At 40.9% G+C, this 72,089-nt stretch overlaps 1 protein-coding gene across 2 annotated transcripts; it reads left to right on the top strand.

Annotated features, from left to right (window-relative positions):
• The first annotated feature begins 32,245 nt into the window (after nucleotides 1-32,245).
• On the top strand, nucleotides 32,246-69,359 carry CXADR (CXADR Ig-like cell adhesion molecule). Of its 2 annotated transcripts, XM_035115143.2 has the most exons (8): nucleotides 32,246-32,533; nucleotides 46,527-46,687; nucleotides 47,025-47,223; nucleotides 48,783-48,935; nucleotides 51,884-52,006; nucleotides 52,109-52,247; nucleotides 54,448-54,634; nucleotides 65,664-69,359. In XM_035115143.2, the coding sequence occupies exons 1-8, from the start codon at nucleotides 32,479-32,481 to the stop codon at nucleotides 65,703-65,705; spliced, it is 1,059 nt and encodes a 352-aa protein (XP_034971034.2). In that variant the 5' UTR covers nucleotides 32,246-32,478; the 3' UTR covers nucleotides 65,706-69,359. The 2 variants fall into 2 exon arrangements, with proteins under 2 accessions (XP_034971034.2, XP_034971033.2); XM_035115142.2 differs by lacking the exon at nucleotides 65,664-69,359 and having other exon boundaries at nucleotides 54,448-55,508.
• Nucleotides 69,360-72,089: the final 2,730 nt, after the last annotated feature.

Genomic DNA, 72,089 nt, shown 5'->3' with positions numbered 1-72,089 from the left:
TGTGTATTAGTTTCCAAGCAGGCTGGATTACTAGGATAATCCATGCAGGCCGTATGTTCTAAAATTTCAGCAGTTGTGCATTTTAATCCCCTACAAAGATCTAAGAGAAAGATAACGTCTCTCCACTCTCCCTCTTTTATTGCATTGCTTCCTTCAAGCCATGAAAATGAAGGCAAATATTTTCCAGCTGGTCCACATAGAATAATACAGTACAGTACACGTGTGTTATAACTAAGATATTATTGGGTATCAGCAGTGTACCGTGCGTTGTACTAAACATAAAAACATTTTGATTTGTGTCACATTGGATTGTTGGCATCTGTCTGTCTCGAGAGACAATGGAGTGCACCTCCAGGTGTGAAGTCAAACTGCAGCACTGAAGTGACCTCCCTGGGGAGCAAATCTAAGCAATGTGTATGGAGGTCCTGGGCTGCCAGACAAGACCCCCCTCCCCTCGGTCTCACTGATGTGGTTGAAAGGAAAGCAGACCAATACGTTTGGCACCAGATTGACTGCAAGAATTGCTGGCGTACACAAAGCACCATCCATCCGTTTTAGGGACTCCAGTCTGGATTATTGTTGGTTTTACTCCTTAGGCTTTTCTTCCCCCAAAGATGCCCCACAAGGCAGCAGAGGCTTAGGATCAGAGTTTTCCTTCCAGATGGGCTACCTTCCCAGGTTGACAAGCCCCACCTGCCCCTTACCTCCCTCAGTCTACAGCATGTGAAGGAACCACCTTCTTAACTGCCGGATCCACTATTGGTCTTGTAAGCTCAATCTGCCAGAGCCTATCTTCACATGCATGGGAAGTCCCTAAGCCACCGCAGGTTTGAGACCCATGGGCTACCCTCACCTGGTTCAGCTGGCCAGATGAAGCCATTCCCGAGGTGTGGTTCCTGTCACATGCTGATAGCTTCAAGGTGCCACAGATAGAAGCTGAAAGGTGTTGAAAGCCTACATCTCAACAAGAAGTGATCTGACCATAACAAGGGATGGTGTCAATGTCCCCCGCTTCCAGAGCCTCTTCCTGCCCAATCAAGAAAACATGGTCCAGAATGTGGCCTGCCACATATGTTGGACCAATAACATGTTGGGACAGCCGCATGTCATCATGACAGCCATGAAGTCCTGAGTCCACCTCAAAGCCAGTTGTCTCAGCATGGATGTTGAAGTCTCGCAAAACCAGGTGTCTGGGAGTCCTCAACATGGTCTCCAAGACCAGCTCAGGTAGGTAGCAAGGCAAGTGGTGAACCAGCAGAATCCCTGACCCTCCAGTCTGCCCTGATTCTGCACCAAGTACCAGGTGGGCACAGCTAGGTGAGATGAACTCCATCTAGCTCACCCACCCAGGTCTCAGAGATGCAGACCAGAATGGCCTCCTTATACACAATCAGATGAGGAATGTCTTATTCAGCAGCAACACCCACAGACCCGAGGGCTGCCTGATAGGACAACCGCAATTCCCCAGGAGGAGGAGCTGGCACATGGCACAGTCACTAACTGCCTGTGCTGTATGCCTCTTACCTGGCCTGCCCCACCTCTCACACCATACCTCTCCTTACTTTGAACTACTGCAATTGCACCCCCTATTCTCCCCAGCTTCTCTCCTCCCAGACAAATCTCTCCTTCCTCAGTAAAAACAACAACCCACACAAATGAAAAACAGTTAACCCACCAACAATACCTCAACCTAAGATTTTGAAGTTGGGGTCAGTCAGGGCCCCTTCCTCCAGGCCAGATGGAAAAAGGCATGCAAGACAAAGAGGAGTTCCATCAGGACTCGTAGCCAAGATGGTCTCCAGCTTCTTCCCAGAAGGATAGTTAGGGCTTCCATTACAGTATCCTTTTTCAGCTCTCTGCTAGTAAGCTGGTTTCAATATAGATGTCAAAACCACTGCTGTTAACAGTCAGAATCTTGATCTCTTCAACTCAGACCTTTGCACAAACAAGTCCTATTAAATACAGTGGGATTTACTTCCGGACTGCCATATTTCACCAACAGTGCCCATGTAGAAAATGGGTTCATTTATTGCTAAATCAATATGCTTCCTAAGGGAATCTTCCAAATCATTTACAAATAATGGCTGCACCCCTTCAATCAGAGATACTGCACACAAACTGAATTGACATTATTGATTTCAGAAGTCCTCCACCAAATTTACTGAGAGACGGATTTGACCCTATTGCTCAGAAACTGCTTGTGCTGGAGATTAATGCTTAATACCCCTAGATTGGATGTTCCTTTTTTTATATGCTTCAACGATCTGTTCCCTGGTTATATTAGACCATAAAACCCACTGTATCTGAGCATTAAAAAGGAAATACCAAGGCAACTATGGTACATCTGAAAGATTTCATATTAAATAAAACACTGTCTCCAGGTTTTGTTAGTAGAAAACCTTGTTTGTGGTCACCAACCTGATAACCACTAACAGGAAGTACAAAGTAGGTTATTTGATACTGTTTAGAACCACCTTAGCCTAGTGTTAGTAATTGATCCAATAGCAAAAATGATTTTGCTTACGTGTGTCTCCCCTGATTGCACCATATACCTCAAATTTCTGTTCCCATCCATTGCCTTGCTCTTCCATTCCCAAGATACAGCTACATATTTGTCCCATGGCCAGGTATATTCCAATCACTTCTCTTTTTCATTAGATTCTGATGAAAGCATGTAGGTCCAAAGAATGAGTGATAAACTGGATGGGAGCCAACAAACTACAGCTCTGATGTGCAGTAATAATTGTAGAAGGCTTGCCTGTTCTGGGAGGTATCAACAAGAAATTCAGGTATCATCCAGAAATGTACGACATGTAATACCATGTCGTAAGAGCTTGTTCTTGATTCTGCTAATTGTATACATTTGGTCCTGTCACTGAAGTTTCCTTTATATCCAGAAATTCACCACATGCTGTTTTGCACCACTGTGTAAAATCCTGCTCTCGCTAACCATGTAGATCTAAATTTCAACAAATGGAAAATTATACTTCATGTATCTAATGGTGGACTCTAGTCCCAAAGGGGAAGGGCACAATAAATCTGTTAGTCTTCAAGGGAGCCCTTTATAATAACAGTCAACCCTTTGAAAGAATGAAAAACACAAATTGGCTCTCAATGCCCCCCCTCCACCATTATCCAACTGCAAGCAGTGATTTTCCACTGTGGTGCATGATTAAATGTAAATAATCCATTCAAAATACTATACACCATTTCAGTCTCTCCACAGAGAACGGAAAATCCCACCTCATTTGTTGTCTTGATACAGATATGAAATAGTAGGTTGACTGAAACTAATAGAGCTTTGAAGTTACTGAATTCTACACTTATCTGAAACATTCTAGCTTTAATTACTTTGGACCTCATTGAAATTAGTAGAATTTTGCAGGGTGGTGAACTTGCTGCTTGTTTCATCTGTCTCACTGCTAACAGTACACTCGATAAACAGCTTGGTGACCCTTCAGCTCAATGCCCAAGGCTAGCACCCACCTCTGCTACCACTGTTTCCTTCTCTCACTGTTCTGATACAGAAATACCGTATCCTTCCTAACAGTATACTGTAAATAATATGCAATATCAGTATATTTAATTCGCATTTCAGAAAAAAAAACACCAATTGCTTAGTAAGGGTGAACATAGTTGAATATGGCAACTGTCATTTCCTTCGCAGCAGCAATTATTAGACATTAATTAGGCATTTAAACTGCATCACTTTAAATCAAGATGTCTCTTTCTGAGTTTAAGTCCCTATGAAAATTCTGGCATTGGTTTTAAGTAAGCTTTTCTCCCCCTCTTTAAAAACCACTTTATTTTCTTTTTGGATTCAATTGATAGCCATGTGAATGGCTACTAGTGCAATTCAAAGTGCTGGTTATGACCTAAAAATTTTCATTCCATTTTCCATTTCACTTTTAATTTGCATACCGCCTTTCTATATTACTATACACAAGGTGATTTACAAACTGAAGAAACAGCAACATATACAATGAAGATCACACACCTTATAACAACCTGCATTCATTTTGGGTCAGGTCATGCTATCTGAAGGACCGTATCCCCTCATATGAACCTGCTTAGGCTTTGAGATATTTGGGGAAGACCCTTCTCTCAGTCCTGCCAACCTCACTGGCACACTTGGTAGGGACATGGGAGAGGGCCTTCTCAGTCTCTGCTCCCAGACTTTGAATCTCGCTCCCGAGAAGCTAGACTGGGTCCCTCCTTCTTGTCCTTCCATTGGCAGGTGTAAGACCTTCTTATCTGTAAAGTACCTTGAGTCCCAGTCAGAAAAAAGCCAGACAATAAACAAACAAACAAATAAATACATAAAGTGAGTGATGGTAAAGAATGGATCTGTGGCTGACAGAGTTAAGTACACAAGTTTGTGCAACTTGAGACAAATTAATATCAATTCATCATTACAACTCCAACAGCCAGTGATTGCATTCACGTGTAACATTAAGCAATGGTTTGGAAATATAAGGGTGCCATATCCCCTCCTTCCCTCTTCTCCTTTCACACAGCTGGGAGGATTCCTGCTGACTTTAGTTTCACTTTTAATGAATATTGGCTCAGTATTACGTGTGAACCAGGCAACCTGGTTTAGAACAAAGCATTTATTTTTGATTACTAAAGAAACCAACTTCAAACAATAGGTTTTGAAGTCAGCTAGCATAACTATCATTTGTTTTAAAGCATGGTCTATTGTTATGTGGAAACCATGTCAAGAAATGGCACAGGAAGAAGACCTCACTTCACAACAGAAGCAGACAGCATGGTAGGGTGCTGCTTCTCCCCTGACCTCCAGCTGATCGTGTCACTACTGCTTACCGGGAGGTAGAGGGGATAGGTGAAGCAGTGCTGAGACTGGAGCAGTGCAAACAAGTCAATCCAGTCCTTGTGCTACCTCACCCCTTCTTCTTCTTCATCGTCTGGTAAGCAGCAGCAACCTGACGACAGTCAAGTGAGCAGTTCTGCCTCATCACATCAACTGATTTCAAAGGTCTGTCAGAGGAAAATCCTTGTTCCAAGAAAAGTATCTGGCATCATTCCCAGTACATGGATTTAGAAGAAGACAAAACCAACTTTTTCTTTTTTCAGCTCACACAAATTTGGTTTTCTTAGGACATTGAGTTGTTCATAAAAAATATCAGAGTGTTGTTTGCAGTTCATGGGCTATTGACCTCCCTGTTCACAATGTTTTCATTTGTACCCAGACAGATGTGTTTTCAGATATGTGTATCTGCAAACTGAGGCTATCGCCTCATGCATCTTGTCGATGAAAGCTTCTGTCACAATAAAGCTGTTTTTAAAGTTCCACAAGATGACTTCTTTGGAATTGTACAAAGAAAGGTACCTCTTTAGAACTAATCTAACATTATCTCAGATAACTCTCTGCTATTTTCTGCTAGCTTGATTCTTCATGTCATAATTATTATTTTTGAAGAGTTGTGGCTGATTCAAGAATACTTTGCATAATAATTTCTAATCTTATGGTTATGACTCATCATAACCATAACTGAGTACATAAATACTCAGAATAACCCCAGGGCTTTTTTCTCTGCAGTGGGAACAGAAAACAATAATTATTATTTTCAAGAAAAACATGGTATAATTTTAAAGAAACCATCATACTATATTTTTCGCCCTGGTACACTTCTGTCATAGTCAGCACTTCTATGTGATAAGCCATGTGGTTCAATAATGAGCCATTTGACATCTGATCTTGATCCATATGGAGAAAAAGTACTTGTAGCAATAGAATGGGTTTCATGAAAAGCCACAATGACCCTGAACCAAAAACAAAACGTTAATCATCACCCGTTTGTCTGTTCTACAGAACTGGATTAATATATATGATACTCACAAAGAACTTCACATTTTATTAGGCTTATAAAACAAAGACAAATTTGCCAGGGGCAAATTAGAAAGAAAATATAAGCTTCATTAAGGGAGATTAATTCAGAATAGAGAAGCAGCAGTTCTGGAAACCTCTCAAAGTAGAGAATGAATTACTGTGTTGTCAGCAATAAGCCAGCTGTAAGATCTCCATCGTCCAGGTCAGTAAACAAATGAAAACATACATAAGGGCTTTCATCAGCTAGCTGACACTGATGTCTGAGGCTTGTCTTAACACACCTTAAATCCCCAAAGTTAGCATATGCAAATCCACAAAGAGTTGCTTAACATTTGCATTCCTGAGCAAGGATATATTTAAAACCACCGCAAGGGAGGGGTAAAACGCCTTATTACCATGATACACTCATCAGTGCACAGGGTTTATTGCAGAGTAACATAAAGAACATGGAAGCTGATTCGTATAATCAAATTTACAACCTAAGTGGGAGAAATATCAGAGGGAGATACAACGGATATACAGTAAGAGAAATGAATTGCCATGACTAGAATTACACTCCCTTTGGTTTCGAAAGGGTGCCTCATGGGATGAACATGGAACATTTTTCTGGAAGTGAAACATTATTGGCCTCTGGACTGGCCCTGCCCATCCAGGCAGAGCACTGGCTGGCATTCAGTCTTCAAGAGAAGATTGTATGTGTGACAATAACACAGTGAATGAACTTTCTAGAGATGACTGGGTCCTGTTTGTACGTATATTTACACCAGTGGTGCTGCCGGAACCATATGAATTTTATAATTCCCATATGCTCTGAATGTGATGTGCTTTCATATACAAATGATACTGGGAGAAGTTACGGAAAACAGATCTGAAATTTATGGCATGTTGTACACGGAAAGAAAATTACAGTATATGAAAATAATGTGCCGGTGGTATCTGACTCCAGTTCAGTTAGCAAAAATGTACCGAACAAGTTCAAATACCTGCTGGAAATGTAAAGAAAAAGAAGGTACCTTTGATCAAATGTGGTGAATGTGTAAAGTAATAAAAAAATTCTGGGAGATGATATATAATGAATAAGATTTCTGCGTTTTTTCGTCAACCTCGCAGATGCCTCGAACACCTTATTGGCTAAACAAGCCTTTGTATCTTTACAACATAATACAGTACTACGTGGCGTCAAAACCTATTAGATATTCTATCCAGATACAATCTACCCGAGTTTAATACTCTCAAACTGTGGAGCCCTGATAAAGTTCGGGAATGGATCTTTGAAAAAGACACCTTTTTAGACACCACGAAGATAAAAAATTCTGGGTTTTCCTACTGGTTTCCCCGAGTAAAAGCAGTCAAAATCTGTGCCAACTACCTGGTGGATATCACTGATCCCACTCTTCGGAGAGCTTTCACCATGGCCCGGTTTCAAACATTGCCAACTGCATACCTGACTGGTAGATTTACAAAAATCCCAGCAGAACACCGTTTATGCCCTTGCTTCATGAAAATTAAAGAGGATCTTATACATTACCTTCTCTACTGCCCCATTTACTCGGGCTTTAGAGACGCGATGCTGCAAACTATACCCAACTATATCATCAATCCTGAAGATAGAGTAAATTTTTTGTTAGTTGATGCTAACCCACGGATTACCCATGTGGTAGCGGTCTTTGTGATGAAGGCCATGAAAGCCAGGGAAAGATTTATGGATGATAAAGTAAAGAGCCCTTCATCGTCTGTTTAACTCGTTGCTTGTTTTCCTTCTCTTCCTGTTTTGTGGGATGAAGGTTTTGTTGGGATAGTATGCAATGAATTTTAACATTTTTAATTATTGTTGTGTTGATATTTGTGTACAGGCATGGTCCTCACAATAAATGGTTTTTGTTGTTGTTGTTTATATATAATGAACTGGAAAAAAATGTTTAAAGTAACTTTTGTTAAAAAGCCAGAAGCCCTTTTACTAGGAATTACAGAAAAGACTGTTTATGTATGCGACAATGCTATTAGCCCAGATGCTATTAGCCGAGAGATGGAAGGAAGAAACAACCCCGACTAGGGAAGAATGGCAAAACAAGTTGATGGACTATGCCGAAATGGCAAAACTAACTGGGAAGCTCAGAAATCAAGAAGACAAGAACTTTTAAAAAGAATGGGAAAAATTTTATGATTAATTTAAGAGACCATTGTAAGCAGGTTGAAACATTAGCAGGATTTTAACCACACTTGTAAGGTAATGGAAAGTTTGGATAATTTGGAAGGACAAAAATTTGGACAAGTATTGATATGCAGTTGCAAATATTACTATTTGGACCCATGGAAGGGATGGGGGGGAGGGGAGTCAGGGGATTCAGAGTAATCTCGACATTTGGATTTTGAATTGTGTTTTTAATGTATGTTTATATTTTAAAAAAACCAAATTATAAAAAATATATAAAAGAATGTGATGTTCTGTCTCTGTAATTTGTGTATTATAAAATAAATAAATCCGTTTACAAACCTTTTTTTGCACCTGCACAGTCTGCATGGTTGGCATGACTAAGCAGTATCCAATCCTGGGCAGTATCCACTATATTTGTGCATATTCAGAGGTTGCTTACTTTCATCCTTTGGTTATCCCAGGCCCATCTAACCAGTTTGTAAGCAAAACAGATTAAAAATGGTCAGTCAGAGAATGATGCATTATGACAAATGACCCTGTGGGCACATGGGCAGAAAAGGAATGTTACACCAAAAAAATGAAAGTTCCCCAGGTGCACTTCAGAAGCATGTATGTGCTTAAAAAAAATTGCAATGATTTGAAAGCTTGGAATATAGGAGACCTGTTTGGTCCCAGATTTTCATTCATAAATCTCACTCATTTCCAAATTGCAGTGGGGCCAAGTCTCTCATCATTGATTTAAATTCTTCCGAAGATAATTCCCTCACATTAAATTATACTCACTGTAATTGAGCAAAATTGGTAATTGGGAAACATGCTATACTATAATTGTATTGCATCTCCCAAGGTATATTAAAAGTATGCTTTAAGCTCTCACAAACAAGCAACACCTTTTCTTACCTTTCAACCTCTTTAATGTTTACATACCTGCTAGAACTTATGCAAATCTCTGTTTAAAGACACACATCCTGGAAACACTGCCTGAAAGCTGTTATTAGTCTTAATTAACAATTCAGGAAATGACTTGAGACTTATTAATATGCTCAGTATTACACAGACAGTTCATGGCAGCAAAAGGAGTTAAGTTTAGAAATGTAATTTTGGGGAAAGAGATCGAGCTTTCGAGCTTTCACTTGTTTTGATCATATCCATCTCTCTATTTAAGTCACTGTTTTTAGGCTAGCTAATCAAAAGTAGCAAATGTTTGAATGTGAAAACACTGTCAAAAAGACAATAAGTATTGTGGGGTGTAATGAATATCCTCAATTATTAGAGCGTTGACCAAAAAATTAATAATAATAATAATAATAATAATAATAATATCCACATCAACTATTGGCTGTAAACAATAGGTTATCAGTTTTTATGACAATCCTGTTGTCTGCCAAAAAGCTGAATGGTACAAGGACAGAAGTAGTCAGTGGGGGCTTCCTGTAACTACTGTAACTGAATGGATAAGCAGAAATGGGATGCAGTCAGCATTTCCAAGCCATAAAACTTGTGATGTAGCAGGCAATACTATGTAGCTTCTGCAATGTGCTTCTAGAACTACTACTTGCCTGCATTTTGTTTCTTTTAATCATTTAAAAAAAATTTTGTTTTGCAATTTTAGTATTTATAATTTGTTAGATGCCTTGAATACTTTACATGGAAAAGAGTGATGTAGTAGCAAATACCAAAAGCTATCCCAGAAACATTACAACAGGTACAAGAAAACATAGACCCAGGAAACATATCATTTTATTGTATTTTAATCTTTGCTGGAAGCCACCCAGAGTGGCTGGGGAGACCCAGCCGGATGGGCGGGGTACAAATAAGAAATTTATTATTATTATTATTATTTATTACAGTATTATTATTATATTATATCATCTGGCAGAACAGAAATATATTTAATTTACAGAATGTCCAAAAGCCACCAAAGAAAATGTCATTCATATTTTGTAAAGGGGGGGTGTCTAGTAACAAAATCATCCAAAAAACACAAATTATTCACAGGGGGTACTTACAATTTTTTGGGGGGGGGCTGAAGATTGAACTGTTATGGGGCCCCCTTCGCAACCAGCAATGAGTTTTGGGTAACCACTGTTATCTTCTTCAGCACACCTTTACAACATCTGTGCCACTGAGTCTCAAACTATGGTATTGTTAAAATGTATACAACAAAAAATTGATCAATTTCAATCGTGCAACTCAAATTAGGTCCACTAGACCCAATTTTGAAGCTTAAGCTTCATTAGTTTCTTAGTAGATATGCCCCTGGGGGTACTTGACTACCAACAAATTGATAAGAGAGAATAAATGAGATCACATAACTACCTGCAAAAAACACGTTCCGGTTTCCGCCGGCAGGAATGGCGGACCTGTTTTCCATCCCTCTGACCTTCGTAAGGAATTTGGCGGTTGCTAGGGGAGTAAATGGCAACCCCCTACCCTCTCCGGGGGTTACGGAGAGGGGCCGCTGGCCCGCGATGCCCCCAGACCCACTCCGACTGTTTATGGAGTGGGGGGAGCTTGGGCTGAAAAGCACTTACGAGGGCCAGGACTCCCGGACGCTAATCTGCATGGCGGGGATTTCCATGGTTAAAGAAGATAATTAGGCTTAAATCTATGGACATACTTCAGAAGGAGGGGAAGAAGCGCTGTTTACTGCTGAGAAATTTATGCTGCTGAGGGAGAGGAGTCAAAGGCTGTATATCATCTGGAAGAAGGATTGATGGGGACGGAGCGATAAGGGAATTGAGTTTTTTTAAATTTTTCTTCATATGAGTTACTTCGTACTTTCCCAGACGCGATGTCCTGGCTTGTTTGGAGTGAAAGAGAAGCAAAAGACTGTGTGAGTTGAACTTTATAAACTGTTGTTACTGAGCATATTTTTTAAAGATGTGGAGTTGCCGATGAGAAAAGCCCCCCCCCCCAGTCGGACGGAAGGAGTCCTGGACGCGTTCGGAGGATTTATGAGCTGTGACGCACTTTGAATTGGAGCAGCGACCTGAAGCTAAGTTCAGCTATAGGGCAAGGAGATCCATTAATTTACCAAGAGTTTATGGTTTGATGTTTGGGTCTTCTGCCTGGAAAAGCTGTAAATTTTATAAAGATCGTTAATCTTCATGGCTATGAGAGAAAACGAAAGTGATTTGAGCTTTTTAAGATGGCGCTGCTTCGACGCAACAGGGAGCTCCAGACTAAGAAGATTTATGGGGAGGCTGGACTGATTAACCCACACAGGAGAAAGAACATTTGTGAAACCTTGTTTGATATTTATCTCAGCAGCTGGGAAACAATCGGTTGAAAGTGGAAAACATCTATGTGACTGTAAGGGGAAGATCTGGATTATTATGAACTTGGAGGACGATTTGAACTTCAGAAAAAAGACGGCAGTGGACGGTTGCGAGGAATCCCCAATTTCTTGAAGCATGGGAACCCAAATAAAAAATTCTCTAGACGATTTGGCATAACATTCGGTTTGATTGATATATATATGTGTATAATTTGAAATAATGAATGTGATATAATTGGTTTTAATTGGAAAATTAATAAAAATATATTTTTTTTAAAAAAACTACCTGCAAAAAACAAAACAAAAAACACCTTTCTCCCTCTCCCCAGACAACAGCCTCTAATTCTCCAATATACCGTAGGTAAGGAAGGAGAGGAAGGAAGGAAGAAAATCACATTTGGCGTCCCCACTCCAAAAACAGAATCTGTGAACCATATCCAGTATCAGAGACACCAGTGATTCCTTTTTTCAGTACTTTTTTAAAAAAATCCTTTGCCGATTACAGTTGTGTAATTACTCTCTGCAGCTCCCTGTTCCTGCAACTTGTAACAGAGTTCATGGTACAGTTATGTTTCTGAACAGTGTGTGAATTGAGCATGTCAAAGTTCATTTTGATAAGGGTTTATCCTTTAACCGCATACTGCCCGTCAAGCAGCAGTTCCTTGGGCAGTTTCGAGTTTCGGTGTTTTAGTTTCTTGATGGCATGTGAAGTACAGCTACGGAAGCATCCCCCACAAATGTATTTATGTATCCTGTTCATTTGCACTCTTTATGGATTTTTATAATTTTGGAGTCCCTCTAAAGATGTTTCCCTTTTCACATGTTCAAATTAGGGTCAACTGAATGTGCATACACTGGGGTTGGCCTGCTGCTGTGATTCCATTCTTCCCTCACCTGCCTTTCCAAGAGTTCAAAATGGCTTATACTGTATTCATTGGCGGAGGAAGGGGTGTGTGGTAGGCGGCGGGTGCACAACATGTGCACTGCTCTGGGTGCTGGAGCAGCTAGCTCCGCCTCTGCTTACATCACACACACAAAATGTCAAAAGTTAAATTTTTAAAATGAGAAAACCATGGCATTTGTTCTCCTGGTAGCTGAATCCAGTGCATACTCTTTCCACTTGATGTTTATGCTAGGTTGTCTATGGATGTTGCATTAATGCTACTGAACTCCGTTAACTTTTGACTCCTTCCCACTCTATGATTAACTGGGGCTGCATACACATGAGCAACTTAAAATGCAGCTATGTCATTCTTTTTCTCAGTTCAGATCGAACCTGCTTTGGGGCAAAATGCATCAAAATACAGTATTTCATAAAGAACCCCACAGGATAGCTATGGATTGTGCGGCCGATCTTGTGTGTACACTGCTTCCCAAAACAGTGTCCGGAACACTGTGGGTGCAGAGAAAACAGGACTGTGTACACACCCCAGGCAAATGATTATCTCAATTAACCAGGTAAATGATTATGTTAATAGAATTAAGCAATTATAACTAACAATGTTTCCAGAACAGTTTATAGTATAAATCAGAGTGCGTATCAAATCCTATTTTCAGTGTCACTATAAGCACATTATGCAAACAAGTCTGTAGCATTTCAGTATGAGGCAGTAGTTTCACTAGATAGTAGTATTTTGAAAGGCAATGACGTAGGTGTCTGTTCTTTTTTTTTGTTTGATCAGCTTTATCACATGCCATTTATGGAGCTCTCCTGGAATTCTTTTGAAGGTTCTTTCTGAAAGCGTGTGGCAATACTCATCAAAAACAGTTTGGGAAATGACTCAAAAGCAGCACACAACTGATGCCTTGTGTTCTAGCCACAGTGTTGGGACTCTTTTCGGAATCTCTCCAGTATTCTGCCTTGATGACTTGCTTAATTCCAGTTATTTAGTATGTGAGACGTGTATGACAAATATGTCATGGACAAAGTTCATTTTACTAATTGTTTGTCCTTTGACCAAACCACACACACAAGTGAAACTGCAAGTCAGGTTTCTCTTTTATGGTATGTTTTCTTTGGATTTAGGTTTCCTGGTGGAATAAGAAGTAGAGCTACACAGAAGTAATCCTCCACCGTCCTTCTAGAGTCTGTAATAAATCCTTCGTCCCTTTGCTTTCACTCTTCCAGGGTTCTTTTTCAGCTATTGTTTGGCTAGCTAATTGACCAGACTAATTTCAAATTTTTTTGTGGGAAATGGTAGTGGGGATGAGATCCATCAATGCCAATCTTTGAGACGAATGATGTATTTTAAGAACGTATGTTGTGTGCATGATCATAACACTAGATTTCCCTTCCTTTACCTGGCACCATCCAGATGTTTTGGGCTCCCATCAGATGTGTTGGCTGAGTGTGATGGAAGTTGGGAGTCCAAAACATCTATATTGGACTGGGTTGGAGAAGGCTTCTGTAGATAGAAACAAAACAGGGTCAGAGTTCCAGAATACAGTGGTACCTCAGGTTACAAACCCCTCGGGTTACAAACACTTCAGGTTACAGACTCCGCTAACCTGGAAGTAGTACCTTGGGTTAAGAATTTTACCTCAGGATGAGAACAGAAATGGCGTGCTGGTAGCCAGAGGCCCCGTTAGCTAAAGTGGTACCTTAGGATAAGAACGGTTTCAGGTTATGAACGGACCTCCGGAACGAATTAAGTTTGTAACCAGAGGTACCACTGTACCAGGTACTGTTTTTTTTTATTTAAAAAATGTGTGCAAGGGTTCTAAGAAACCTTTGTGCATACTCAAAAATCCAACATTTACTGGTTCGTGGAATGATGGAATGGAAGGGGTGGGACTATAGGCACATAACTTTTCTCAGTCTGAACATTTTATTAAAAAAATTCCTTCCAGTAGCACCTTAGAAACCAACTAAGTTTGTCATTGGTATGAGTTTTCGTGTGCATGCACACTTCTTCAGATAACTGAACACCTTATGTCATTGATGGGGAAAAGCGCAAACACCCTCTAAAAACAGTAAAATGTGACTTGTGTGGATAAAGGGAAAGGGACCCCTGACCATTAGGTCCAGTAGTGACCGACTCTGGGGTTGCGGCGCTCATCTCGCTTTTTTGGCTGAGGGAGCCGGCGTACAGCTTCCAGGTCATGTGGCCAGCATGACAAAGCCGCTTCTGGTGAACCAGAGCAGCACACGGAAATACCATTTACCACTGTAGCGGTACCTATTTATCTACTTGCACTTTGATGTGCTTTCGAACCGCTAGGTTGGCAGGAGCAGGGACCGAGCAAAGGGAGCTCACCCCGTCGCAGGGATTCAAACTGCCAAACTTCTGATCGGCAAGCCCTAGGCTCTGTGGTTTAACCCACAGCGCCACCCGTGTCCCTTGTTATGTGGATAGTCCTCTATAATTTCATCATAGGTTTTCATTTTACAAAAACATCATTAAAAATAGCACCTATAGCACTATAAACAGAAGGGTCCGTGGTGGCAGCACTAGAAGAATAGGGAAGAAAAGAGCAAAGTTGGTTCTGAAGAGGTTTCATGCTGGACTCGACAGGGAACTTATACATACTCTAGTGAGAGACAAAGAGTAAACAATTGCTTGGATCCATTCTGACTTGGATGCTATAATTGCTATGTATGGTGGATGTAACTTTGGCCTCTGCTTGTCCATGTTTAATGGATACTTTTCAATTTGTACAGCCTGAAGATGTGCATAAGATCCTTGATAATGCGAGAGCTACCACATGTGTGCTAGATCCTTGTCCTTCCTGGCTCATCAAAAGGGCCAGTGGAGGTGTGACTCAGTGGGCGAAGGGGGTGGTCAGTGACTCCTTACAACAAGGCAAGGGCTTTGGTGAGCCTAAAGGCGGCAGTTCTGTAATAGGAGCTGGGAACCTTTAACTGGGTGCTCTTAGTACTCTTACCATTCTATATTTCCTAGGACATTTAAGAAGCGCTTGCAGTTAAATGGATAGAGTTCTTTATATTAGACAAATACTCAATGTGGGAACCAGGAAATCTTTGGAAGTAACTGCTAAGGGAAGTACATTCTGTTTCCTCACCTATTCTACTTTGCAGAATGGTCTCTGTTATCTTCCATTTTTCCAAAAGCAAAATGTATTTGTATAAGCCAGGGACTTCCGGTTTGTCGCCCGATCTGGCCGGCGGGGTTTGTCTCGAGTGCCGAGACAGCCCGGCTTTGCTGAGGGGGGGGGGAGGCTGCGAAAGCGCCGCAGCGCCCCAAAAGAGTTCCAGATAGAGAGTTCTGGAAACAAAGCTCCAGCGGCGCCCCATTTTTTAGCGATTCCCCAATCCTCTGGTGAGCTCTAATAAGAGCCCCGGAGAGAAAGGGTTGCAGTCACGGGGGCCATTTTGGAGACCAGCGTTACCTCAGCGAAGTGAAGCTTTGAGCCGGTGGTGGTGAGCGGCAGATTCTTCCAAATTTGCTGATTCGGAAAATTGGAACCCGTGAGTAAAGCTTGAAAATATTACGATATTGGATTACAATTTGGTAAACGGGAGTAAGGGGGGAAAAACGGAAGCCACCTTCTCCCACTGATTGATTTAAGAAGCAGTGTAATAAAAAGGGAGACCAGTGCTGGTGAAAAGCAGTATACCATTTGAACTCCTTCAGAGACTATTTTAAAGAATTACCTCCGGAGGCAGGGTAAAGGGGCGAGATTTATTTTAAGGCTGATATTCCCTGCATTTCAAGAAAGGGAGAGCTTCTCTCTACCCCGAAATCGGCAGCCCGGAGAGGACAGTAAGCTGATTGTGAAGATGGATGTTAACAAGGATTTGATACTTAAAAACTTTGTGATTGACTGTCTGAAATAATTTTAAAGTTGAAGTTACATATTACGGATTATATACAGTTTCCAGTTTCGACTTGTGACAATATATGTCTTTTGTAACCATCTCCTGGTTCTCAAGCCTCGCTCCACCCTCAGCAAGTTGGAAAAATGGCAACAAAAGACCACACATCTGCGTTCAAGGACAAAGTGATAAGACTCTTATGGGAATTCAGAATAGAGACGTATAAGACTCAGCAACAACTGCTGGAAATAAACCAAGACCTACAGGAGCTCAGAGAACGGGACTTGCCAAATGAAAAGGAGCAAGATTTGCAAAAAGAGGACTTGTTTAAAGAAAGAACACAAGAATTACATGAAAAGGTTTTAACCGAAAAAAGGGCACAAGATGAGGAATGGTCGTATGAACTGAGCGATGGGGAAAAGGAAAATCAAAAGAATAAAGATGGATCACAGGAGTCAGCAATGCAAGAGTTACAGGAGAGACAGAACACCCATGAGAAAAATGGACAGCAAAGAAGAAAAGAAGACTGGGGAGGGGGAGACAGAAGGGTTTGGATTTTGAAACAGGTTAGGAAGGGGGTGGGTTGAAGGAAGATTGAATATTTAACTATTTAGGACAGACAAAAAGGACTGATAACTGGACTGACAACTTTGGAACTTACTGGACTGGAAGGGAAAGGCCGTGATCGGGGTGGGGAGGGGAAAATCACGATATTTAAAAATTTGTGAAAGTAAGAATAATAAAGAGGTTCTTTGGAGGATAAAAAATAGGCAGGTCAAAAAAAAGTAATGAGTAGATTTGATTATGAAAAGATTCGGAAATATTAATTTAGTTTGATTAAAGAGGATTTAAAAATTGGGATAGTTTTTATAATATAAGGTCAATTTTTCTTTTTTTGTGGAAATAGAATGGGAATAAGAATAAGAATACTGCCAAATAAGAATTGAAAATGGAAATCAGGGTAGGGGGGAGGTTGGGGAGGTCCACACAATGACAATGATTATAGAAATATAAGTAACAATGATGTTTTTTGTTTTTTTATTTTTTTATCTTTTTCTTTTTAGGGGGGTCTTTTTCTATTTGCTCCCCCTCCTTTTTTCTCTTGGTTTCTTTTTCTTTTGTTTGGATAATTGGTTGGATGGATGCCACCCCCCTTTGTTCCCTCTCTTGGAGCCTCTCGGTGGCAGGGGGGGGGTTCCGGGGAGGGGAGGGAGGGGTGGGGAGAAATTCAACCATAAAATGAAACACTGCCGGCTGCCTACCTTTCGGGGGTCCCTCTGGTGGGAGGAGAGGGCTCTGGGAGGGTGGACGGAAGTCAGTGGAAAATATGTTATGTATTTTTTCTTTTGTATGTTTGTTCTCTTTATAATATAAAATCAATAAAATATAATTTTAAAAAAAGTATTTGTATAAGCCAGTGCTCCCTAATGTTGTGCTCTTGCATACCCTCCAGCATTTCTGCAATGCAAATAGGGACGTCCCATTCCATAATGATAATTTTACTATTTATACCCTGCACATCTTACTGGCTTGCCCCAGCCACTCTTGGCAGCTTCAAACATATATAAAAATATAAGAAAACATTCAACTTAAAAAAAAAAAACTTCCCTATACAGGATTGCCTTCAGATGGCTCAGGGCAGGCATCCCCAAACTTGTCCCTCCAGATGTTTTGGGATTACAATTCCCATCATCCCTGACTACTGGTCCTGTTAGCTAGGGATGATGGGAGTTGTAATCCCAAAACATCTGGAGGGACGAGTTTGGGGGTGCCTGGCACAGGGGGTTGAATAACTCCATACCCTCCAACATTTCTCCTCGAAAACAGGGACATCCTAGCATACTCTCCAACATTTCTCCAATGCAAATAGGGATAGCCTAAGGAAAAGTGGGACATTCCAGGATCAAATCAGAAACCAGGACGGCTTCTCTAAATCAGGGACCTACCTAGAAAATAGGGACACTTGGAGGGTCTGCTCTTGAGGTTTTTGCCTGGTTCCTACAAAGCTCCTGAGCCCCCCACCAACTCACTGCCCCCTAAGCGTAAGATGCTGAAGGTCATTATCTTCCTCTTCCTTGAGAAGCACACAGAGCTGAAGTAGGAAATGGGAAGACTGGTACCTTTTCCCACTTCAACTCTGTTTGCTTTCCAAGGCTCAGATTAGTTCTTCTAGAGTGGACCTTTATCAAGATTGCCTGGAAAAGCAAAGTACAGTATAATTGTGTATTTGCATTGGGGAGTGACCTAGTGATGGAGGAGAGAAGTGACCAGAGAGGATGGTGCCCACAATTGTGTTGTGCTCCTTAAAATCCCTGTTTTAGATTCAATGCAAGGAAACAGGGGACCTTCAAAGAAGGACATTCCTTAAATAAACCAATCTGAATATTTAAGAAGGAATCCTTATTGCTCAGCATCTCTGTGACTACTTAAAACAATTGAGCTGGCATCCATGTTGACTCAAATGCAAATGGCCCCTGCAGGCTATTTGAGTTAAAGAGCTGCTTGTTTTATTCAATTGCACTTTGGATTTTTATTTAGTTCCTCCCTAGGGGATACTTCAAACTGGGTTGATGTATGCTTGCTTTCTCAACTCATTATATTCAGCTATTATACATTCACTAATCCTTGTGTTTTAATTAGTAATTGCGGAACTCGATGTAATTGGTTTTTATTGTATTTTTCAAATCATTGTAACTCTTCTATTTCACATTTTTATTTTGTGGAAATGGTTTTGAACCTAGGTGGGGCCTGCTGACTTCTGACCCTAGAAACTCAGCCACACATAGCGTTTTTACGCACAGGAATTAGCATGTTTGCTGGCTGTCATAATCCACTGATGCTATGACAGCCCCACACAGTAAAACAGTATATTTTATGGAGATTAGTCTAGCCTGATTGAGGCCCATTGCTCATGATGAACATTTTAAAACCAAGGATTCTGACTGAATTTATTCAATATATGGTTATTTTAATAGACATTGCTCTTATTGTGCCTGGTAATGACTAAATATCCAAAATAATGTGCTATTTGAATTGGTTTGGAAGAGTCATTTATTCATTTATTCACAAAGAGCTTTGTGACGACGAATGTCTTGAACACTCTTTCCAAATAAACTTTTCCACTAGTCATGAATTTTAGGGGCTGCTTATTTATATTTGTAAATGCTTTGATTTCAGCTTCAAGGCCCACAATCATGTGCATTCATATTCTTTCTGTGTTTTTCTTGGAATTGCGGGAATTGAGTAGCCCTGAGCCACTTTTTTTCATTTTATCATTGAAGCATCACAGGGACAAAGCAAATGTGAAAGGCTTGGAGGAAATATCCTTCGACATATATTATCATTTTGTAGATTTTCTAAACAACCCTGTAGCATCTGATGTGCCTTTGGTGTGGTTATGAGAATGGGTTTTTACATTAGATGTACAAGAAAAGTTGTGGGACTTTAGGACATACTATACAGTACAGCTTCTTGCTTAGGTTGGTAGAACTGGAGTATTTTTACAAAAGCATTGTTGAATGTTTGTTGCTTGCTGCCACACAAAAAGGCACATGTGCAAAGCTAGCGACCGGAATTCTAAGACTAAGAAATCATATAAATCATAGAAGAATAGACTACTTCCCGGAAGAGTACTGTAGTCTACTTCTCTAACATAAGCCATAATAATAATAATAATAATAATAATAATAATAATAATAATAATAATATATTTATACCCCACTTATCTGGCTGGGTTTCCCCAGCCACTCTGGGCGGCTTCCAACAAAACATTAAAATACAATAATCTATTAAACATTAAAAGCTTCCTTAAACAGGGCTGTCTTCAGATGTCTCCTAAAAGTCTGGTAGTTGTTTTTCTCTTTGACATCTGGTGGGAGGGCATTCCACAGGGCGGGTCCCACTACCAAGAAGGCCCTCTGCCTGGTTCCCTGTAACTTGGCTAGTGTGGTGTAGTGGTAGACTCGTAATCTGGGGAACCGGGTTCGCGTCTCCACTCCTCCACATGCAGCTGCTGGGTGACCTTGGGCTAGTCACACTTCTGTGAAGTCTCTCAGCCCCACCCACCTCACAGGGTGTCTGTTGTGAGGGAGGAGGGGAAAGGAGATTGTTAGCCACTTTGAGATTCCTTCAGGTAGTGATACAGCAGGATATCAAATCCAAACTCCTCCTCCTCCTCCTCTTCTTCTTCTTCCAGCGAGGGAACCGCCAGAAGGCCCTCGGCACTGGACCTCAGTGTCCGGGCAGAATGATCGGGGTGGAGACGCTCCTTCAGGTATACTGGACCAAGGCCGATTGGGGTTTAAAGGTCAGCACCAACACTTTAAATTGTGCTCGGAAACGTACTGGGAGCCAATGTATGTCTTTCAAGACCGATGTTACGTGGTTTCGGCGGCCGCTCCCAGTCACCAGTCTAGCTGCTGCATTCTGGATTAGTTGTAGTTTCCAGGTCACCTTCAAAGGTAGCCCCACATAGAGCGCATTGCAGTACCCCAAGCAAGAGATAACTAGAGCATGCACCACTCTGGCAAGACAGTCTGCGGGCAGGTAGGGTCTCAGCCTGCGTACCAGATGGAGTTGATAAACAGTTGCCCTGGACACAGAATTGACCAGCGCCTCCATGGACAGCTGTAAGTCCCAAATGACTCCCAGGCTGCGCAGCTGGTCCTTCAGGGGCACAGTTACCCCATTCAGGACCAGGGAGTCCTCCACACCTGCCCGCCTCCTGTCTCCCACAAACAGTACTTCTGTCTTGTAAGGATTCAACCTCAATCTGTTAGCCGCCATCCATCCTCCAACTGCCTCCAGACACTCACACAGGGCATTCACCGCCTTCACTGGTTCTGATTTGAAAGAGAGGTAGAGCTGGGTATCATCCGCATACTGATGAACACCCAGCCCAAACCCCCTGATGATCTCTCCCAGCATGTAGATGTTGAAAAGCATGGGGGAGAGGACAGAACCCTGAGGCACCCCACAAGTGAGAGCCCAGGGGTCTGAGCACTCATCCCCCCCCCCCACTTTCTGAATACGGCCCAGGAGGAAGGAGCGGAACCACTGTATGACAGTGCCCCCAGCTCCCAAGCCTTCTAGAAGGTCCAGAATGATGTCATGGTTGATGGTGTCAGCTGCTGAGAGATCCAGCAGGACTAGGAAACAGCTCTCACCTTTGTCCCTAGCCCGCCGGAGATCATCGACCAGTGCGACCAAGGCAATTTCAGTCCCATGTGTGCCATGGCACACAGCAATAAGGAACCATATTGTGCTGGATTCTTCAGAGGTGGGGCTAAAGAGCCGTTATCTTAACACATGCTTGTACAGTTTCCCAGCTGTGCTGCTATTATGAGGCAAGCCATTTTGAATCTGCATCCATTTCATTGTAAATTAACAACATGCTGCAGGAGATATGCTTGAGAAACCTTCTCACACAGTGCAAAACAATTCTGGAAAGTATCCAGTGTTAATTGAACACCCATAACATTGCACATTTGATATTCTTATGTGAACTATACAAAGCTAATCATATATAAGGCTTGTCCTTTTGAGGCATCTTAGAAAATTACTGATAACACTATTACTGATTATTGTAAGGCTGTGAAAAATAGTTGGGTGAATTTGTTAATTTATTCATGATAATTTATAGGCTATTTAATAATATCTAAGTGCTTAACATAAAATAGCATTGATCAAAAATACTATTTGTTAGAAAACAGAGAGGCATGGATGTCATTGTATTGGCTGGAGAAATCAGTATTCCCAACTCCAGTTTTCAGAGCAAATATGCTAAAGAGTGACTTTCCTTCATTCCTGATGCAATCAGGAATATAGAACCTTTCATGTTAGATGGAGCAGAGGATATGGAAGGAATCTGATAATTAGATCTGATGTCCTGCCCTGAGGCATAACTTTGCCCAAAGAACTTGTTTTCCAAACTATTTTAGAATGTTTGTAGCTCTCTTCTGAATCTCTTCCATTATAGGCCCCATAGGTCAAAACCAGCACCTCAAATTGGGCCCAGAAACCAACCAGCAGTCAGTGCAGTCAGGCCAGGATCAGTGCAACATGCTCAAACTCTTTTGTCCTGGTTGCCAAACTCTGCACAAGACAGTTTCTGAACTGTCTTCAGAGACAGCCCCACACTCTTAATTCTGTCCTATCCTTTCATTTTAAAGCTATGTGTCTGTAACCTGGCTAGACTGAAAATTTAGCATAATGAAACTTTGCAGCTCAGTGTTGGAAATAACAAGTTAAGCCGTATAGCAAGTGCTTGGCAACCAAATAGTGGAAAGGATTCATTTGGGTGTGTATGTTTGACTGGCTTTTGCTCACAGAGACTGAGAGCACCGGCAGTATAGAATCATGAGTATTGTAGAGTTGGAAGGGATCTTGAGGGTTATCTAGTCCAACCCCCTGCAATAAAGGAATCCTGTCCTGGGTGGGCTCAAACTTTCTGGTTAACAGCCAGATGCACTGAGCCATTGTGCCACAGGAGTCTTAAGGTTAGTGGATATGAGCTTTGAAAATCAAGCTGGAACAAGCAACCTGAGATTTGCTATTTTAATATATGGAAACTCTGGGCCTACATAATGCATGTTCCCATCATAGCTGCCAAGTTTTCCCTTTTCTCGCGAGAAAGCCTATTCAGCATAAGGGAAAATCCCTTAAAAAAAGGGATAACTTGGCAGCTATGGTTCCCATGTTTGTGAAGTGGTCAATATTGAGACCTTTTTTATAGCTAAAAAACAGATTTTGGCAATGTCATTCTCGATCCTGTTGGGTAGGATTTTGCTCTCCAACACATGTCCGTACAAAAGGAATTATTTCTCTGTTCCAGTTCAGAGAAGTTTATGTTGTGAACTCCCAAAGAGGCAATGTGTGTGCAGTACTTCCTTCTCACACCTCACCCTTTTCCTATTTTTGTTTGCTACAAGGATTCCTGGCCAAGATAATTGGTGTGACCATCACTCCATCCTTGCTCTGTGTGTGTGCGGGGTGGGGTGGGGTTGGGGTTAGGGTTAGTCTTCTTAGGAAGGATAAATCTTCTCTACAATTTCTATTCCCTTTTTCATAAATGTAACTTTCTGTTAGGGAAAGGACATCCTAGCTGTGTAAAACTTTGATTAGGAAACAAAACTTTTAAACTTTCATTTTTGGTCTGGTTATTTGCCCATATATTCCAATGTGAAGAAGGACCTCAGGCTGTGGTTATTTGTAAAGAAATCTATTGGGCTGTGTCTCAGGCTTGATCACTTTGGCACACACAGCAAGGCTATTGTTTAATAAATTAGCAATCCAATTCTGGCCTCAAACTGGATCCTAACAAGTAAACTGAAGGGTGGCATATATACTGTCAACTATTTTGGAATTCATTTGGGCCTTGAGAATTGTGAAGGAAAGGAATGAAACATTTTTGCAGAATTGATGACACATCTATTTACCATTCGTTTTGAACTGTGGATTGGTTTCACTTCCTTATTACTAATCCACTAAAAATGATTCTTCCATGTGTCATTTCACAATTCAGTTTGTATAAAAAAAATATCTCCATTGCTTTCTTGTTGCCTATCCTCAATAACTGCTTAAACAAAGGTTCACTGTAAAGGATTATGCAACTCTTTAAAAAGAACCTTATCTGCCAGAATAAGGTATTGTTTAACCTTGGTAGGCTTTCCAGAGTTAGCATAATACAGCAGACTATCGAAACCTGCACAACCTGTTTTAAATGTTTTGAAAGCAGTTTGCATAGCTTGCTCTTTAAATACACATGTTGTAAAGGGTTTCAGAAGGTGTTATTTGAGAAGACAGGTGCAGCACCTTAAAGAACAAGGTATCTTAGGCTATACAAACTTATCTGACACTACCATTGAACATAATAGTATTTATTTCTGAGAAGATTTCTAAGTAGACATGTACAGTATAAGATTGCACTTACAGTCTGTTTCAGATAAATTAAAACGAGTGAAGTGACACTCTTGAAAGAAAATGGGTGATCACAAATTTTAAAAGTATGTGTGACATTTAGATATAGATAAACAGTTTTATTATTCATATACCCACTTGTCTAAGAGTATGTACCATTGAACTCTGGTGCAAAAATACTACTCATTATGGTTTATATGTTGTAACACAGGTAACATTTCAATTCTATAAAACAGTTACAAAAAAGAGAAAGGGTCTACATTTTTTTAAAAAGCATAAAACATTTGTCTGCCCCGTAAAATAAAAGCCTGCTGTAATAAAAAGGTTTTCATGTAGCTAGCAAAAAATAGGGAAGGAGAGGGGAGCCAACCACACTTTATGGGGCAAGGTGTTTCGTAATCTGGATGCAGTTCTAGAAAGGGCACAGTATTGTCCCTCCCATCAGCTGTAATTCCTCCCTAGCTCACAGTCCAATTCTAGCTTGTTTCGTTGGCCTGAGACTTTAGTGAAACCTACTTCCTATTAAGTGCCTATAGGGTAAAATAACACGTGTTTTCTTTGCCTTGTGGGTTACATTCTCACTTCTGAACCTATGATCCACGGACTATTGACTTGTTTATTTCTGCTTCTTTCAGCCACACTATTTGACTGGTGGTACATGATCACTTCACTTTCTTACTACACCTTTGTCTTTTATGAAATTATATAATTGGGGAGTCATTATCCCATTAATCTCACACAGAAGTTTCAACATAATCAGACTTGAGCCAAGTATCATTTATTCTAACCATGTGATCCTTTCCTTGGAATAGACAAGTCGTGGTTTGCCTCCATGCCTATTCCAAGGTACGGAGTTTCGATAAATAGAGTTCAACTGCAGAAACACTGTGAGGTTTATTTAATTAATGCTTGCTCCATGCTAATCACCATGGTGCCCTACTGTGTATAGCAGGCATAGGCAAACTCGGCCCTCCAGATGTTTTGGGACTACAACTCCCATCATCCCTAGCTAACAGGACTAGTGGTCAGGGGTGATGGGAGCTGTAGTCCCAAAACATCTGGAGGGCCGAGTTTGCCTATGCCTGGTGTATAGTATTGCTCATCATTTAGCTAGTCAAAAAAGAGAGCAGGAGAGCCAATGAGTGTATCACACACTTGAGTGACTACTGAGAGTAGACTGAATAGAATACAGGTGAGTAATCAGACCACAGGCTCCCAACTTCATTTTATGCAACCCACAAAGCTCCTATACCTTTATTTCCCCATTTTTCTGACTTGTAAAAGTGTTTGTTCCTCGCTTTCTATGTAGAAGCTTGTTTTAAAATGTTTTCCCTTGTTGGATGTCAGAAAGGAATTACCTTCACTGACTTTCTAGAGCAGTGGCTGTACTGGTTTGTCGGAGAGCAGGGAAGCAATAGTATTTCCCCTTTTCTTGGACATGATGTAATGTATAAGTGACCAAGATGGCTACAATAATGTTGATGTTCAGGTTCGCATAATTTTACAGATTTAAGCCCCCTAAATATACCTTGTCTACAACATTTCGTAAAGAAGAAAATACAGCACGAAATTCAATTAGCTTTCATCTTTTTTCTACAAAGCCTCTTAATTTTAGCGACTTGCTGAGATACAAAGATCTCATTTCAAGCCAACAGGAATATCATTTCCCATTTGCTCATGGGAGCAGATCTGTGAAGTCTAAACACAAGAGTTTCAGTTTCCAAAATGCTGTATAGTATTACAGAAAATTACTAGGTGGTGTTATGTTGCATAAACATGAGGACCACCAATCTAACAAAGATAGCTTTTTATTTTTCTGTGCAGGTTATAATTACCTGATTAACTATTGCATCATGTACAATTTATGTCAACAGGCCACGCAACCAGGTTTTTCACTCATCTAGTCTATAAAAATAAATTTAGACTACTACTGGTCTTCAGAACATCAAGGAGAGTGACGTACAATGTATATTTCCAATCATGTATGATCACTTATATTAAATAGTAAAATAACACTGCAAATCTGCCTAACATTATTCACCCCTACTCCCTAAACACCCAGGCTCTCACCCTGAGTGGTATCATAAGCATCCATAGCAAATGACTCTCATTTCTTATCCACATTAGGAACGGAGAACAATACATACACAAAGAAAAAGAGAATGGCAGTATGCCATAGATGGTGTTCCTCTCCCCTTCCCAGTCCTGGGGAAGCTGAGGAACCTCAACAAGAAACATGCATATGGCTTTACTGGCTACCCTCATCTCTATTCTTCTTAGCAGCTGACACAAATAGTGTTCAAGGTCTTAGACTGTATGCATATAATCATTTCTCCTGGGAAATCAGTGTGTCTTGCCTCCTGGTGTTCCCACTGTCCAAGGACTGATTTGAACTCAGAGCACACCAATTATTAAGGTAAGGTAATTATGGGGGCAGATATCTCAATACAGAGATACTGATTTCGCCTCTCTCCCATGTTTCCCGTTGCAACGTGCAATATGCAAAATAGTTCACATCAAGCAAATAAATTAAATCCCTTGCTTAAAGAACAGGTGCAGGTTGAAATTTCCAGATAGGTAGCCATATTAGGCTGCAATGCCAAAAACAGCAACAAGTTTTATTGCAACACAACTATAAAATTGTGTGATTCTATGATAAAGACTAACAAATTTCTCAAACCAGGGATAGCTGCCCAGATTTTGCTGGACCACAGCTCCCATCAGCCCTGATCATTGGCCATTCTGGCTGAAGCCAAAGGGAGTTGTAGACCAGCAACATCCACACCATGTTGGCTACATTGTTGTAAATTTAATCTGATGGTTGACACTAATCAACTGAAATTTATGCTAAAGTAAATGTGTCAGGGTTGTAGTCAGCATTAGTTCTGCTCAGAGTAGACACTGAAACTAATGGACCTATGTTAGTCATGGATACAACTTTTACTCTTAAGGTGCCACAAGAATATCTGTTGTTTATTCAAGTTAAACCGATTCATGTTGTTTCTAAAATGGCTAAAAAGGGCTTGCTCATGATCAGTCTAATTTGGCAAGCCACAAGCGCTTATTGTAATCTACCAGACTTTTCTTTTGGGGAAAAACATACCTTTTAAAAAGCAATGCTAAATATATAAATAACCCCTTACACAAACATTTGTTTTGCATGATATGGAGGAAAATCTGAAGAAGCTGTTAAGCACAGTGATTGCCTTTGTAAAGGGTAAACAGTACTTTCAATTGTACTCTCAAGGAAAAAAATGACATGCATCCACTGTGTTCCCTGTAATTTTACCAGGAAAACAGAGACTCAGAAATGGCAGGTAAAAGCTGTAGCTTTATCTACGGTAATATAACTAATGATTTGAAAAGATATAGGGCACATTTACATATTCATTATTTCAGCAGAAATGGAGGCATCCTGATTCTCATCAGTGGGAGCCATCTACCACAGCAAGTGACTAATAACCACCTTTTTGTTAGCAAGAAGAAAATACACCCTCTTAGGTAACAGCCCATTGGCTCTATTAATGTCCATAGAAGGCATAAATTAACTTGTTAATAGGGCTAGATTGATACTACGAAGGAATACTCTCAGACCCTGCCCAGTCATTAAAACTCACTTTAGTCACCACAGTTGCATTGTTCTCTGTACAATGCTGTTTCTCTCCACTGCAGTTTAACTAAAACCCTATTCCTGAGACACAAAGTCCTATGCCTTTAGCAGAAATACAAAATGATGCTTGTGAAAGACCATCCAAATATATGGAATTCATCAATTGTGAAACCACTTCAGTTTTTCAAAGTGTCTTGCTGTTCACTTGATTTTTTGCAGCTTCAGACTATATATTATTATTTTATTTACTTTCCCTGAACAATTTTGTCTCCTTTTTTACCATGCAGTCTGTAATTTACAATTCATGAACTCTGTGTATTGGGGAAATCCTCCGTTAGTGTCTGCTTGATTTACCATAATTCAGCTCTTTCCTCTTCATAGGGTTTCTTCCATGCAGGGACCTTATTGGGGATGGCCCCACAAGGTCTTTTGCACCATAGCCCACATTTCCTGGTCTGCTCTCTGCCTTTTTAAAAACATATTTTTTAAAAATAGTTTACTTACAGAGCAGTTGATCATCCTGTGAAGCACAGTACAGTCGAACCTTGGAAGTCGAACGGAATCCGTTCAACTTCCAAAACGTTCGAAAACCAAATCGCGGCTTCTGATTGGCTGCAGGAAGCCAGTTAGAAGCTGCGGAAGCCCTGTCGGATGTTCGGCTTCCAAAAATAGTTCGCAAACAGGAACAGTCACTTCTGGGTTTGCGATATTCAGGAGCCAAAACATCCGGGGACTAAGCTGGAAAACCAAGATACAACTGTACTAGTGAGACTCCAGCCACCTGTCTTTTCCATTTGCTCAGAGACATCTATCCATATCAATTAATATATGGGTATTTTATACCAATTTGTGTCATGCCTGGACCCTTAAGTACCGGTACCTAGCTATTCCCTTACTCCCATGTCCTCACAATAGCTTTTCTTTTTAAATTCTGTGAGGTTTTTTTTTTTTTTAAAAAAGACACTGTATATAGTTCAACATTTTGCCATAAAGTAGACCCAGCCAAACTCCAGAAATCTATCCATGTAGCTTAGTACAAGACACTGGGCCACCCCAAGCAAAGAGCATTCTGTGAGGGTGTTTATAAAGGAGTACTTGCAGGCGACTCTTAACAACGAGCCAAAGCACTTCCAATTAACTATAGCACACTGTTTCATAATAAACTACAGTCATACCTTGGTTTAAGTACGCTTCGGTTTGAGTACTTTCAGTTTAAGTACTCCGTGGACCCATCTGGAACGGATTGATCCACTTTCCATTACTTTCAATGGGGAAGTTCGCTTCAGGTTAAGTACACTTCAGGTTAAGTACGGACTTCCAGAACCAATTACACTCATACTTCAGGTTAAGTACGCTTCAGGTTGAGGACTCCGCGGACCCGTCTGGAACGGATTAATCCACTTTCCATTACTTTCAATGGGAAAGTTCGCTTCAGGTTAAGTATGCTTCAGGTTAAGTACAGACTTCCAGAACCAATTACACTCATACTTCAGGTTAAGTACGCTTCAGGTTGAGGACTCCGCGGACCCGTCTGGAACGGATTAATCCACTTTCCATTACTTTCAATGGGAAAGTTCGCTTCAGGTTAAGTATGCTTCAGGTTAAGTACAGACTTCCGGAACGAATTGTGTACTTAAACCGAGGTACCACTGAGGTATTCAGTTTTGTGGGTGGATTTAGGCATAGTTAAAATATCAGTCGATTGAACTACAATATGAAATTGTTATAAAAGAGTTTGGGAGTTCGCAAACATGAATTTAAGGAGTCACTGTAGCTGAGGGACTTTTTCAGCTGAATGCTTTATAATTGTTCAAAACATATCACAATTAGAATAGGGTTTGACACCCTGTGGCAGAATGAATAAATTTATTCAATTAATACATAATCCTTCCTCCTAATAAACTATCCTTCTCAAGCAAACTCTTATTAAACTGTTTCTCATAACATTTTAAAAACACAAATACACTTCAAATGTTCAAGGTTTAGTTAACAATGTACCATCAGCTATCTCTAGCTACTTGTCAGCAAAATAATATTTGCCAAGCTCAGTGTCTATTCTGAGAATGGAGATAACTGGGCACATGCAAACACATTCCAGTCTTAATCCTTCTTTCCAATGGACATTATCATCCTTCTTTTAACTGAATGTTAATGTAGTGGCTAATGTTGGCCTTTAATCTTATTCTTTTACCTATTAGATTTCTTACCTGCCCTTTACTATCAGGTCCCAGGGTGAACGCTGGAATATACAGACAAACAAACAAACAAACCAGTTACAACCATAACAGCATAGCCTGACGCAAGTCATTGCAGCTCATTCTGTCTACTTCATAGCATTGCTGTTAAGGTGAAAATGACATCCTGAGCTCTATGGAGAGAGCAAGACTTAAGAAAGAAAGGAAGAAAGAAAGAAAGAAAGAAAGAAAGAAAGAAAGAAAGAAAGAAAGAAAGAAAGAAAGGCTTGTAAATACACACTCCAGCCTAAGGTGAATATTTTTAGACCACAATGTTGCATAAAATCCTGAAGTCCAGATCAGAGTTCAGAACTGTTTAGATAAATCAGAAATTCTAGTTTTTAAACATTTGAGTTTTCACAATGAGTTTGATAACATTTCTAATGCAATGCTACTGCAACTGTTTAACATGAGTGTTGGTTGGCTCTGCAAATCCACTGAAATGGTTGACAAGTGCAAGTGTGTCAGGGTTTAACAGAGCAATCGAAGCTCCTCTTATGCTGGCTGGGGAGGAGGGTTTGACTGGGTGGATATGTCCCTCCGCCCAGTTCTGCTGGCTAAACAGACCTGTTGGTGGAGTGATGCAGGTGTCATTCTGCCAGTGCAACACTTATCTTCCACCTACCAAATCTGTGGGTAGGAGTGCTGTTGGTGGGGTGTTCTGGAGGCAAGGAGGAGATGCTGAGCTGGCCTGGGATCCACTGGTTCTGTGGGCCCATTTGCTGTAGTTGTAGCTCTACACTGATTATTCAACCCCTTCTTTCCTTCCTGGCCCCTATGAGCGGCAGAGCTGTAGATGCAGCAGCAGAAGCCGTGCTGTGCGGCTCTCTTAAAGCCCCAGCAGTAGGAGCAGAAGATCTGGATTGCTCCCTTAGACCTGGAATCTTTTTTTTCACTAAACAGGTTCAGTGAGGAAATGCCAAACAGTTCCTTAGGGCAGGGATGGGCAGAAGGTATTTTGGCATCTGCTAGGAGATCCCTGATAATCTGCTATAGATTGGGAAGGGTTTCTGACTTCCAATTTGCAACAAAACAACTTTTTTCATCTAGGCTGCTGGAATGAAGAAAGCCAACCAGGCTGGCCTTACCATTAGGCAGAATGAGACAACTGCCTCAGGCAGCAGATTGAATGGGGCAGGTAGCATGGGCAAAGTGTTGGAAGGTAGAGCTATACCCTGCCCTGTGTCCCTCTAATCTGCAGTCTTCAGGTGCTGTGGAGATGTTGTCCATAGCCAGTGCTGGAGTATCAGTATGTCAGGGTTCCATATGTGGAATATCTTCTTTTTCTTTTTTTGCCTAGGGGTACAAAATGTCTTGGGAATGGAATTTTGTGCAAAAAAGTGATCTTCAGTCATCTCTGGGGCTGAATTCAAACGCCAACATGTGCTCAGAAGCACCCTGTTCCTTAATTTATGGTCATATCCACACCATACCTTTTTTAAAAAAAAAAATCATTGAAGAAAAAGGATTTTTAAACAATACAAATTACCAAGAACACAACCAATTACAATTCCCCTCCCTTTCCCCCTCTCCTCCCTCCCTCTCCCACCCTCTAAGGACTTCCCTCAGCTCCCCTCTCTGATTTGTTTGTACATATTGTTTACTGCATATTATAAAATTGTACATATAATATCATAACCTTATCTATCATATGTTGTACTAATAAATTGTGGATGTTTATTCAAAACCTGCCAAGGAGTCCAAATCCTTTTGTTGTCTTTTTAAGTAATTTGTAAAAAGTTCCCATTCTTCTTTGAAGTCACGGTTGTCCTTCTCACGTAGTTTATATATAATGCTTTAAAGTGCGCACACACCATACCTTCAAAGCACTATTATGACACTTCAATAGTTATGGCTCCTCCCAAAGAATCATGGGAACTGTAGCTTGTTAGGGGTGCTGAAACCCCCCTAGGGTTTCACCTCCCAGGGCTAGAGTGCCATATGTAAAGATAGTTAAAATGGTGTTGGAGTGTGGGCCTTTGTGCTGTTCGGTTGGGAGTGTTGCTGTAGCAACTGCAGCTTAGTTAAGAGCATACTGTACCTACCTGAGTGCCACATGGGCAAAAAACAAAACATGGGTTCTGCCGGAAATAAATCGAACTCGCACTCCTTAATGGAAATTGGAATGGCCCCACTTCACTCATAAACATATCCAAAAGGGGCAGGGAAACTCACACCGTTTATGTGTGAGGCTTTTGCAACTCTAGCCATGCCTACTCAGAAGTAGATCTCACGGAAATCAAAGGGGCTTACTCCCAGGTGAAGAAGCAGCCTAGCGCTGCACCCTCAGCCGCGCAGCTCTTGCAGCCATTGTTGAGAGAGAAGAGCGCGCGCGCTGAAAGTGGCCGCAGGGGTGTGCGCGGCGCTGCCTCGCCCGGCGGGCATTGCTTGCTCGGTGGGAGGCTGCAAGGTAGGTGGGTGTGAGCTCAGCCCAGCCAGACGCGCAGGCGGGGAAGCCCGTCCTCCGCGGCGAGTCCGGCGCCTCAGCCTCCCATTTGTGCCAGTGCAGCGGAGCGTGCGGCGGCCGAGACGTAGCCGGGCGGAAGTGACGGCCGCTTCACCTGCTGGGCTTGCGAGGGTCGGGCCGAAGAGTGTCCGTCGGGAATTGACTCGGGAGCCACTGCTGCTGCTTCTCCGGCTGGCTTGTCCCCGCCATGGAGTCCCCGCTGCTGGCGCGCTTGCTGTGGAGTCTGCTGTTTCTGTGCGCAGGTAAGAAAAGGAGGCGACGGAGCCGGCGCCCTGAGGGGAAAGAACCCGTTCCCCCCACCCACCTCCGTTTCGCTTCCCCGGCACTGTTTTCCCTGCGCCCCGCTTTGTGGTGTTTCCGCGCACCTTCCGCGCGCGCTTCCCGGGCGCTTCTTCTGCTGGTCTCCGCGGGAGGAGGTGGGGGAACAAAGAGTCGGCGTCGCGGTGGGCAGCGCGTGGGGGGGGGGGCTGATTTTCGAGAAATATGGCTGGAGGTCCTCGATCACTCAGCGCTTGGGCTGCTCCAAAGTATTTCCTACAGATACCCGCGCGCACTTTCTGAAATAAAAATGTTTTCGAACTACGGAGGGACTGGATGAAAAAGAGAGATACGAGCACCTCTGCTTGGCGCGAAGTACTTCGCCTGTTGGCTGCTTCCCACGTAGCTATGATGTTTTAAAATGTGATGTGCAACTTCTCTCTTTTTTAAAACCTTTTTTGTGGGCTTTGTTCCTTGGTTGGGAGTGGGGGGGGGGAGGGCGCGCTCAAACCGGACTGGTCTCAACCTGGGCTGGCCGAGCTCCTCTCTCTGGTGATTCACCCAGGCTGAGGTCGAAGGCTTTGTTGTGTGTGCTGAACGTCCCTCCGCCGCCCTTCCCTTCCCCACGCCCCATAGCGAAGCCCTCCCTCCCTCCTCTGGACTCGGCTGCCAGCCGGAATTTGTGTGTGTGTGTTCTTTGCGTGGGATGACTTCTTCTCTAACAAAACAAATACAGTAAAAGCAAGGTTTCTTCCAGATCATAGCACCGCGCCATCTCATTCCACACAACCGAACGCGGCAGACTGGCTGTGCCTTGGAAGGTGCAAGGCAATAAAAGAAAGAAAAGATTTTGCCAGACGTGGGCTCTTCTACAAGCAGCGCCAGGAGGGCTCAACGGAGAGAGGGAGGAGGGGCAAAGCTCTCCTAGTCCTTGCAATCTCTGTGATCTGGGCAGCAGCGTGGTCCTTTCTTCTACTCTCTTCCCCTGTGTTTCTGGGAAAGGAAGAAAGAGACAAGGAAGATCTTTTTTAAAAACAAAAATATTGTGCTCTTCAGTTTAGGATTACAGTAATTTTTAGCCTCAGAATTTGACTTTGTGACTGTAGATTGGAAAGCTAGTTGAATACTGGAAATAAATAGGATTAATAGCTGCATGTAGAGTAGGTACTTTTTTTTTGCTTAAAGGCTGAGGCTGTTTTGCCCCTTGAACATGTGAACTTAAAGGCTGCCTTCACCACAGTGATTTTTTTTACCTTGGTATCTCTAGGAAGGAAAACCTGTATTACCGGCTGTACTGAAATAAATCCATAATGCATGGCAAATGCATCATGTCTTTTTACTTTGGCACAATTCACAAAACGGGCAGGACTATTTCTTAGTGGTTTGATACAACTGTTGTATGTAGAAGATTCAGTTCCTGAAATCTGCAGGAGGAACAAGACTGGCTGGAGTGTCTATGAAGAAGTCTGGCAGTCTTGAGGCAGTTGCATAATGCACAGATATTAGTGCACATATGGTTGGTTTGTTTTTAAAAAGTGAAGTGGCTTTCTTCCAGTGTGTCGTCTTGTATTGAACTTGAGATACTGATGGAGCATCTTTGGAAATGAATTGATGTAGATGTTATGCTCCATGCAAAATGCTTTGCCAAGCAAGTATTGGGTCTATAGCATAGGATGGTGGAAGTTTTGTGTGTGTTCCCCAAGTTGTAAATATGTTTGGCACACTAACTTAAACTATAAACGTAAGTTTGCAATCTGGATACCTTTGAAAATATAAAAGCTTTGTTGAAGTTTTTCTTCATAGAACTGGTAATGTAATAGTTGACAATTCTCTTCATTTTGAGACATTGCTTGTAATTATTTCCTCTTCTCAAAACCTAGCTATTAAATTGCATGCAACAATCAGAATTCAATGCATGCAACACCTGTGGGGTTAAAAGCCATGCAAAATAAAATCTTTTCAACACTTTTCAGCCCTTTGTTTCCTGTTGAAATGTTTTATGCTATTGTTGATGCCATACATGCTTTGGAACATTACTCATGGGATAAAAATCCTGTCCGGTCATCAAATAATATTTTGTTCAAAGTACATAGAAGTAGAAAACTGCTTCAACTTTTAAATAGCAGCCTAGAATCACACCAGTTTTTACTGTGTGGTAATAAAAGTAACGATTGATTAAAATCTCATTCATAAGGCAATACTATTTTAACTTTGGTCCGATGTCAACAAATGCAAATAGATGGTTCAGAATGGATTTATTTCCCAATTGTCACAGAATTATACCATATCTAGATAACTTAGGTTGCTCAACAAGTGCTGCACTGAATGTTAATCATCATAATTCCTCTTGTAACAATGAAGGCATATAACACTGAACACTAGTTTATAGTTGTTGGCTGGTAATTAAGAATTTTCAGAATTGAAAACAGTGTTGTACAGTTGAAGGTTTGCAAATTTTGACTTGGATTACTAGTTAAATTATTGTTTGTAATCTTCATAGAACTCTCCCTGTGGCAGACCTTTGGAATTTGCAGGTATTATTAGGAAGAGCAAGTGCTTGCTTGCTTGCTCTTCTGCAAGACTTTTGCAAATGGAGAAATGGGTTCTGCCACTGCCAGCTCTTGCAAATGTCTAATGGGGAAAGGGAGTGAATCCATGCCTCCTTTTCTTCCTCCCAATTCTCTGTGGTGGAACAGGAAATGTTGGTAATCCTATAGTAAGAAAAGCTGCAAAATCCTACACTGTACAGTAGTAACTAAAGCTGGGGATATAAGGGGAGGGGAAAGGAGTGGTTTGCTTTCTTTTTTTACTTACTACAAAACCCCAAGGTGGGACAGAACTCACAGCTTTTGCTCATTAGACTTTTCTGGGGAGAAAAGGGCAGGGTAGTTAATGTTTCATGAATGGAAAAGCAGGGATTGATTGATTGATATTTATTAAATTTGTATACCGCCCTTCATCGGAAGATCACAGGGCAGATCACAACATTAAAATACATATGGTAATAAAAACAAAAGCAAATCAATAACCCCACACAACACATTTTAAAGGCCAAATTCTGAGCATTTGTAAGGTCTTACTTCAGTGTGCATTCTTTTATGTTTAATAAGATCAAATGGAGAAGTAAATCCCTTGTTGCAGTCTGAGCATTCTTATGTCCTCTCCTCTTCATGGGTTCTCTGGTGTGCAATAAGCTGTGTGCTGCCCTGGAAGCCCTGCTCACATTCCAAGCATTTATAAGGCCTCTCCTTGGTGTGGATGAGTTGATGTCTAACAACAAGGTTTGATTGAGAACTATACCCCCTACCTCAGTCTGAGCACTTGTGTGGATTTTCCCTTGTGTCTTCTCCAATACAGTAGACGCTTGGGTTGCGAACATGATCCGTGCGGGAGGCACGTTTGCAACTCGCAGCGTTCGCAACCCGCGTCTGCGCATGCGTAGGTCGCGATTCGGCGCTTCTGTTTTCTGATTTAGCGCTTTTGCGCATCCACACGCGCTGATACCCGGAAGTAACCTGTTCCGGGACTTCCTGGTTCGGCACGGATCGCAACCCGAAAAAACGCAACCTGAAGCGGCTGTAAACTGAGGTACGACTGTACACTTTAAGAAGCTCTGTCCACATTCTGAGCATTTAAAAGGCTTCTGTTTAGTGTTGATTCTTTGATGCACACTAAGGTTGGAATGAAAAGTATACCTCTTGCCACAGTCCGAGCATTCGTATGGCCTCTCCTCTACGCGGGTTCTCTAGTGTGCTTGAAGGCTGGTGCTGTAATTGAAGTTCTGCCCACGTTCTGAGAATTTATAAGGCCCTCACTCCAGTGTGGGTTCTTCCATGTTCAGCAAGCTTTTCCTTGTAACAGAAGCCTTTCACCCACATACTTGGCACACATATGGCCTCTCCACAGTGTGGGTTACTTGGTGTAAAGTAGGGCTTGCACACGAAGTTTTTTTCACACAGTGCACATTTATAGAGATGCTCTTCAGATGTGGGAGGGTGGTTGCTAGTAGCAAGCAGGCAAGTTAATGTGCAAAACCTAGAAAGAAATTAGATTGGGAACACCTAATAAACCGTTCAAGTAGTCGGAGCAGGCTTTGTAATTTTCCTTATTACATCTGTTTAATGAAATGACTCTCAGTATCTTAACCACATTTGATTTCTGATTTCCACAGTTGATGGCTCGACCACATGTTGCACAGATTCTGGTTGTGCATCCTTCTTACTAGTCAAGTCCCTGGAGCATTTCAATGTCTGGAAATGAACAGGAGAGTTCATTGGTGGTGAAAGGGTGTCTCCCAAGAAGTGCAAAGCATTGCACTTCTACTACAATGCAGCTCACTTTGTGGCCAAAGCACCTGTCAGTTACAGGTGGTTGTGATTGGCAAGGAACCTTCCTTTTTGTGGGAGGAAGGATATATGTGAAGACAGATTGCCTACTAAAAAGTTATGAATTGCTGGATTGAATGATTGTTGGCTTCACTTTAATTATTTAAAGGATTTTTATCTTGCCCATAAGCTAACACTTCCAGAGCAGCTTACAGATCATTTAGTTAAACCCAACAAGACAGTCCCTGTCCTCAGGCTTTCAGTACAGTATTAACTTTGGGCCTGTGCAGATAATGCAGCGGAAATCAGATCTGATCCCATGTGATTAATCCTAGACATTCAAATTAAATGTGCGCACAGTCTTCAGACAGAAAAAACACATTTCTCAGCATCAGTAATTTAAAAAATATATATTAAGAAAATATATATTAAGATGTACACAAACTGTTCACCAATCTTTGTTTCTTAATTTTTAATTTCATTATTTGTTAATTAAGGGAGAATACTAAAATTCCCATTTTTGCAGTTCTTGGCTGGCAGGCATAGCATTTCCTGACTTTCTGATAGCTAAATATTTTATTAGTTTTTGCATTTTGTTCTAGCCTTATGTGTCTAAACTAACAAAAAGAGGCTGCAAGGTTTTGTTTTAGAGTTTGTCTTCTCTCTCTAGGATTAGAAAACAAAAAATTAATTGAGTGTTCTATGTTTTAGAAACTTCCTTTCATTCCCCTCAATAATAGTCTATGGAGGTCTCTGGAAGTAATTATATATTACAAAGGGAAATGTGGTCTTAATTCTGTGTTTTCTTGTAACATCAAAGCAGTGACAGGGTTGGAAGTTGCAGTGGTGTGGATATTGAAGGAGGTGTATGAGCTTTCTGGTTCCCTCCATTCTCACTGCAAATGCCCAGCCCAGCAGATGTTTACTGGTTTTCCAAAGATGTGGGTAGGATGTTAACTAGCTGCCATGTAGTTCTGCTCTCTCATTGTTAACCACTTCCTAGGTAGTGTTTTCTAGGCAGGCACTGGGCAGCCAATCTCTAGTGGCAAAGTTTTGTGGCAACACCTAGATAGGAGCTGGCCGGTGTGACTACAACATAGTCTTCTCTAGGACAGTGCAGCCTCTCAGGCCAAGTGGGCTGGGCTGCAAGAGTACTTTGACACAGAACCTGCGAGCTGCACACTGAGTTCAAATTGTAATTCAATAAAATACAATACAGTGGTACCTTGGGTTACAAACGCTTCAGGTTGCAGACTCCGCTAACCCAGAAATAGTACCCCGGGTTAAGAACTTTTGCTTTAGGATGAGAACAGAAATCGTGCTGTGGCGGCAGCGGGAGGCCCCATTATCTAAAGTGGTGCTTCAGGTTAAGAACGGACCCCCGGAACGAATTAAGTTCTTAACCAGAGGTACCACTGTATATACAAAATAAAAGGAGGAATTAGAATACAGTTGTACCTTGGTTCTCAAATGCCTTGGTACTTGTATGTTTTGGGTCCCAAACGCCAAAAACCCAGAAGTAAGTGTTCCGGTTTTCAAACGATTTTCAGAAGCCGAATGTCCGACGTGGCTTCCGCTTGAGTGCAAGAAGCTCCTACAGCCAATCAGAAGCCGCACCTTGGTTTTCAAATGGTTTCGGGAGTCGAATGGACTCCTGGAACGGATTAAGTCTGAGAACCAAGATTCTACTGTACATAACAGCCTCTTATGCAGCACATTATTAAAGTTTACAACAACCAGAAAAATCATTAAGTGGTCCACCAAGACCCTCAGCAATTTTCAAGTGGTGGTGGTGGGGGGGGGCAAGAAAGTTTGGGAACTACTGGTATTGAAGATTTACTGAGGAGAAACTACTCAGGAAGAAGACTGGGAACTTTTGTTGACTGGAAGCTTTAGATCAGAAATAGCGGCAGTGGAGTTTGTTAGCACTGTCTCACCAACAATTGACTAAAACATCCACAGATGTATATCTATTTTCTCCTTATTCAGTTGGTACCACAGCTCCCTTCTTTTCTGGGTGCAGTAAGCTTGTATGTATAGTAGTCACCTTCTCGATAGTGGCGCTCACCCTGTGGAAAGCCCTCCCATCAGATGTCAAAGAAATAAACAACTATCTGACGTTTAGAAGACATCTGAAGGCAGCCCTGTTTAGGGAAGCTTTTAATGATTGATGTTTTAATGTATTTTTAATCTTTTGTTGGAAGCCACCCAGATGGGCGGGGTATAGATTCTTATTCTTATTCTTACTACTACTACCGTATTATCACCTATTGACCAATCCTATCACTCATTGCCATGTCCTTTCTGCTTACAAAAAGGTAGCAAATATCAAGTGATGCTCAGTTACATCCCTTAAGTGCAGACCATTTCCTGTGTATGATTGCTTTAAGGATTGCAGCATGGATTTCTATAAAATATGATTGAGGCAGTCTAACATTTTTCTAGTATTTTGTCCTATGCTCATGATTCCACTACAGTCATACCTTGGTTTGCGACCGCCTCCGTTTGCGACCGATCGGTTTGTGACCGCCATGGACCCAGAAGTGTTTACATCCAGGTTCCGCGGCTCGCGGATGCGCAGAAGCAACCTGTGCAGCCGCACATGTGCAGAAACGCTGTATCGGCGCTTTGCGCACGCGCAGAAGAGCCCCTCGGTTTACGACGAACTCGGGGAGCGATTGGCTCCCCAGAACGAATTGCGGTCGCAAACCGAGGTATGACTCTAATGATATGCCCAGTGCCAGAAAACGCTTGACCGTGTGGATGCTGACAAAAGAGTTTTCCATATGGTCAGAATTCACATTGAAGCAAAGACTTATCTTGGCCACCACTGATCTCCAAGTGCCCATACTTACTTTCTCCACCAATTCCATAAATGAATAAATGCATACTTTCTAAGGGCAGGGTCATGCAGATAAAATACTTTTTAAAGGTCTTTATCATCATCCCTTTCCTTGTCCTAATTTTCCATGTGTAACATTCCCTATTTAATGATAACAGGGTTTTGTTAGGTATGCATTTTTTTTAGGAGGAGAAATGGCGCCCTGCATGTAAAGTGGCTGTTACTGCCCAATTGGAACTGCCATTGTTTGCACCGCAACATGGAGCAGTTGGCTTGGCTGTCCCCTCCCAGTCTTGCCCACTTAATTCTAGAGTGGGGATGCCCCCCTTTCATGCGGACGCCACCCTGTATACCCCTTCCCATTTCTTTTGAGTCCCTTCCTCCTCTCACCTGGCTGCCCTCGGCTGGACCAAAAACAAAGGTGAAAATAACAAAACCGCAATCTGAAACCAAAAGAAACTCAAACCAGCAACCACAGAAAGGGGCTGCTTGGGAAAGCCGTTTCTTAGCATTAATAATAAGGATGATAATGATTATTATTATCCTATTCCAAGTACTTTCACAATTGGGCCTTTGTTTTTTACTATTCTGCTGAAAAGTGTGAGTACCTAGGATTTCAAGAACTACTCTGTCAAGACAAGCTTTGCTCATCTGCAGAAGTTTACATTTGCAGCTAAATTAAATAATAATAATAAAAATCTTCTTTACCTGTTAGGTTGCTTAACAAATACAGATACTCTCTCTGGGAGCTGCACCTATATTTAACATAACTGCAATACAATCCTCTTCCTCATAGAGGTGTCATATGTCCTTGGGAACTGCTGTTAAGAGAGTTGCCTTAGAAACATCTTCATTCTCTCCCAAGTGGCACAATAGTTGCCTGCATTCTGTTTTGCTACTACAGTATATTTACTTTTCCAGCCAAGAAGGGATGGAAATAAAAGCATGGTCACACAGAAGTATATTATATCTAATCCTCCATCAAAGACCCCTGGTTACTTCATAATGTATGTAAAGTATCAATTTCATTTTTTGGGGAAAACCCACTCCATTTATCCATTCTACAGTGCTGGCCAGTATCTTCAAAAATACTCAGACCTTTACAGTAAAAGCTTAGTGAAAGGAGGCTTTCAGCTGGTTCCTACAGTCAGATGATATCAGTGGCAGTCAAAGCCCAGGGTGGAGGATGTTCTGTAATAGAGGTGTCATTTCTGAGAAAGCCCCTGTAAACTCCTAGACCTGCAGATTACAGAAAAAGGGGGTTCTTCCAGTTGATTCTTAAAGCACCAGCAGTACAGTATGGGAAACACACTCATTCAGGTAATTAGGTCCTAAGCTGTTCAGGGCCTTTTTATATGTCAAAACCATCACTTTCAATAGGGCTCCATAAGAAAAGGCAGGCAGTGCAGGTCTCCCAGCACTGTCATTCCACGGTCCCAAGTTATTAGGCCTATTAGACCTCCTTATTAGACCTTCCTTATGCACTAGCTGCAATCATTTCAAGGGCAGCTCCACATAGTACAACAAATGAAAATGGGTAAAAGCCCTGCTAGATCAGACCAAAGGTCCTTCTAGTCTAGCTGCCTGTTCTCATTGTTCACAAGCCAGAAAATGAGCACAATAGCACTCATGATTCCTAGCAACCATTTTTCAGAGGACTGCTTATCCTTGAAGTCATGATTAGTAGCCACAGATCACCCAAACCTCCATGAATACCATATGTCTAGTTTAGTTGGTGGCCACCACCTCATCTTGTAGGAGTGAATTCCATAGTTGTACTATGCACAGTGTAAAGTAGCACTTCTTTTTGTTATTCAAGAGTCTTTGGTTAGAAACTTTATCAAAAACTTTGACTTAGCTTGTGCTGCGGACTGCATGTCTTTCAGTAGAGTGCATGAAAGATGCATTACTTTCCCCACAATCCAGAGAAACCTTGTGAATATCAGAGTCCGCCATTCTTTCCGGACAAACCATAATTACTCCAATTTGTAAGTGTCCTAACGGGAGATGAGACAGACTTTTCCTTTCCAATAGAGGCACAACAATGTACCATTTCAAATGTATCTCAAGAGGACCAGCAAACTACCGTTTCAAGCAGTGAACTCCGCCACCTTGATGCAAGACTTGTCATGATAGGAACTTCAAATCAGTTTTGGACGATATATTGCCGAGCCCTACACACCAAAACTCAGGAAAGGCCCTGCCAAAAAAAATGGCCCGGGGGGGCAAAGCACCTGTCACACTATTCTCAAGTCCTGGAACATGTTGTGTTACAAATAAGATGTTGAATTTCATGCCACTGCAGCACAAACGAAATCCTAGAACCGCAAGAGAATGTGAAGTCAGTGCACAGGGGCCAGAGTATTGCACAAAACAGTCAAGTTTGCAAACATGCATTGCTGCACATGTCAGCAACTGGTGAGATAACAAATAACGCTGATGCCATAAGCTCCCTCATTCTGTTGATAATTCCTTTGACCACAGGACTGACTGGCTGGTGCTTTCTTTTACTGCAGCTGAAAGAAAACAAATGTTTTCTGAATTTGATAAATGTGTCTCAGTAGAGCAAGGCCATCAACTGTTGGTTGCTAGGAGAAATGTTTGGTTAACTTTTAATCAAATTAGATTCTGAATTTGTTCAGAAAATGCTGTGAACACACTAGTTTTTAATAATGGGGACATATTTTTATTTATATATTTATAGTTTTATTTTTTTATGAGAACCAGGAGTGTATCTGTTCAACTACAGAAAACATTAAAGCTGTTCTGTGAAGTAACTTTTATTTGCTATGACATAATTTACTGTGAGGACAGTACTGGTAAGGACTGTATCAAACAACGTATAGTCCCTGGTAAGGACATACATCAAACTATGTTTTCAAGCAAAATAGACAACAGCTCATGCAGTAGGATTTGACTTTCCTTGCCTCCGCCCAGTAGCAGGTTTTCAATATCTGCATGGGAAGGTTGCTGGGGTAAGTTTGGGCTCTCTGAAGCAGATTTTGGAGATGCAACAGAGAGACGCGGAAGGTGAAGTCTTCTTGCATAAGTAACTCTTCTCGTACAATGTTGGATTCCTCCCAAAACTTACACACGATATAATTATGTGTTTGATTTATTTATTGCTATCTTGACTTTAAAGATATATGAAGATGCTGAAGACAACACAGTTTGGTTCTGTCCATGTTAGCTTAAGAAAAGAAATAGACATTTGTAGTGTAGAATATGAGCTTGAGTTTATTACAGGCAGCAATCATCTGTGCATGTGTACATAATGGCGAGCCGGAAAAGGGGGTGGGGTGGGCTTATGTGTGCTCCATCGTTGCATGCATTGGCCTGGAATGCAACCTCCACGCAAATTGGATTAGAATGTGTATTAGAATGTGGTTCTCTAAATATTTTACTTTTTAGTAATTAAGTAGTACCCTAATTTTACATGAAGGAAACTAGTGTGAAAGCTCTTGTTTGTGGTGGTATGCTTTTTCATACCTGCCTGGTCTGCTCGTACAGTGGAACCTTGGTTTACGAACACAATTGGTTCCAGAAGTCTGTTCATAAACCGAAGTGTTCGTAAACCGAAGTGAACTTTCCCATTGAAAGTAATGGGAAGTTGATTAATCCGTTCTAGACGAGGAAAAACACCCCCTAGAACGGATTGACCGCTTTGCTCCGATGCCTTCGCGGAGGCTGGGGAGCGTTTCCGCGACTGGGCTGCAGCCGCGAAAGCGGTCCCCGGCCTCCGCAAAGATATCGGAGCAAAGCCCCAGCCTCCGGAAGGCATCGGAGCTGGGACTTCACTCCGATGCCTTTGCGGAGGCGGTCCCCGGCCTCCGCAAAGGCATCAGAGCGAAGTCCCGGCTCCGATGCCTTCCGGAGGCCGGGGAGCGTTTCCGCGACTGGGCTGTGCAGCCGCGAAAGCAGTCCCCGGCTACCGGAAGCCGGGGACCGCTTTCGCGGCTGCACAGCCCAGTCGCGGAAACGCTCCCCGGCCTCTGGAAGGCATCGGAGCGAAGTCCCGGCTCCGATGCCTTCCGGAGGCTGGGGAGCGTCGCGAAAGTGCTCCCCGGCCTCCGCAAAGACATCGGAGCGAAGTCGCTCCGATGCCTTTGCGGAGGCCGGGGAGCACTTTCGCGACTGGGCTGTGCAGCTGCGAAAGCGGTCCCTGGCTTCCGGTTGCCGGGGACCGCTTTCGCGGCTGCACAGCCCAGTCGCGGAAACGCTCCCCGGCCTCCGGAAGGCATCAGAGCCGGGACTTCGCTCCGATGCCTTTGCGGAGGCCGGGGAGAGTCGCGAAAGTGCTCCCCGGCCTCCGCAAAGGCATCGTAGCGAAAGCGGTCCCCGGCCTCTGCAAAGGCATCGGAGCGAAGTCCCGGCTCCGATGCCTTCCGGAGGCTGGGGCTTTGCTCTGATGCCTTTGCGGAGGCCGGGGACCGCTTTCGCGGCTCCCCAGCCTCCGCAAAGGCATTGGAGCGAAGCCCAGCCTCCCCGAAGGTATCCGACGCTCCGATGCCTTTGGGGAGGTTTGGCCTTCGCTCCGATGCCTTCGGGGAGGCCGGGCCTTCGCTGCGGGCCTCCAGGAGGCATCGGAGCGAACGCCCGGCCTCCCCGAAGGCATCGGACACTCAGTAGACCTCCGGCACCTCGGTTTACTAACTTCCGGGTTAGGATAGTTCGTAAACCGAAAGTTCGTAAACCGAGGTGTTCGTAAACCGAGGTACCACTGTATATCTAACCCAGTGTGGTGCCCTCCAGTTGTTTTGGACTACAAAGCCCCAGCCAACATAACTGCACTGACTGGAGTAGTGCATACTACTCTGCCATAAAAATCTAATTGGTAGGAAAAAATAGTATAGGAACAAGTTTGTTTCTTTTTTAAGCATTGCAGAACGCACCTCACCATTTATATGGAATAATTTTGAAAACTCCTTATCAGTTGTTGTTTTGAGAGTTGAGGACGTATATTCTTATTTAGGATTCCCAAATTTGTGCAAACATTTCTCTTGGTCTTTACTGAAGTATCTCTGAAAAAGTTCTTTGGTCATTATGCAGATGTTGTAATCATTTGCTTGCCTAAATGTGTGTGTCAGAAATTTATTGTCCTTCTGAGTATAGCAAGCAACTGAGGATTATGCTGATGTTCCAGGAGGAGATGAAGCAGAAAAGGCTGCCAAAAGCATTAGATCTGAAAACTCATTTGGGATTTGATGAAAACGTTAAACTACACAGTTGTTTAAAACTAAGCTGCCTTTGTCTGAAAATGGAACTTCACGATCTGGCTGTAGATTTATGTGTGATAACGCCCCGCGTTCTCTTTTGAAGAACGATGTGAGAAGTGTCACATGAATTCACTGAGAAATAGCAGTTATATGTTGATAGTCCTACACTTAAAATTATATAACTTTTGTGAAAAATAGGAATGATGTAAACATTTCCTGATTCTAGTGAATTGATTATCAAACAGTGGCCTGTTTCTCGTGTTACATGAAGCCATAGCTAAAAGAAACGATGGTTTAATGTAAAGAAGCTGCATGTACCACTGCCCCAAAGTCCACACTTCACTCCTCCCCTGCTCCTGCTGTGCTGTAAAAGAAACAAGCCAGAATCTCGCCTTTTCATGAATGAAAAACATGATCTTGTGGTTTTTTTTCTAAGCTAGGTTTGTTTTCGGGGGAGAAACTAATGATAAACCCGTGTTCGCACATACCATGTGAATTGGGCCAATGTGTCAATACTAGATTGTTGTCTGAATTTGGATACATGGGAGTCTCAACGTTTGACGTTGCCAACTTACTGTTGAAGATTCATTCCCCGTGTCTGCAGTCATGGGATTGTCTATCACATGACGGCGTAAGTTTTCATTACACAGAGTGGGACGCGACGGAGACAGTTTGTTTGTGTTACTGTGTCCCCTGAAGTGGGACTATTGTCCTTTGTTCATTCTCCTTCCTGCCTGATGCTAGAGAGAGAGGGAGCCATGTTGCAGTGTTCCGAGTGTATTATATGTAAATAAACGTAGATTAGCCAAAATGCTGAGTTGCTGAGGTCCGTACACAACTGCACAAACTCTGCGCATCCCTAAGTGTTCTAATGCTTCTTGGCATTAGTCGCTGTAATGTTTGAGCTGGAGAAAGCTTTTAAAGCTCCCGATCGACCAGGAGGGAGAGAACATGCCAGTCGGGCATGTTTCTTTGCCAGGGTCCTACTTGAGAGTAGGAGATCCTAACACGCCCCCCCATTTTTGTGGGGGAGGGGGTAGTTCAGAGATTTATGGATGCTCAGAATGACTCCATGAAGTTATTGCAGTGAAAGTGCTCAACTTTGCCTTCCTCGTCCCTTGATTTTATACCATGTCTCTTAGATTGTAAACCATTATTGTAAAATGGAAACTACTTTTGCTGTGATAAAAGGAAGAAGATGGTATACTGTTACATCATCATTACACAGGTACCATGGTTGTAGAATTCATCCCTATTTGCTTTAGCCTGCACAGTGTTGCACGGGCCTTTAAGTATAGCTGAGTAATGAAAAATGCATGCAACATCTATTTAACATAAAAAATTCTTCCAAAGATATGAGTAATGTTTTAGTCCCTAAGGGCAAACAGCTAATGTAATCAGTGTTTCCTTTGTACCTTGCAATACATAGAACTTTGCAAGAGGTTTGCAGTACAGTGTGTAGTTAATTCCAAGTCACGTGGTTTATTTAGATGTCTAAAGAGAGAGAAGCTATTCCTATTTTCAAAGTTCTGCATACAATATATTTTCATACTTTTTTAACTTCTAAGGTGTTAAAATTTTGGTTTGCTTCTAGATCTCACTGAGGGCGTAACAATAACATCAACTGAACAGACGATGGTAACAAAGGCTCTAGGAGAGAAGGTTGCTTTGCTCTGCCAGTTTACTCTTGCAGCAGGAGATGAAGGACTACTTGACATTGAATGGGTTGTCTTGGAGCCAAAAAAGGAGCAACCAGTAAGTGAAAACCTTTTTTAAACTCCAAGGTCTTCCATATGTTTCACTTCCATTTTGAACGTAGGTGAGCCCAAATGTCAGACTAAGAATTCAAATGTTTAACCTAATGTCCTTCCAGAAAATAGTTCCAGGACATATTTATTTACTACTGGGAAAATTAGAAATCATATTGGATAGAACATGAGACTCTTAATCTCAGGGTTATAGGTTTGAGCCCCATGTTAGGCAAAACACTCCTGCATCGTAGGGGGTTGGACTAGATGACCCTTGTGGTCCCTTCCAACACTGTGATAACTCATATACAAGATATCGAGTCATCTGTCTCTTTTCCTTTCAGGTAATTATGTTCAGTCAGAACACGGTTTATGACAAGTATCATATGGCTGGGCGGGTACAGTTTGTTAATCAGAACCCAGCTGATGGAGATGCAAGTATTGATATCCTGAACTTACAGCCAGCTGATACTGGCACGTACCAGTGTAAAGTGAAGAAGGTTCCTGATATGCAGACCCATAGAGTTCAGCTGATGGTACTTGGTAAGATATTTTAGTTTTGCATTTGCATAAACTGTATATAGTGCAGGGGTGTGGCACTCTTTTCTGTTGAGAGCTGTATTTGCTTGGAGATATGAGAGTCCCATGGACTGCATGAAGGTAAAACCTATCCATTCTGAAGGAAATCAGCCCCGGGTGCTCACTGGAAGGACAGATCATGAAGCTGAGGCTCCAATACTTTGGCCACCTCATGAGAAGAGAAGACTCCCTGGAAAAGACCCTGATGTTGGGAAAGATTGAGGGCACAAGGAGAAGGGGACGACAGAGGACAAGATGGTTGGACAGTGTTCTCGAAGCTACCAACATGAGTTTGACCAAACTGCGGGAGGCAGTGGAAGACAGGAGTGCCTGGCGTGCTCTGGTCCATGGGGCCACAAAGAGTCGGACACGACTAAACGACTAAATAACAACAACAACATGTGTTTGCTGCATGTTGGCAGGGGGCAAGGCTGCACCAGCAGCATGTGTAAATGGGGTCAAAAGTACGTGGTCCTGGTCCCCCTCCCCTTTCATCCCTTTTCAGCAGTCTGCGGAGTAGGGGGAATCGATAACTCTTTGCTTGCAGAGGGCTTCTGAAATCATGAGCTGCAGGTTGCCCTGCTTTAGTGAGTTATTGCATGCATACAATTAATATTACTTTCTGTCTGATTTTATAAAGTGGCTGTATGTATTGGATGAATAGTTGGAGATTTGCTAGTATTTATTTTAAATCATATAATCTATATATCACCCTTCATCCGAATATCATAGGGCAGTTTATAGTATAAAAACACAAACAGAACAATACCACCCCCTCCCACACAGTTTAAAAGGCTACAGATTCTAAGCATTGTAAAGAGGAGTTGTTAGGTGGACAGTATTTAAATCGGCCCCCTTTTTACCTTGCATTGGTTGGGCCAGGAAATAAAGCATTTTGCATGCCATATTTCAGACTAAAGAGCACCATGACCATTAGTTTGTTACATTTTGAAGCAAGACATAGTACAAACTGGTGGGTAGGACAAATACAGTGGTGCCTTGCTTAACGAATGCCCTGCTTAATGAAATTTCCGCTTAACGAAAGGATTTTTCGAGCGGAGGTTGCCTCGCTAGACGAATGCGTTTTACGAAAAATTCGTCTAGCGAATCGCGGTTTCCCATAGGAATGCATTGAAATTCAATTAATGCGTTCCTATGGGCAAAAAAAGTCAAAAAAAATTCAGTGAATTCCTATGGGATTCGCTAGACGAATTTTTCGCTATAAGAAAAGACCCGAGGAACGAATTAATTTCGTCTAGCGAGGCACCACTGTATGTGGTGTGATATGCTAATAAATGGCTCTGTAGTTGGCCTCATATTGTTTGTGGAAGAAGTAGCTTAATCTTTTGAAATTGTAATAACAATTTGTTTGCAACCTACTGATATCTGAAAGACAATAAAATACGTGTGTAAAACGTCTGTGATGTATGTATGGTTTATGTTGCAGCTACATATACAATTTAATGAGTACCGTACATAGTTCTAAAGTTTGCATTCATAGTATAATAATACTCTTTTATTAGAAAAACCCCAAAAGACCAAATGCTATGTCGAAGGATCGCAAGAGATTGGAACTGATGTTACTCTGAAATGTAACTCCCAAGGAGGAACTCCGATTATAAGCTACCACTGGGGGAAGATGAGTAAAGAAGGACTTCCGGACAGATCATCACTGAGTATGCTTCTATGTTATTACTGTTGTTTTCATATTAGAACACGAGTGTCTGTTCCCTTCTAACTTCAAATGCTAAACTAATTACAAGCAGAGCTTTGAATTTTAAAGAGTTGGGTTTCTTAAAAGAATTTTCTAGAGATGTTTCCTTGGGCCATGCAGGTTGGGACTTGCTGAAAAGAAGAGTTATACAGTGGTACCTCGGTTTAAACAGTCCTGTTTACGAATGATTCAGTTTACGAACTCCACAAAACCGGAAGTGGTGTCCCGGTTTGCGAACTTTACCTCAGTCTAAGAACGGAATCTGAACGGTGGAAGGGCACCGGTGACGGACGGCCTCATTAGGGAAACCATGCTTTGGTTTAAGAATGGATTTGGTTTAAGAACGGACTTCAGGAACGGATTAATATCGTAAACCGAGGTACCATTGTATATGGTTATTGTTGCCCCAGACTGTCAAAAGGTTTTCAAATGCTCAGCTTGGGATTTAGAAGGTGTCTTTGGCAGTGGAAACAGTAGAGAAACATTTTTGGCAGCACAAAAATGATTTCTATCATGCATTTTACTGCAGTGATTTCCAACCTTTACGAGGATGTTTTTAACCTCAACAAAATTCATGGTCCCCCACATGCTAATTGTTGTAATTTTATGCAACTTTAATTCATATAGTGAATAATGAGCAAAAAAATTATGAACACAGTAACACTTTTAAAAGAAAATGCAAATGTGCCAAAATCAAAGAAAGCAGCAAGGATTCATTTATTTATTTCCTCAGTGTACCCACAAGTCAAAACCTAAGCAATTAATTCCAAAAGGTATTGCATATCAATTTATCTATAAATATAAATTCATTTATTTCCCCAATATGCCCCTTGACGAACCCAGTGAATCCATTCAAAAAGGTATGAAAGACATAAGATAAAATTATTTATTTCCCCGGTACACCCAGTGATCAACAACATAACTAATCAATCAAATTGAACCAAATATTTATTTCTGAGTAATACCCAAAAGAATTATAAAGAAAACTTCAACTGCCACCAATGATATACAGTGGTACCTCGGTTTATGAACACAATTGGTTCTGGAAGTCTGTTCATAAAGTGAAGCGTTCATAAACTGAAGCGAACTTTCCCATTGAAAGTAATGGAAAGTGGATTAATCTGTTCCAGACGGTCCACAGAGTACTTAAACTGAAGCGTGCATAAACTGAAGCGAACTTTCCCCTTGAAAGTAATGGAAAGTGGATTAATCTGTTCCAGATGGTCCACAGAGTACTTAAACTGAAGCGTTCATAAACTGAAGCGAACTTTCCCTTTGAAAGTAATGGAAAGTGGATTAATCCGTTCAAGACGGGTCCGCGGAGTACTCAACCTGAAGCGTACTTAACCTGAAGCATTGGTGTAATTGGTTCCGGAAGTCTGTTCATAAACTGAAGCGTTCATAAACTGAAGCGAACTTTCCCATTGAAAGTAATGGAAAGTGAATTAATCCGTTCCAGATGGGTCCACGGCGTTCGTAAACTGAAAATTCGTAAACCGAGGTGTTCATAAACCGAGGTTCCACTGTATATGGCAATTTATAGAATCATGACTCTCTTGTATTCTTCGGTAAGTTTCATAATTCCTGTAAGTAAATCTACTTATATATACAGTTAATTTGATTCTATTTCATTTATAGGTTTTGTTTGTATTCTTCTTATTATTTTCATAAGGTGGCAGGCATGAGCAGCAAATGCTGCTGAGGACATCAGGCAGCCCTAAAAGGTCTGGTGCCCAAATGATCTCCAAGGCAGAAAACTCCCCCAAATCCACAAATTTTATTCTTTAATAAAGCACCAGAAGTAATCTCCACTGCTGCTGAAACTGAGGAACTCAAATGAAGCCAGTAATTAGGAGGCAGAAAGCCCACAATGTGGAGCCCACTAAAATTAAATTGAGGGTCTACAGCCCTCCACACTGTATTCCACCTTCTGCAATAAGCCCTAAGGGCTGTGCATCATAAAAGGCCCCCAAACCCCAAATGCAACATGCCTCTGCTACATACTTGCAGCTTGCCAGCAGGTTTCCCCAAGTACACCTCACAGCAACAAAGGAAAGCAGGGAAGGCCATAGACCAATGCTGCTGAACCACATTCCCACAATTTCCAGCAGTTACAGTCTCCTCAAGGATAACACAGCACTCATGGGAATGCTGCTGCAAAGAGGTAAAGCAGCATAGGAAATCAACCAACTGCAGACTTGGAGGAGCATTACCCATGGATCCCTTGGGGGTTCCTGGCCCTAAGGTTGGGAAACAGCGTCCCCCAGTTCATTAAATATTTTGTTAGTTTATTTTTCCTATTTATAAAAGTGTAAAAGCAGGCTGTTCTCAGCAGTCGGTTAATTAACTTTAATAAAAATTTTCATTGGATAATACTAATAATGTGAATCGTAAAAAAGCTTGGAAGAAAATGGTATCCTCTTGTAATACTATGAAGTTTATCCAGGCAAGGTAGAAAATACCAAATCTCTCTAGATCAACCTAGATTAAATGGGTAAGTAAATAGGTGGAGGCAGGAGTTTTTTCAGTTTAAGTTATAGCTAGTAAACATCTAAATAGGAGTAGCAGATTTGGTTGCTAATCAGTTTGGTACCTCATAACTACTTCGTCTTGATTTGGAGGGTTATTATAGCAGCAGCCCCAAGACTACTCCTGATAGGAATCGGGTGAGTGAGTTGGCAGAGACATGTGACTTTCCGCTTGCTAATTCCGAATATGTTTGGAAACCAAACTACTTGCTCATGTTTCCTTCTGCATCTTAACTCTGTTGAATTATTTTATGTAAGTAATATGCACAGTCAAAAGTTAAACATGTAATAACATAAATCCATGCTTTATTGATTATTCATACCCATGCTATTTTTGACAAATTCTAATGAAGTTTATATATATGTATATATATATTTACAGATTCAGATACAGGTGATCTTTTGATTAAAAATGCTTCTCGGGCTTCCTCTGGCACATACAAATGTGTAGCTTCCAACAGAGTTGGTGCAGATGAGTGTTCTCTTGTGCTGAATGTCACCCCTCGTAAGTATTATGTTTTGAAAGCAAAAACATAGAAATAGTAATTTGGTAAGGCTTTATCATTAAACTGCAGAATTAATTATATCATTGTTCTGTTTGTTTTAGCGGTGAATAGAGCTGGAACCATTGCTGGAGCTGTAATAGGGACTCTTTTGGGTCTCTCTTTACTAGCTTTTATAATCTTCTGTTGCTGCAAGAAACAAAGAGAGAAGAAATACGAAAAAGAAGTGCAACATGATATAAGGTGTGTCACTCTGGCATGAGAAACTGGGCATGAGCTCAAAAATTTAATTGTCGCTTTTACAAATCGTTTTGACAAAAGCATATAGTTTAACCAGAGCCAGTGTGCTGTAGTGGTTAAGAGTGGTAGACTTGTAATCTGGGGAACCGGGTTCGCGTCTCCACTCCTCCACATGCAGCTGCTAGGTGACCTTGGGCTAGTCACACTTCTCTGAAGTCTCAGCCCCACCCACCTCACAGGGTGTCTGTTGTGGGGGAGGAGGGGAAAGGAGATTGTTAGCCGCTTTGAGACTCCTTCAGGTAGTGATAAAGCAGGATATCAAATCCAAACTCTTCTTAACCAACTTGCATGAAATACCGGAAACATTGACATCTGCTCATGTACTTCTTTGACTGCATACTTTCCCCTTGCCCTGCTCTCAGTTTGAAAGCTCAAAGCTACTTATAACTTATACAAACAATTTAAACAATATTAAATATATACAATAGTATGTATAGGGTTTATAAGACTAAAATATCCTAACAATTTGCCCTGGGGAAAATAGTACATAAGCTACCAGTTTGAACTATTTCACTAAAAAATCACCACCTTACTTAATCTATTAAAAACATCATTTAAATGCAGGTGAGACTATATAGTATACATGCCAAAGTTGGCCCCTAAGAAGCAGTTTCATAAATGTGTACTATTTAGTGGTGGTGACAAAGAAAGCTGCTCGGCCATCATTGCATTCACAAGTATCCATCCAACACACCGTTGCAGAGTCACCTGACCAAGAGAGCCTTGCTTTGACACCATTGAAGGCCTGCTGTAACAACTTTGCAATGCAAATTTTCAGTGGCATTGGATGCCACAATAAGAGCAAATCCAATTGAGGGGTCAGCAGCTCCATCTATACTGGATCACCACTTTAGGTAGCTGCAGCTTGAGGATGATATGGACAAGCTGTAGGGGTTGACTGGGTGGGTCCAGAGGGTGATTAATCTTCACTGGGGATTGGAGAGTTATCTTCTGCCTTGAAGGAAGCAGTGGTGCTCCCTCTCCTTAAGAAGATATCCCGGGACAATTATCACCCAGTGGCAAATACCCCTTCCTGGGCAAGGTGCTCAAGAACGTGGCGGCTGTCCAGATTCAGGCATGCTTGGAAGAAGTTGATTATTTAAATCCATTCCAGTCTGATTTCAGGCTTGGTCATGGCACTGAAACTGTCTTTGTCTCCCTGGTTGATTACATTTATTGGGAGAGAGATGGGGAGAGTGGGACTCTGCTTGTTTTCTTCAATTTCCCAGTAGCCTTCAGTACTGTTGACCACAGTATCCTTCTGAAGTATCTCAGAAGGTTGTCACACTCTTATCTCCAGGGCCATTTCCAGAAAGTAATCATGAGAGGCTACTATTCAGTGCCATGGGAGTTGTCCTGTTCGATCCTGCAGGGTTCCATCTTGGCCCCCCACCCCATGCTATTTAGCATCAATATGCAATTGACACACAGCTCTGTCTCTTTGTTCTAGTTGTGGCGTTAGATTGGTGCATGGATGAGGGGAAAGGCTGGATGTGGGCCAATAAACTGAAGCTGAATCCTGAAAGATGGGTGTTCTCATGTCCAGGAGGTGGGGAGACGGCCTGCCTGACAGGGTTGCCCTCCCCTAGAAGGAGCAGGTTCACAGCTTGAAGGTGCTGTTGGATGCAGCACTGTCATTGCAGGCTCAAGTGGATTTGGTCGCTAGGAGTTCCTTACCTCTGACTGGTTTGCCAGCTATGGTCCCTTCTGGACAGAGATAACTTTGCTCCTGTACTCCATGCTCTGGTAACTTCCAGATTGGATTCTTGCAATGTGCTCTGTGTGGAACTGTGCTTGAAGGCAACTTGGAAACTCTGATTGGTCCAAAATGCAGCAGCCAGACTTTTGGCTAGGGTTCTGTTTAGATCCCATATAACCCCTGTTTTAAAACAGCTGTACTAGTTGCCAGTTCATTGCTGGGTCCAATTCAGGGTGCTCAGGATGGTGCTTAAAGCCCCAAATACCTTAAAGACCACTTTCTCTACAGACCTCAGGTGCCAGGATTGGCAGAGGGGGGCCCTGAGCCGATGTTTCATTGAAATAAATGGTACCAAGTCAATATGGATGGGGATATTTCTAAGTGTTTGGGCTTTCCTTCCTATAAGACTCGTAAGTAATTTTAAAAATCTGCTTAATTTTTCAGAGAGGATGTTCCTCCTCCGAAGAGTCGTGGTTCAACAGCCCGAAGCTATATAGGGAGTAATCGCTCTTCTTTGGGTTCAATGTCTCCTTCCAATATGGATGGATATGCCAAGACTCAATACAACAAAGTACCAAGTGAAGACTTTGAGCGTACTCCTCCTCAGAATCCAAATTTTCAACCACCAAAGGTAGCAGCACCTAATCTAAGTAGAATGGGAGCAATTCCTGTGATGATTCCAGCACAAAGCAAAGATGGTTCCATAGTATAGTACAGCATTAATTTATACTTTCTGCAGTTTTGTGCATTAACTTGTTCCCGTTCTACACTTTTAAATATGCACAGAATTGATCTCGAGCATTGACAAGTGCGCTTGGTTTACCACCTTTGTACCAATTTTGTCCATATACACTAAAAACTGAAACTTTTGAAGAAAGTTTTGTCATCTCTGAGTAAACATGAAACACTAGCAATATTTAAATTCTGTATGGGTTGTTAAATGAACCCTTAGCTCTGACGTTTTGATAATATTAGGAGATACTGAACTGTATGACAGGAATTGTTTGTCCTTACATTTTTAGAGTGAATGAAATATATCCAACATCTGTTACAATGATGGAAATGTCTTGTGTAAAAGATGGACGTAAATTCTTGTAATATAGACCATGGGATATTTTTATCAACAACTTTAAACTGAATGAATTGTCAGTTACAGTTAGACACAACCAGCTTGTTGGGGTTTCCCCCCCCCCCAGTTGTTCAAAAGGCACTACCACTGGTCTCTTTCTCTTGTAGGAAGTTAGTAATTTACTATGACCATGCAGCCACTAAACATATCCTGTACTGCTTGCCACATGAGCATAAACCTCTTTATTTTTGGATACATAACACTGTGTGTGTTTGCACAATAAGCACCTGATTTTTTAAAAAAGAAAATTTAAGAATAAAAACGGAAGTCTTATTTCTAAATTAACACTTGGCATTCTGTAACCAATACTTGCTGCATGTCAGACACTCTGGAAGTCTGAATTGCGGGTTCGTTGGTTTTTTATAAAAAAACAACCCACTATCATTTGTGTGTTCTTGGGATATTTAGTATTGCTCTTTATGTTGTGTAACAATAGTGAAGGGCTTAAGGGTTTTGTCCCCTAGTTTTCCTGCAGTATTGATACCTTCAATGGCTCTTTCCAATACCTTCTGATAATATTTTTTCGTTGTTCCTCCCATCTGTATGCCTATACTATTTTAATTAGAAAACAGGAAAGAAAAACCTAGAAGGCCATAAAAGTGAAACCTCTACCTAATTTATAGCCTTTTATCTGTTTATTTAAATAACCAGATGAATTACTAGGAAGCCATTTATAATGAATTTGTATGGAAATGTTCCCTGTCATAATTTCATGGATTTAAATATCAGCAGATATTTAAACTGCCATTGCAATAAGCTATATTAGTGTGTATTATTTGCTCTGATGTTAGTAAAATACAATGTCTGCATTATCTGCTCTTCCAACTTGAAGAAATTTGGATCACCTGTGTGTGTAGCTATGAAAACATCAGATAAAAAAACCAATGCTGTAAAGATATCTATGATTTTCTTACCTTGGGTAGATCTGGTATTTTCATGTATTATAGTGAGTTTTGCATAACTTCACATCAGGACTCTTATGTGAAGTACATACGCCCTGATGAATTTTGGTAGTGAATAGATTGCAAGTGTGTAAATAGTCTTCATATATTGAGATGTTTTAGATTATCTGATGCCGTTGGATTGAATATCCTTTTTTTTTCATCTGTGCCTTTTCAATAAACTTTACATCTGATTGTAAGTTAAGTTTCAATTATGGAATATTCTGGTGCCTGCCTTTACTTTTCTTAAAGGTGCTACAAGATGAAGGTATAGTTTTCAACACAACACTGTGACTTAATTCCTTCTTACTTGATGTTTACTTTTTCCCCCTTGCCAATGTTTTGAATGTTGCTCAATTGCCTACATAATGTCATAATGTCCTGTGTTTCAAAATGACTCCTTTTTGTTTGTTGTTGTATCTATAATACCTTCATGGGGATTGTTACTATTTCCTGTAAAACTTGTTTATCTACTGTGTTGCACCAGGCGGATGGATGATTAGGAATTTAACATGTGACTTTTGAAAAAAGGAAACAAATAATGATGATGATGATGATGATGATGATAATACCTAAACATGCAATATGAAAGTAAGCCTCCTTTAAATATTTAACATGGTAGAACCACTTTTTTTGAGGGGGCGGGGAGCTCACACTACTACTTGAAGTCAGGCTTGACATTATACACAATAGATTGGTTGAATTCTGGACTCTTTTGGTTCAGACTGAAGGCAAGCTATTGTATTTTTGCATGCTTCCCCACTCAAAGAAGAAATATTAAGTGTGATAAACGGGCACATCAGGCAACAACTAATAAATCTCTGTCCATGACCTGCAAATTATGTCTCACAGAGGGAACATTTGTAGGAATATTCAAAAAGGTCGACCCTACTGCGCAGTCCAGATTCTAGAATTCTGTCGTACTGCTTAAGTAGATTAGCTTTCACTGAACAATTTTAAAATACCGTGTTGCACAGTTGATGAGCATGGGGTATATTCATATAGCATTGTCTCAGTACTCTCTACTTGTGGTGTAAATGGGCAAAAGGCATAATTGTGTGGTAGCACACCAGTCAGAAGAATTTCTGCATATTTATTAACTTGTCATCTCACATGAAAGTAATAAATGGGTAGAATGAAGGATAGCGCGATGTGCCTTCAAAACATAGCTCTTAGGCTTTGGGACCTTGACAGTGTCTGCTTGTTTATAAAATTGCATGGAGATTGTAGTAATAGGAACTGACATAGCAGATCTATATGTTTTAGGTAAGAAGTGACTTGGGACAGACTTTGCTCTAAGCACTTAACTTCTAGACCCTACTGAATAACTAAAACACCAGTCTGAAGGACACTGCTATTATAAACATGATAAGGTCCGAAAAACTTTCCTGTGGTAAACTGTCAGATTTTCTTTAGGCTGTGTGTGTTGTTGCTTTGACAAACCAGGAAGCAGGAGTAGGGAGATAGGTCATGGCCTTGGATGGCACTGTGCCCCTGCATACCAACAGTGTCAGCACAGTCAGTTCATTATTGTACTAATTTACTATCCGGATGCTGATGATCTGTAGAGAAGTTGTGCAACAACAGCACAATCAGGGTTTGAGGGGGGGGAGCTGGTATGTAGGGATTAAGGTTAATATGGTCTGTATTGATTTGACATTTAAAAAAGAGGTGTCAGATACTGATTTATGTAGAAGTAAAAATAATGCCATCCCAGTTGCTAGATGGGAGGAGGTAGCAGAATAACTCAAGTAAAAGTGTTCAGATGGTAATAGTACTTCTGCTAAACCTCTCTCTGAAAGGCAGCAAGCAGTTAAGTAAAAATATTAGGTCCACCTGTAAGGTAGTTCATGCACAGCAGTTTCGTATGTTGTTGATTTTAAAATGGCAAGTCTTTTAGCTTAAATATAAAATGGCAGTCTTTATGAAATGCATTTGCTTTCAATCAAAAGATGGTACCTAGAATGATTTAATAATTTTAATGTATTACCATACATTTAAGCAAATAAATATTTAACAGTATCTCTGATTAGCATGCCCTCATAACATTGAACTCATAATAGTTTTTAAAAAGGGATTATTTTTTAAAACGTCAGTAGCAAAGTTTTGAATATCATCTCCTTGGGGTTGAGCCTCCTCACTGTTGATGGAGGCAATCTTGATATTGTTTCTCTTACGAAATAATTCATTTTTCTTGGCATGTAGAAGTCGTTGTTGCACAAAGGGTAATTCATTTGTTTAAAGGCAATGGGATAACTGTACTTGTGGACCTTCCTAGTTTTTGCTCATTATTAAGAATGCTTAGGCCCCTTTGGTGTTAATGTATAACTCAGCAATTGGAGCAATAATACAGGACATTTATGAGGCACCATGATAGGTTTTGGATTTGGCAATGAATGCAGTTTGTATGCAGTTCGCTTTTTCAGACTTCTGAAGTACAAGCACTGAAATTTGTAGGACAAGTCCCAAATTGCTGTAGTTTCATAACTTCTGTATTACTTGAAATAAAGTTGTTAGTGAAAACTATTATTCTGAAGCAGTGTCTGAGTGTGTGTTCTCTCTCTTCTCCTGTAAGTAATTTTGAAAGGATAATGGCTTGTAAAAAGTAATTGCTTATCTGTTCAGCCTTGTGCTAGCTTATTGGATTTTAGATATTTTTACTACAGTATAATGTATGTTGTCAGACACATGATTGAATGAGTAGGTGTCTGAACATTGAAACTATTGAGGGTTTTTTTTGTATACCTTCATTATATAGAAAGAACAGGTCTATCAAGAATGGAGTCTGGAGTAAGTGTCTGGATGTTCTTGTGTATATATTTTAATTATATTTTGGTTTTTTACATTTCTGTTGTGCGAAGCACTTGTTGGGAAGTAGTTTATAAATCCTTCATTAAATCTCTTTAGGGTTTTCAAAAATTGGTAGCAGGCATGATAGTTTATTTTTATTCCAGGTTTTCCACAAATAAGAGTCTAGATTCTTATAAGTAGCTAACCCTTTTCATTGTCATAACAGGAAGAGAGCTTGGTACATTATTTGCTTTCAGGATTTATAAATGCTTCCCAACAAGTGTGTCTGTAGGAAAGAAATGTAAAAACAAAAATCCATGTGCAATAAAAATAAATTGATACATAACAATCTAAAACCACATATTAAATGCATCAAATCATACAGATTCCACTTGCTAGCAGTATAAAATGGCTGAGCCTCCCCTAAGGGAAAGTTTCAGTAACTATCTATAAGCAAAATACTAATATTTGTTCACAACATGGGTTCCTGTTGTGTTTAAGATTGGGGTTAAACTATTGATAAGATACTTTCCCATCAGTATTCAAGACATTCGGAAAACTCATTATTATTTTTTGTAACAGTTTTTATTCATTTTCATCTGTTTAACATTGTTGCAATGAGATCTACAGTATATTCGTTTACATTAGAGCAACAATTACCTAAAGTTAAAAATAAAACAATAAACAACCAGCTGAAGAATTATTACAAATATTACAGATACAATCGTACCTCGGGTTACGACCACCTCGGTTTGCGAACAGTTCGGGTTACGAACTGCGCAACCCCGGAAGTGTTTTCGCCGCGCGCGTGTGCGCAGAAGCGACGCGATCTGCGCTTTGCGCATGCGCAAAATGGCGGCGCCCATCGCGTTCGGGTTACGAACTGCGATCCGGAACGGATCGCATTCGTAACCCGAGGTATTACTGTATGAAATGTATATTAATGTTAAATTGTCGAACATAAGCAAAAGGTACTTTGCATCAACAACAATTAGAATTTATAAGGGGGGGGGGAGGAAAAAAATAGGCACTTTGTTCCTGCCAAACTGCTGTAAACTAGGTACTGTTCCCAGACTGCATACAAATTCTAAACGCATACTTTTAAAATTCTCATTGTGTGTAGAAATTTGTGTAGTTTTCCCATTCAGGGTATGATTGCAAAAGTTCTACTTCTGATTTAAAGAAAAACATGTCATAACATCTGAAGCCAATTTTAAGATTATGGGTTGAGATAAAAATTCACAAAGCCCCAAAAGGCTTGCCTTCAAAGCATGCAAAGGATAGTTAATGATAATAATAATAATAATAATAATAATAATAATAATAATAATAATAATAATAATAATTTATTATTTATACCCCGCCCATCTGGCCGGGTTCCCCCAGCCACTCTGGGCGGCTTCCAAAAAACAGAAATTCTAAAATTAAAGAAATCAAAAGCTGAGAATACTATAATTGTTATACTATTGGTCCTGTAGTATAATGCAGCTATAAGAAATAAATTATATCCCACTCTTACTCTAAAAATATGAAGACAACCTTGTTGTCAAAGGTGTGATGCTTGATAAAATAAATAATCAGTTTAGGACTTTCATTCCCTTTCTGCTTATACCTTCTGTTACTTTTATCTAATTTGCTATACTGAATCATACGGGTGCCAAGTTAATAAAGCACAAACGCTATGCAAGGCTTTGGACTTGTGAATGATTACTTTTGAGGCTGAAGCAAGCTGACATCTCTGGGCACAGCTGGTGAATTGAGGAACATAGTTGAGAGCCTGTGTTGTAGCTGCCAGCTTTTTCTGTGATGCTGCTGCTGCTTTCTGGTAGTAAATAGATTGCCCTTTCCCATCACTTCTAATTCTATAACCATCCATACTGTAGTATTTCCAGTAATACAATATGCTAAACAAAACAAGCTAAAGTATGTGTGGCAAGAGGAAGTGCAATTTGTTAGTCATGGGCAACTTAAAACCATCAGGAGCAACGCCTCATTGCCTTTCATATGGGCTGAAGAATTTGGGTATCACTGTGGTCATGTCCACAGAATGGAAGATGGCAGGATCCCCAAGGATGTGCTCTATGGGGCTTAAGGCACCAGGTCCATTGGCAGACCAACTGCATTATGAAGATGTCTGCAAATGTGACATGAGGACTGGCCACATCAAACTTGCCGTGTGCAGACAACCACAGTGCCTGGAGACAGATAGTCAGGTTGCGTATCAATAGCAGTGACCAGAGGAGGAATGACCGCTGGGGGGAGCACAGAGAGAAGAAACACCATGATTCATCTGCTGCAGCACAACCGGGTGCCTTCATTTGCCCCAGCTGCAACAAAACAGGTCTCTCCCATATCTTTCTCTGCTGAAACCTTCCAACAGTTCAAAGGAGCAGTCCTGCAGTGTCCCCTGGGACAGACGGATGCCAACAAATATCTGAGGGACTTAACATCTTTACGGGAATAGGAGTAGAAGCTTCAGGGAATGGAGTGACAATGTTGGATCTCTGCCTGTAGATTAATACTTTCCCTCATTGAACTGCAAGTTTTATTTAACCTTGGGCTACACTGGTTCTTCCAGATCTTAAGGTAGCCTGAGCACTGTGGTTCGTGCACTGGTAACCTTAAGGTTGGATTTTGGCAGGGGCGGGGAACTTTCCTTTCACACCGAAGGCCGCATCAGGGCATCCTTCTGTGGCCTCCATGCCAGAAAGGGCCAAAGTGGGCCAAGCAACTAATGCAAGTTTTCCCTTGGTACAGAAAGTTGGTTTTTACACCCACACCCACCACCTCTCTTCTCCATCCAGACCACAGAGAGGCAGAAGTTAAAGGACACATTCCAGCCAAACAAAAACATTCCAGCCAGGCAAAAATCGCATCCAAAGCTGGAAATTGATCAATTATTCAGATCAATTATCCACACAGCACCTCTGTCTTTAACATAAGCCTCAGTTTGGACAACATGGTAAGGCAAACTGGCTTAACTCAGAACAACAGAGAAGCAAATATGTTGTGAGCCCACATGTTTTCACAATCTCACTAAACCAATGTTTGGCTTAAGTGTGTCATGCAGACCAGGCCACCGATAAGTACCTGGACTGATGTTAATAACCAGAACACTTACCAAGTGAGGCAAGGAATTAAAGGAATTAAAATTTTGTCAGTAACATTGAATGAAAAAACAACATAACCAGGATTAGAAAGGGGTGGAGAATCTGAATGACAATTGAAACTGAATTTGCCAAAATGAAGTAAATGTTCTTGTGATCTTGCTTCTTCCGTTTCCAAGTATAATATCACAAAGAGTAGGCTGAAAACTGGATCTTGGGTTGACAACCTAACTGCAAAATGTTTTTTGCCTGGGGTGGGGAGGAACAAGCTGTGCTGCTTAGTTTATTTTAAAAAAAATACAAGTTGACAGGTACTTTCTTTTAGAATGGGGTGGCCTAAATAAAATATAAACCAGACACTTGACCTCTGTGGTAAAGTAAGTAGCACTTCATTGTTGCAGTAGATGTTGCTTAATATTGGTTAGAAATAGTAGAAATGTTTTTTAAAAAATCTGAAAACATGTCTATCACACATGTCTTAAAATGGTGAAAAATTTAGATGTATGACATGATCCATTTGCAGACCCTAGTGTCTTGATTCCTTTTGACTTTGGTAAATGTGTAAAAAAATTCCCTTTGGTGGTAGGTTTGGTATAAGACTACTCAAAGACTACATAATCTCATAAAAGAGTTTGTCTATACAACATGCACGAACCATTTCCCAACTCAGCCTCTTATAGCATTATTCAGTATTTCGCCAAGCATTTTAAGCAAGGGGGGAGGAGGGGTTCTTTGCAAATGCATATTGTCATTTAAATAGGCTGACACTGCCATACTGTACCTGAATAATAAAAATACACTGATAGAGAAAATAACTCATTCACCCTTGTGGCATAAATTTCATTGTTTTACTCTTTTTGTAAACAATTTTGAGGTCTTTCTCACAATCAAGTGGTGTATCAATTTTATGAGATTTATTTTCTTTTAGTGATTGCGTATCACATTTTTGAAGCATCCTATACCACTGTTAAAAGTTTTGATTTAGGAAACATTTGGCTTGGATCAGCTAGGATTTGTTAATGTGTAACAGACTATCTAAAATGTTTTATTCCCCTTCATGATGATAAAGCTTTGTATTTTCTTCCTCTGAGTGATGATACTGTATAAACTTTCTTTTAAAAACTGCATTGGTTCTATAAAACCAATTTAAGTTTCATTTCCTGTTCACCCCTGTGGAGTTCATTTCAATTCCACATAGCGAATTTCTGTATCTTGAATATAGAACATCCTTGGTTAATAAAATATTCTAAGATGTAATTATCTCACAGCATTGAATTTTGAAAGAGTTTTGGCATGCAGCTGTTCCCATAGTATGTGTCTGTGTGTGTTTGTGCACGCATGTGTGCGCGCGCACACACACTCTATAATGGAACTAAAGGGGCTGGTATTTCACCTTGCCATTACTGAAAAGATGAGTAGTTTAGTTGAGAACATACTGTTCACCAAACACCTAAAATTCCACTGTCTGAAGTAAGGATTATTTGTGTTTTTTGGATGAACAGATCTATTGTTCTCATTGTGTTAACATAAACTTGCCTGATATACCAATAGCCATGAAGCCCAAAGTTAAATTCCTTTATAGCAAAGCTGTCTAGAGGAAGAAGCCACTGGCATGTCAGTTCATCGTGTGTGTTTTTTATTTTATTTAAAAAAGACCAAACTTTCTAAGGCACTTGGAAAAAATCTTTTTTGGTTCACTGCCCTTCTAGAGAGATATAAATTCCTGGGACAGGTCTTAATGCATTAGATGAGAAGACTCTGGAAGCAGGAAAGAACACTTCTCTAGAGCAGAAATAGTACACCCTGATCATGCCAAATCATACAAAAAGTTGAGACATCAACTCTCCCTTGTTTCCGGTGATGATGTGCTTATAAGGGAAAGAGGTAGTTTTATTGCCTGAGAAAATCCATTGGTTTAAGATTCTTTGTGACAGGTAGTCTGTTAGTAGACCTAAATTGAGCTAACCAGGGCATTCTGCTTTTTTTGCTTCCAGTACTTCTAATGAATACACTTGCAACATTAATACCCTTTAAAAGTCTGTTTCGTATCAGACAGCGGTTCTCTTTCTTATATTTTTTATTCCTGCTGAAGGTCTTCCTTTTCAGCCAGTATTTTAAATGACTATCTGTATTGAACTTTTTAAAATACATCTTTTCGTTGTACAGTAGATGTTTTTCTTTTAAAATTGCTTTTAAATGCTTTATGGGAAGCGGTTCATAAATGGAATAAAGAAAGATTTGTGGCTATTTCTGCATATCCATTGTTTCTTATGCTATGTAGTTCCTGTACGAAGTAAAAATTTTCATTTCCTTTTTCCCTTAACTGGCATCTATTTCTTAAATATTTATCATTCTATGTTTTCCCCATTGCCACTGTTTTGCACCTGGCTCTGGTTGAGGGATTTGGGTGTTTTAGAAGAAAAAAATCCAATATATCCCACAATCCTAAATTCTGCTCACTCCTAGGTCAATGGGTTCCTGCCAATACTGAAACTTGGGACATTGTAGCATCCAAATTAGTTTTATGTTAGTGGACTCTCATTAACTACCATATTTATGTGATTCTAATGCGCCAGCGAATCTAATGGGCACCTCAATTTTCAAAAAAAAAACCTTGAAACCAAAAAAGTATTTGCTGGCAACATCAAATCTAATGTGCACCCAAATTTTTGCAAAGTAATTAGGCCCAAAAAGGTGTGCCTTACATTCGAGTAAATGATTTTGTGCAAATGGTTTTGCATGTGCTTGCACAATTAGATAAATATCTTCTAGGTACCGTAGTTATTCTTCTGTTCTTTATCTAAGCTGGATACATCATTCCCACAAGTGGAACCTTAGATCCAGACCATTGTGCCAAATTCAGAAGGTTTTAAGGCTTAATAAAAGACTGTCTGAAGCGTATAACATTGAGTCCTCTGAGTTTTTTTCTTTCTAAAACAGTTTTTTTTATATAAAAAAAGAATGATTCATTAAAATGGTAACAGACGTAGACATAGAGATGAAAGCAGAATGACTAAGAATTAAAAGAAGACAACAACCTTGGAGACTGTTATGCGAATAATCAGCTTGCAGAACTTGATAAGAATTTGGAGTGAAAATTTGGGAGAGAGATGCAACAGTCGGAGAAGGAAAGGTTTATTTCAAATTGATTACAGAAACAAATTAAGATACCTACACAAATTAAAATAAAAGTAGGGGGTCAAAAATGTCAATTGTTTTGTGTTTTTGAATTCTGCCTCATACTCGTAACCTTGAGTTCTACATATTGCTTCTCACCTGCTCCTTCAGTCTTTAGAATTGGGAGTCAGAAGTACAAGCTATTATGCAGTGTTTTTTACTTTTGTAATGTGCACCAGCTTGTTCAGAATGATTTGATTATATGTAAAAAAAGAAAATTCATGTATAAACAAACATACAACAGAAAGAATCCTAAACCACTTAGCTTGATGCTTCCTCTTTTTGAATAAGTAGAACTGGTTTTATTGGAAGGGAGAATTTGGATCCTGGAGCATTCACACAATTTTAATTTCATTGACTTTACAATTTGAATTAGACTTGCAGTTATCCAGCCACAACAATTTTACACCTCAGGGGTGTCTGGATTAATTGTTTTATATTCCAGTTCAAATTGATTATTTATACTTGAATATACTAGAGCTCTGTATTGATTGATAATATTTTCTCTATTTATAGTATGGCCACGCATGCAGGATGGGTGACATAACAGTGGTATAAACTTGAAGAAACAACTTGTTTGTCATGAATTTCAAGTTACGGAACAAATGAAGTACTGTGTATTTTGTCATAACTTTTAGAATCTACAGACAAGATGGTAATGTAGACTAAATTTATATTGCAGGTAGCATTTTGCCTGCTGAATGTTTACAACATGTTTTGCTTTAAAGATTTCTTCTATTGTAATAGTCCTAGACATGAATATGTGGGAAAATATGAAGGTTAACACTGGATCTGCATACAAATTTAAAAGATCAACCCAGTTAACAATGTAGCTCATATTTTTGGTGGTTAATTAATTCAATCTATTTGCTTACAATGTATGAAATTACACTTAGCAATGAATTAGTATGTTTGAAGCAACATGTGCCTTCCATACTGTATATTTTGGTGCTGTCTTTTTTAATCTTCTGATTTTTTAAAACATAAACACGCCTTTTTTAAATACTTGTGCTTTGTAACACTTAATAAAATTTTGTATGATTATACCTTACATGTACAGCACATGTTTATCCACTGAAGGTGGGAACTATTGTAATGACCATTGATTTCTATGATTTGCATTGTAATTTTAAGTGTTGTGCTCTTAAGATTTTTTTTTTTGCAGTGAACCTGCTGACTGCTTCTTAGATATTGTCATTACTAGCACTTTGATTTGGGTCTTGAAACAAATAAGAAGCCAGTGCAATTGAATAATATGTTCACCACCAACTTTCCTTCTCAGGAGGTGAGCCCACAGAATTCTGTATTGGCTGATATAGCACTGCAGGAAGAATAGGCTGGAGACCTCTGGCTTACAAGACATATATGGACCACAGGCCCTCTCCATTCAGCCTTGGGCCTCCTCTCCCCTGCCCTTCTGCCCCAGTCCCATTCAGCAAGCTGGATTGAAAAAAGCTACCCATTACTTCCACTAAGAAGCATTTTTTTCCAAGCCTAATGCCCTCCAGAAGGCTATTTAGGAGGGTTACAGTTGTAGAGGCAGGGCTTAGCCCTTCCTTCCTTCCTTCCTCCACAAAGATCACACCACCCCTCTGGCAAGACTCCTAATACCTTTCTCAATACTTTGTGTGTATAAGAGAATATGAATGGAGGGGAACGGAGGCACATGATGTGTGAATGTTTGTGAATTGGTGTGTGTGGGAATAGAGAGAGAGAGAGAGAGAGAGATGGTAGCACTGCCCATTTTAGTAGTGGTCCTGCCCACCATTGGCATGCAGCCCCAGGAGTTCATCCATGAGGGAATTTGTTCCTGAAAGGTGTTTCCACCACACCTTGTAGCTTGCACCTTGCACGTTCATCTAGATGGGTAGATCTGTTGACTCTCTATCCCAGGCATCCCCAAACTTCGGCCCTCCAGATGTTTTGGGCTACAATTCCCATCTTCCCCGACCACTGGTCCTGTTAGCTAGGGATAATGGGAGTTGTAGGCCAAAACATCTGGAGGCCGGCAGTTTGGGGGTGTCTGCTCTATCCCATGGGTAGGCAAACTAAGGCCCGGGGGCTGGATCCAGCCCAATCGCCTTCTAAATCCGGCCCGCGGACGGTCTGGGAATCAGCGTGTTTTTACATGAGTAGAATGTGTCCTTTTATTTAAAATGCATCTCTGGGTTATTTGTGGGGCATAGGAATTCATTCATTTTCTTCTTCAAAAGATAGTCTGCCCCCCCCACAAGGTCTGAGCGACAGTGGACCAGCCCCCTTTTTAAAAATTTGCTGACCCCTGCTCTATCCCTAAACTGACCCACCACTACAGTTTCTGTCTTGCCTGGATTAAACTTCTGCTTCTTGGCACTTAACACCACTTAAATTAGCATTATGTGCTAGATGTTGGCCTCTGTTAGCTTTTAGGGGCTAAAACTTGGATTGAGATTGAAACAAGACCTCTGCTGGTTCAATCTTACCTAAATTGCCTTTAGACCCTTTTTTCTTTTTGTAAAAAGTGAAAAATACATTTAATTAATAAATAAAAAATAATGAATTCTAAAATTTATTTATTCCAACAGGCCTTTGGGTGGGAAGTTAATGACTTGGTCAGATTCTGATACTTGTTTACTGGTACTACTGACTCTGCCATATTTTTTTATCTGTTTCTGTTTTTATTGTTTGTTCAATGATTTGTAATTGATATATATATTTTCGCTTTAATTTCTTGTACCTTGCCCTTGTACTACGTGAAGAAAGGCAGGCTAGAAACATTTTTATTAAAAATTAAAATAAATAAAATTAAGATTAAAATAAACAAAATATAGTCTTTTAAATAGCTTCTATATACAGTAAATAATAACAAACTGAAGGACCACATCTCAGTGGTAGAGCAGCTCTGGCTTGTATGTCCATTCCTTGGTAGCCCTAGGTAGGGCTGCCTGAGATTCCTGTCTGAAACCCTGGAAAATAGCTGCCAGTCATCATCTTGTACGGACCAGTGTCCGAATCTATACAAGGCAGCTTCATATGGAGTCTCAGATTACGCTTTTAGCAATTTGGTTGCCACTGTATACATTTTCTATAGTTCACATAGCAACGTGATGTTATCTGCAATTAGACCTTGGAACTTGAAAGATGTGCTAGGGAACTGAAGATGAACTTTTCAGTGCATCTTCAACACTTGTATCTTCCATCATACTGAGATTTGAAGCATTTTTTACTCATTTTATTTTACTGTAATAGTCATATTCCAGACCCTGAGCTGATATAAACTAATTTTAGCATGACCTTTCCGTCGAATGCTTTGGGGATGCTTCTATTTAAGTTCATAAGGTACCTTACCATTCTAGCCCATCCTTCAGTACCAGTAGGGACATTGAGGTGTTGCCAGTTTGTAACATTGTTAGGCTGATTCACGTTTAATGTAAATCTAGGTGATGAATGAAGGGAGGAGGAAGATTGGAAGTGGTTAGAAATAAACAGGATGATCTTGGTATTTGAAGCCTGCTGTGTGGAACAAAAAAAGTGCCTTGCTGTCCATGATGTTTGTTCTGAATAACAGATAAAGAGGTAGTTTGACATAGCACATGATTTGACCCCAATATTTCTACTATAACAAATAGGTGCTTGGAATGGTTTATGATGATGTGTCATCAGCAAAGCATCACTAAATCCTGTTGGGTCTGGGTTTTGCAGAAAGGAATATCAGTAAGAATATTTCGGCTGGGGATGTTAGGGCCCTCTCAAACATTACAAAGCTAACACTGGGGTCACTAAACTTGAGTGCACTGTGGACTGATTTTATGATTGTGTAAAAGCAATAGAGAAGTCAACAATATAAAAATATCAGAATAAATACATCTACTGTGGTGATCAATACCTCCTGAATTTTGAGGGATGAAATTAGTTTCCCAAGGAGGCTTTAGGCAGCTTCTAAAAAAAAATAAAGTTTTGTATGACTTGCTGAAGAAGCAGGAGGTTGTTTTTTAAAAAATGTTTTTATTGAAGAAATAGATTTTTTAAACAATACAAATTACCAATAACATAGCCAATTACAATTTCCCCCCTTTTTTCCCTCCCATCCCTCCCTCTCCCACCCTCTAAGGACTTCCCTCAGCTTCCCTCTCTGATTTGTTTGTACATATTGTTTTCTGCATGTTACAAAATTGTACATTGCCTTATCTATCATATGTTCTGCTAATAAATTGTGGGTGTTTATTCAAAACATGCCAAGGACTCCAGATCCGTTTGTTGTCTTTTTAAATAGTTTGTAAAAAGTTCCCATTCTTCTTTGAAGTCACGGTTGTCCTTCTCACGTAGTAGCTCAATACTTTGCACCAAATCTTTTTTCTGTTCTTCTTTTAAAATGTTAACTAATAATTTAGTTTTATTTCTATTTAATTTAAATCCTGCCACTTCCCCAAATTCTTGAATTTTCTTAGGGAGAGAGTTTTTCGGATCTTCTATCTACCGTAATTACTAAATCATTAGCAAAGGCTTTCAATTTAAATTCATTCTTCCCAGTTTTTATCCCTATAATCTCTTTTTCTGCTCTTATATTTTTTTCAAGTACTTCCAGGATCAAGATGAACAACAGTGGTGATAACAGACGTCTTTGCCTAGTTCCTTTTTGTATTTTACATTCCTTCGTTATCACCTGATTTACAATTAATTTTGCATTCTGTTCTGAATATATTGCATGTATTCCTTTTAAAAAATTATCTCCACAGTTTCATGAAATCCCAGGACACATTGTCAAAAGCTTTTTCAGCATCTATAAACATCATTACCGCTTTTTCTTCTTCATTTTTTACCTCCAGGTATTCTATCACGTTTAGAATATTTCTTATATTCTCCTTCATTTGTCTACCTGGAAGAAACCCTGCTTGATCCTGATGTATATATTCACCTAGAATTTTTTTCATTCTATTAGCCAAAATGTTTGCAAATAATTTATAATCATTATTTAATAATGAGATAGGCCTATAATTTTTAAAATCTGAATCTTGTTTTGGAATTGCTGTTATGTAAGCTTCCTTCCATGTTCCTGGGATTTCACCTGGAAACAGGAGATTTTGATCTAATGTTATATTATATAAAGTATAATTGAATATTTGATGCCATATACAAAGTATTGAAAATGACACTCCTAGCTTAAAAATTATTTTGAGGTAATTGCTTTTATTGCTCAATCTCGGATTTCCTGAAATAGATTGCTACACAAGCAGGTCAGCTAAGCCAACATTCTTTCATTCTGTTAAAAATAACAAGTGGTAGTTGCTCTTTCTTCCTACAAATGGTGTGTGTTGCTCTTTCAGGCAGAAAGCAGCAGTTTATTACCAGGGCTGGTTGCCTCACCCACAGAAAATGTGTTTATTCAGGAAGTCTGCAATCCTTAAACCTCTTGTTTGGAAACAGATCTCTTGGAGGTAATTGAACAGCTCTGAATCAAGAGTTGTGAGTGGCTGTCGTAGTCTGGAGAGTACACAGACAGCTTTCTGGGTCATGTGGCCAGCATGACTAAACCGCTTCTGGTGCAATGGGACACTGTGACGGAAACACTGTTTACCTATTTATCTACTTGCACTGCTGTGCTTTCGAACTGCTAGGTTGACAGGAGCTGGGACAGAGCAACAGGAGTTCACCCTGTCATGGGGATTTGAACTGCCGACCACCTGATTGGCAAGCCCAAGAGGCTCAGTGGTTTAGACCACAGGGCATGGGCGTACCCAGGATCAAAACTAGGGGGGAGCAAGGGGAGGGGCCAAGGCACGGAAGGGGAGGGGCCACAAAGTGGGCGGGAACAGCGAACTCGCGCTCCGCCGGGCTGTGCCCCTCCCTAGAAGCAGGGCTGGTGGGCGGAGGCGGAGCCCAGCCCAGCGGAGCGCGAGTTCAGCGTTCCCGCCCGCTGCGCCGCGCTCCCTGGTTCCCCGCCGCGCTTGGCCTTGCCTGAGGGCGCGCCGGGGAGCTGGAGGGAGGGTGCGGCGCGGTGCGGCGGGAATGGCGAACTCGCGCTCCGCCGGGCTGTGCTCCGCCTCTGCCCACCAGCCCTGCTTCTAGAGTAGGGCAGCTGCCCTAACTTGCTGAATGGTGGGTACGCCCTTGCCACAGGGCCACCCTAAACACCACCACCACATTAAAAGCCTACGTACCTAGACACAGTGTGTTCATGACCCATCATACATGCATCATGAACTAACTCTTTACTTCACATCAGCTGACTCCAGCTTCCTCCCCCAAATGTGTTTTAAGTTTATAACTATTTCTAACAGTAGTATGAGGCTTTGAGGCGGAAGCTGCTTGAAGGCCATCTGCTAAAGGAAATTGCTGCTCTTGCAAAGGAGCTATTTCCTCGTCTTTTCCCCCCAGCGGCACCTTTATCTAAACCTCCTTTTTAAACTTGGAGAAGCATACGCTTCTTCCTAAACATGTGGCTCTCCAGTAAATATAGGTCCACAGTAGAAAGGAAGGGACTGCACACACTTGGCAAAAATGCATAAGCTGAATCAAAAGGTGTGATTGAGAGCCCATCAGTGCAATAGTTAGATCACTGGGAAAGAATCAGGGAGATCCAAGTTCCGATCCCCACATGGCCAAGAAGCTAGGTGGCCTTGGTCTGGTTGCTGTCTTTCAGCCTATCTGCCTTGCAACAACCAGGGGTGCTGTGCTGAGCTCTTAGGATAAAAATGTAATAAATGTGCCCCCTCCCTTGGATCCTATTGACCTGCTGCTTTGATTGTCAGGTGCTGAGGAATAACCAAAGGAGATATTTCTCCCACACTCTGCTTGCCACTCTCTGGCATTTGCTTACCGTCACATGGAATATTTAGCTAGCTAGATCATTGGTATATTACTAAGTCTTACATTCTTGAATATTAGCAAATGGTGTTAACCCAAAGAAATCACAGTTCGCCTCTCATATCCAATTTGTTTTCAGCACAGCCTATGGCTAAGGTT

This window comes from Zootoca vivipara, chromosome 4 (genome assembly GCF_963506605.1).
Source record: "Zootoca vivipara chromosome 4, rZooViv1.1, whole genome shotgun sequence".
Lineage (NCBI taxonomy): Eukaryota > Metazoa > Chordata > Lepidosauria > Squamata > Lacertidae > Zootoca > Zootoca vivipara.
The sequence above is the reverse complement of the archived record's forward strand: the minus strand, read 5'-3'. Positions and strand labels throughout refer to the sequence as shown.

Excerpts from the sequence above, each read along its gene's own strand:
- CXADR (XM_035115142.2), top strand. The coding sequence starts at position 32,479 with ATGGAGTCCCCGCTGCTGGCGCGCTTGCTGTGGAGTCTGCTGTTTCTG. Across the intron at positions 47,224-48,782 it reads AGTTCAGCTGATGGTACTTG|AAAAACCCCAAAAGACCAAA; the intron begins GTAAGATATTTT and ends CTCTTTTATTAG. Across the intron at positions 48,936-51,883 it reads TCCGGACAGATCATCACTGA|ATTCAGATACAGGTGATCTT; the intron begins GTATGCTTCTAT and ends ATATATTTACAG.